The sequence below is a fragment of the Oncorhynchus tshawytscha genome, linkage group LG12, assembly GCF_018296145.1.
Source record: "Oncorhynchus tshawytscha isolate Ot180627B linkage group LG12, Otsh_v2.0, whole genome shotgun sequence".
NCBI lineage: Eukaryota > Metazoa > Chordata > Actinopteri > Salmoniformes > Salmonidae > Oncorhynchus > Oncorhynchus tshawytscha.
In genome coordinates this window covers 31229554-31300725 of record NC_056440.1, presented here as the reverse complement: position 1 = coordinate 31300725, position 71172 = coordinate 31229554, and the positions used below count along the sequence as shown (strand labels likewise).

General features: G+C 42.3%; 1 protein-coding gene across 7 annotated transcripts; it reads left to right on the top strand.

The window, feature by feature from the left end:
• The first annotated feature begins 20007 nt into the window (after positions 1-20007).
• fgfr1a (fibroblast growth factor receptor 1a) lies at positions 20008-62356 on the top strand. 7 transcript variants are annotated; one of them, XM_024438830.2, is made up of 18 exons: positions 20008-20670; positions 33824-34004; positions 49280-49528; positions 49656-49745; positions 50377-50549; positions 52384-52507; positions 53635-53825; positions 54492-54642; positions 57597-57787; positions 58228-58373; positions 58504-58625; positions 59240-59350; positions 60318-60544; positions 60626-60748; positions 60867-60937; positions 61065-61202; positions 61379-61484; positions 61728-62356. In XM_024438830.2, the coding sequence occupies exons 2-18, from the start codon at positions 33917-33919 to the stop codon at positions 61902-61904; spliced, it is 2478 nt and encodes an 825-aa protein (XP_024294598.1). In that variant the 5' UTR covers positions 20008-20670; positions 33824-33916; the 3' UTR covers positions 61905-62356. The 7 variants fall into 7 exon arrangements, with proteins under 7 accessions (XP_024294598.1, XP_024294600.1, XP_024294595.1 ...); XM_024438832.2 differs by having other exon boundaries at positions 20009-20670; positions 60318-60508; XM_024438827.2 differs by having other exon boundaries at positions 20009-20670; positions 57597-57793.
• Positions 62357-71172: the final 8816 nt, after the last annotated feature.

Here is a 71172-nt window from a genome sequence, read left to right as displayed (position 1 = left end):
ATTCAAATTCATCTTTATTTATTTTTATTTGACAAAATACCGTTTTTCCACCAAGAGAAATGTTCTTTAGCCTATTGTGTATTTAAATGTTTGTATTATATGTTTACCCTTATATGTAAGGGTTTTGTCATGCTATTTTGTATTTCATGTTTGATTATGTAAATTCTGCATTCAGTTTGTGTAAACTGTGAGCAAGAATTAATAAAGCCAGTCGCGCTTTCCTTCATTCGGCTATGGAAAATATCAGTGTGACCTAAAAAAAAGGATGATAGAGGTTTTTGTAACTGCTCAACAAATCATTGTAGCCTATTGGCAGGCAAGAATTGGGCTTCAAGTAAGCCTACAGATATTTTACAATTAAATAATTCAACAATTAAAATAATTCAACATGAAGTAGCAAGTTAAGCGATGTTGCCGTATATGTAATATGTTGACCTTTAGGTTATTGGTTAGGCTGCTGTGAAATGTGTGAACTTTTAGATGAAGGTCTAATAGATACTAATATTGAAGCGGCTCAGATCCGCCCCCCTTTTGCCTTCAGAACAGCCTCAATTTGTCAGTGTCGAAAGCGTTCCACAGGACTGCTGGCCCATGTTGACTCCAATGCTTCCCATAGTTGTGTCCTGTTGGCTGGATGTCGTTTGGGTGGTGGAGCATTCTTGATACACACGGGAAACTGTTGAGCGTGAAAACCCCAGCAGCTTCTTGACACAAACCTGTGTGCCTGGCACCTACTACCACACCCCGTTCATTGGCACTGAAATCTTTTGTCTCACGGATTCATGGCACACATACACAATCCATGTCTCAAGGCTTAAAACTCCTTATTTAACCTGTGACATCAATACATAACGTATAAGGGATCATAGCTTTCACCTGGATTCACCTGGTCAGTCTGTCATGGAAAGAGCAGGTGTCCTTAAAATTTGGTACATTCAGTGTACATGAAAGTGATGTCAACCCTAATAATCTAGATATTAAATAATGTGGTTAATATGGTTTTCATACAAATAAATGTGTCCTTCGCTTGTTTATGACATTGTAAACGTTTTAGTCTATATTCAACAAAGAAGTTTTCAATGGTCACAGCTAGACAAATAAACATCTTCATTCTATATTTAACAGAGATTTTCTGCTAGTAAAGTGATGCAGGAGGGCAAATGGTGATCTAATGATGCACTTATCTGTCCTACGAGTGGTCTGAGGCAGGCATTAGATTACAAGCGATTGCAATGTTAATAAGGACTGTTTTGGGAAACTGCTTGGAAATTTAAAGATGCTCCTACGAAGATTCTAATGATGAACAGAGCCTTAAGATGCTTTTGGGAAACCGAGCCCAGGACGGTACCATAGGCTTAGACACTGCTCTGAGCCAACGCAAGCCTTTAGGAACCGCACCACCAGAGGATGAGACCCCGGGGTAGAGCCATCAATCCCTACGTGACACAGCGATATGGCTGGTGCATAAACTTTCAATGTAAAAAAAGAAAAGCAAGAATTGTTTACCTAGGCAAGTAAGTTAAGAACTAATTCTTATTTTCAATGACAGCCTAGGAACAGTGGGTTAACTGCCTGTTCAGGGGCAGAACTACAGATTTGTACCATGTCAGCTTGGGGGTTTGAACTTGCAACCTTCTGGTTATTAGTCCAATGCTCTAACCACTAGGCTACCCTGCCCTCCAAAGATCTCTGAAAAGGAGAAGCTGCTTTAATCTGACACCAACCCTCAAACGCATCACTTATACGTATTCAACCCCCTCATAGAGGTCGCTCGCGCTGACTGTATAGTCATAGTCATATTCGAGGGTAAACCCCTAACTCTCAATGTCAGCCTTTCAAGGACCAAACCCACAGATTCCGCAACAGAAAATGCACACGGTGAAGGGCAAGGTTCAGGAGAGATAGAGACCATGTCTCCCCCTGCCTGATGTACACCACCAACATCCTGTTGTCAGACCTTACCATCACATGCTGGCCCTCCAATATCGGAAGAAAACGCCTCAGCGCCAGCAAAACAGCCAGTAGCTTCAGGTAATTGATATGCAGCAACCTTAGCACTGTCGTTCCCAGTATCCCACACACAGCACTCCCCATCCCAGTGAAGATGCATCTGTCGTGATTACCTGGCCTATGGGAACCCCTTAGGGCATGGTCGGAGGTTCAAATACGGTTGGTTAGCCGTTTAGAGCTTACTCTTACCACTAGCCATCTAACTCAAGCAGGGAAGCACAAGCAGAGCAGAGGTGGTTGGCCTGTAGCCAACACATTTTTTTTCACCTTTATTTAACCACATAAGCTAGTTGAGAAGAAGTTCTCATTTACAACTGCGACCTAGCCAAAATAAAGCAAAGCAGTGCGACACAAACAATAACACAGAGTCCCACATGGAATAAACAAGCGTACAGTCAATAACACAATTGCTACCCAAGCAAGTAAGCATTAGCTACACAAACAGAGCAGAAAGTAGTTAGCTTGCCGTAGTATGTTATACCGAGTGACCGACTGAAAGGGAACTGACAATTTTTCTCTGCCCCATAGAAAAAAAATAAGAACCCCTCCCAAAAAGAAAATATATATATCAAAATTGTTGTGGTGGCCCTTGCTCAAACCTTGTGAGGGCCTCAATGAGACAATTCTGTTTACACCGCCCTGCTTCAAGGGGGGCAACTGTCAAGACATAGCAAGTACACAACTTTACTGCGCTACGCCACTGAATAAAACAAGTCTCAAATATTAGATGTCTATACATTTCAGCTGTTACAAAAACATTGCTTTGCTATTAACATTTATACTGTAGGAGTGTTGGCTCAATGAGACAATTCTGTTTACACCGCCCTGCTTCAAGGGGGGCAACTGTCGAGACATAGCAAGTACACAAGTTTACATTTGAGTAAAATGTGCAGCCCATGGTATTTTTATGAAAAGTAGTAAGTGTGAAGAGGCTCTTTCATTGGGCCCTGCTGGTGGGCCGTTTCCATTGCGCTCTTCAAACCACATCCAGTGCCGTAACTGGAGGGGTGCCAGGCCACATCTGGAGCTCATTGCAGCTGACGCCACGCTGCACTAGTGGAGAGAAAGGGGGTGAATGTCATGCTGGCTAACCAGGCCAAGTGAGCCGTTAACCCTTAGTGACAAGAATGTCCTTCCACATTGTGTTGTGAATGTGACATGCATATAGTACATGTGATAATACCTTGTGCTGCTGTGATGCACAGAGTTGGGATGTCCTTTGGCTGTTAGCCTCTGCCTAGTCCCTAACAACCCGATGTTCCGGTTTTCAGGTAAAACGGAAAGAGCCTGTGACACGACCTCCACTTTGGGCGTTAACAAGGCGACACTATCTTAACTCCTCCACATTTACTGTATTGGTTGAACAGTACAGAAGAGAATCTTCCCCGACAGTTATTTATCTTCTCATCAAGACCATGAGGGGGATCTAGTTTCAGGCGTTTCGTTTACGCCTGCTACGTCAAGTTATTTGGCCATTGGAGGATATGGGAAGATATTTGGGGAAAAAATGGCTATTGCAATGTTTTGAGGGTACCATGGAAAATAAAGAATAATATGCAACGTAAGTGAGCTGATTCATTTCAGATGGCACACAGATAATCATAGCTAATCATGGCAGCCTATCTGATTGTATCTTTGCCAGATTTTGTGAAAGACAAACAATCACTCTAAAACGTTTATGCCGTCTCTAGTTTGCCAATGAGCGAGCTAATGAAAACCTTATGTGGCATTGGGGGAAATGGAGGAATGTTAAAAGGCTTTTTCATTCCTTTTTGATATGTTTTCATGTGTCGGCTTGAATCGGAGAATTACTTACACTTTTATGTGAGAAGCACATCATAGAGCGAGCAATTGTAATTGGGACACATCTGCTCTTGCATTGTGTTAATCAACAATCAACATTGCTGAACAACAATGCAACTTTGCTACCCACGTTATATGTACTTAAAAAACACAGATCAAAATCTAGTTTGAGCTACATTTGAACTTCCATTGCGTTATATATGCATTTCTCAAGGTTTCAAAGACTTTTACAGATACCGTCGACTCATCTCATTCACAATGTTACTATACAGTCGAAGAATGGATTGATTTTCACAAATCCCACATTTGGATAATTTGTGTATACATCTGCATACCTGAAAGTGTAAACAATATGGATGATTTACTGAAAAAGAATGTTTCTCTCTCTCTCTTTCTCTCTCTCTCTCTCTCTCTCTCTCTGAAACTATATTCTCCCTGTGTGAAAACTAGAGGAGGACTCCACAAGACGTGTAAATGTATACTGCTCTATTTCGTGGGATTTTTGGGAAAGCAATGAAACTTCCATTGGCCCGAGAACCCACTTCCTCAATAATGAAACCAAGTTAAGCCAGGACTGGATGTTATTCCCCTCAGAAATAAAAGGTGGTCTGAAAACACTGGTGTTGTAGAACTTTTGTGCAGGAGCTACATTTTAAACAGGGCCTACTGTGGCCAGAGGAGCGGAACGAGGGGATTGTGTGCATATGTGTAGAGCATGTTTTCTCCCTCTTGCCTTCTGTAAACATTGGAAAACAGGGAAGGACATAAACGGAGCTGAAGGCTGTACACCTCTGGTAAAGTTGAGTCAATCAAAACTGGGTCTGAATTAATGTTATTGCACTATAAGAAATAATGTTTTAATAGATGAACTGAACTGCGTTTACCATGTTAAATACATTTAGTCTCGGAAACGTTACAATTTGATGAGTTTTTCTGGATTTTAGACTATTTTAGACTCTAAACTGTGCCAGGAAAAAAAGCCCCAAGGCCTATGATTTCTTAATCCGGCCCTGCTGAGAGTTCCTTTTGTGTGTTTGACCTACACAGGCCTGGTCACTGTCATGCTGGAAAAGCTCTCCTTCCACCTGTTCTCTACACAGGAGCCATTCCCTGGTCTCCCAGCTGCAGGACCAGAGAGCAGGGCCTGGCTGGTTGAGCCTGAAGTAATCAGCTAAATGGCTGGCAGATGGGAACACATCTAAAAGGGAGTGGACTTCCAGACACTGGCATAGAAGACTGCCCAATATTATCAAATGTAACCTGGAATGAGGGAGGGGGGTCATAATCAAATCTCAGGGGGGCTACTCCTCAGAGATCCAACTTAATCTAATTCAACTCCACTCCTGCTTTATAGCAGCCTGATGATTGAAGTGATGTTGGAAATCTTACTCTCCCACTGTCCAGGTTAGGTGGTAACGGAAGGCTGCACAGACTCGGATCCAGGGGCTGCTGCCCCTCTCAATCAGCACTGTCACTATCTAGGGTGTTAAAACAGAAGTGTCAAACACGCTTTGACATGAGGCCCAAAACAAAGCTAAAGTTGTTAATATTTTCAGACCCTGCCATAAATACTTGAATTTGCAACCCTTTACCATGGGACACTAGCATCCTCAAAGTTTTACAGCAGGGAGTGACTTTAGTAGAGGAGCATTTTTAACCAGCCCTTTAGAATGTATTGGCAATAAGGAAGAGACCCAAATTGCCGACAGTCATCTAAAGGTGGATTTCAGTGGTTCTGCCTTAAAAAGAAATGTATTAATTAGGATCCCCTTTAGCTACTGCTAAAGCAGCAGCTACTCTTCCTGGGGTTCACGCAAACATAAAACATGACATAATACATCACATTAATAGACAAGGACAGAACTACATGCATTTAAAATAAGAATACACGCTTTTGTACATTTATTTCTTCATAATCATGTGATTAATAGACACTACTAAATGGCTTGCCCCTCAGTCATACCCAGTGGCGACACGTCATTCAGGGCAGGTACAGAGCCCCACCTGTTTAGTTAAAGAAAGAAATCTATCAATATTTTTGTTGTTGCCTGTTTTGCATGTTATTTTGGCATTTATACTTATCACATATCAGTTTGCAAACAATGTAAAAAAACATTGAGTTAATAAAGCCGTATACAAACATGGCCTCTTTTTTTGCTTTCTTGAGTAAGGCAGCACCAAAATACAGGTGTTTCAGCCTAGCTCAGTGCTTTCTGTGGTGGTGGGGCAGCTAGCAGAAAATACGGAGCGTAGGTGTTGGTAATGTTTTCTAGTTGCGCTGTGATTGGCTCAGTGTTCTGTCACTCATGGGGACACTACGTCACCACAAAATCTACGGTGTGAGCTTGAAAATTCAAGCCCTTGAGTACTGCCATAGAGTTACATTAGAAGTGCCCATCCAAGAAGGCTCAAGGTCATTGGCCACAGATACAATGACATTAAATTACATTATATCTACCATAGCTTTTATTGGACTGATCATGTCAACATCATACTTTCAGAATCTTAGCTAGCAAGCTAGCAGTCATCATCATGAATCAAGTTGACAATCTACTGGAAAATCATTTTCAATCCTTCCGTCATCTGAAGAGAAATTATAGATAAAACGTATCATCAGCCATTGGACATAAACAAAAATGGCTATTTAAACAATGAGTGGTTTGGAAGGAATCAGTGGCTAACTGCAAGCGTTGCAAAGCAATCACTAGCCTGCTATTCAGTGGAGTGGGAGTGGGATCCAAGTTTGGGTTTAAGAGTTTATTTTCCATGTTTAAACGATAAACATTCACATGCCTTGGGCCAGACAAGGTTGAATACATTGACCATGCTGTCAATCCAGCATGACTTCTGCCGCATTGAAAACAACTGGAAACTCGGAATTGGGAAATCTCAGACTGAAAAAAACGAGCTCCGACTGGGAAAATTCCAAGTCAGGAACTCTAGCCTTTTTCTAGAGCTCTGACATGAAGATCACAGACGTCATGATTCAACATTGTTTTTTCCCAGTTCCCAGTTGTCTTGAAAGCACCATAAATCCAGAGAATGGCAGACTTTGATGACAAAATGTAATGACAAATTTTCCCACGAAGGACCGCCTCGCCACCTTGCTGTTTAAGTGAGCACAACACAACAAGGTGAGTTCAAAAATGTCTTGTATGCTGCTGCATAAATGATGTATTATGCCAGGGGGATATGTATACGGTAGCTAAGGAAGTAATACTAAGTGTATGTTGTGTAGTAAGCTGTTAGTAGTCCATGTGCCTGACCCTAATAAAAACCTCACTGTTCACCTCACTTTTCTTACTTGGTACTTGGTACTCTTACTTGCCTTTTATCCGCTCATAGTCCCCCTATGCCATAGTTTGTACATCTCAATTGTCAGTAGAAACCATATCAGCTATGTTTTTTTAAAGGCAGTAAATGAGGCTGAATTAACTGTTTCGCTGCCAGACAAGGCTCTGCTGACAGCCAGGTTTAGCAGTGGTAAGGATTCACTCCATGGTGCTGAAAAGAAAGCTCTGCTGTTGCGACAGCTTTATATAGGCCCTAACAGTTTGTGGTCACTGTTTGTCACCGTTATAGTGTTATTGATGTATTGTTTAGTTATGTGTTGTGTAGTGACTTTGCTGGCATTCACCCCATACGTTTTTTTTGTTGAGTTTGCCCTACCAAGATTTACATGCTAAAATTACCACTGGTCATACCAATGGAGGATGACATGTCAGTGTGATGTGTGGAATACGAGAATGTGTGTCTAATTAAGACATCGTGTTTCGGTGCAGCTAGTTCCTACATGCCTGGAATGAGACTGAATGACATGCAATCATAGACTGCAGTGGACTTCCGGCATACTTCCTTCTGAGGTAACCGGAGAATGGAGTTGTACAATTTTTCCCATATTTCTCTTCCCTTCGCTGGGTACAAGCTATCTATCCAGTGTAATCAACATACATTTTATGACGTCAACATTACTTTTTATTTAGTTGTTTAAATGTTTGTAAGTTCAGTTTTAGGTACCGTAAAGACAGTGGGACAGAGTTCGCAGCTGCATTTGATAACGTGAAATCATCTGAAAGGCCTAATTTGCAGTAAAGTGACATTACAAGCAATTATTTACTGTACCATGCGTTCCATTAATTAGATTGTCAAGAACATTGCCTTATCATAGTATTTTCTTTTGATTCATAACCAAAGATGACAACATCAGAAATGTGTAAAACAGATCATACTCTCCAGCCATAAAAGTTTACAGCACACCAAATGCTGTGGATATCCAGCTCTGGAAGACCACTGCAATATTATCAGTTTCTCTTTACTCTTTATAGGTATGTATTTGGGTAAAATTAAGAATGTTGTTTTATTCTATTAACTACTGAAAACATTTCTCCCAAATTCCAAACAAAAATATTGTCATTTAGAGCATTTATTTATAGTTCAGAAATCAGTATTTGGTGGAATAACCCTGATTTTCTATCACAGCTTTCATGCATCTTGGCATGCCCTTTCACATCGATGTTGGGTGACTTTATGCTTCTCCTGGCGCAAAAGAAATTCAAGCAGCTCGGCTTTGTTTGATGGCTTATACATTATGGCCTTTCTCTTGCATTTCAAAGATGATGGTACAAAAAAATACAAAAGAACAGTTGATTTTGTCTTTGTATTATCTTCTACCAGATCTATTGTATTATATTATCCTACATTCCTTTCACATTTCCACAAACTTTAAAGTGTTTCCTTTCAAATGGTACCAAGAATATGCATATCCTTGCTTCAGGGCCTGAGCTACAGGCAGTTAGATTTGGGTATGTCATTTTAGGCAAAAATAGAAAAACAAGGGCAGATCCTTAAGAGGTTTTAAAACATTAGTATTGTGTTGTTTAAAAATGAATATAAACTTATTTTCTTTGCATTATTCGAGGTTTGTTATTTTGATCATATAACGTTTCAGGTAAGACTCAAGTGCAGACTGTGTTGAAGTAACAATGTTTATTACAGCAACAGGGGGAGGCAAACAACAGGTCAAGGCAGGCAGGGGTTGATAATCCAGAGTGGTGGGGCAGGCAGGCTCAGGTCAGGCAGAGGTCGGTAATCCTGAGTAGGGGCAATGGTACAGGGCGGCAGGCAGGCTCAGGGTCAGGCAGAGTCGTCAGGTAGGCGAGCTCAGAGACAGGTAAGGGTCAGAATCAGGAGGGCGAGAAAAAGAGAGACTGGGGAAAAGCAGGAGCTGAGAAAACCGCTGGTTGACTTGACAAACAAGACAAACTGGCAACAGACAAACAGAGAACACAGGTTTAAATACACAGGGGATAATGGGAAAGATGGGTTAAACCTGGAGTGGGGTGGGGACAATCACAAGGACAGGTGAAACAGACCAGGGCGTGACAGATCTGTTGTCATTTTCTGCAAATAAATACTCTAAATGACAATATATTTATTTGGAATTTGGGAGAAATGTTGTCAGTAGTTTATAGAATAAAACAAAACATTTAATTTTACCCAAACACACACAGTGGGGCAAAAAAGTATTTAGTCAGCCAGCAATTGTGCAAGTTCTCCCACTTAAAAATAATTTTTCTTTTTGTAATTTTTTATCATAGGTACACTTCAACTATGACAGACAAAATGAGAAAAAAAATCCAGAAAATCACATTGTAGGATTTTTAATGAATTTATTTGCAAATTATGGTGGAAAGTACGTTTTTTTTTCAACATAATTTGCTAATAAATTCATTAAAAATCCTACAATGTGATTTTCTGGATTTTTTTTCTAATTTTGTCTATCATAGTTGAAGTGTACCTATGATGAAAATTACAGGCCTCTCTCATCTTTTTAAGTGGGAGAACTTGCACAATTGGTGGCTGACTAAATACTTTTTTTGACCCACTGTATAAATAGTAAAACCAGAGAAACTGATTTTTCATTTGCAGTGGTCTCTTAATTTTTTCCAGAGCTATATATATATATCATCTATGCTGTACATTGCTTGTGAAGGGTCATTTTGAAGAATGGTTGGTGTGTTTGATTTTCAGATGGAGGGAATAAGTATGCTCTTATTATTTTATGATTATGGAGATGTAATCTCCTGAAAAGCATACCCAGAAAAACAACCCCTAGCCTTCACCACATCACTCAGAGGACAATTAGTGAATCTTCTGTATACATTAACATGAATCATCTGTTCTTCCTGGTTCCCATCATGCAAGAGTAATTGGCAATGAATCACCTTAACAAGAATCTCATGTAAACATCGATGGACCAACAATACTGATGAAACTGTAAAAACGCTGGGCCCACTTCAATCACAACTGGGTACTGGAATACTGGGGTAAGGATAAATCAGCATCCTTCTTGTACCGGAGTTGCATGTACTATCTATTGGGTTCATGCACAATATTTAAAAACAAAAACAATATTGTTCTTTCTTATCGTGGAAATCCTAGGTAAAAGTTTTCAATTCATAGAGCCCTTGGGATCTACAAAATGCAGGCCCTACCAGAGCTCTATATCTCCTTTAGAAAGTATAGTATGTCAGGTGGGTTTTGTCCATACATTTATCATATGAAACAATAAAACTTCAGTGGATGATCACATATGTGGACAAGATGCTGTATGTAAGTACTTGTTGTGTACTATCCCTCTCCTCTTCACCCTAGGCACTATATGAAGAGGTCCTCTCCCATCTGGCTTCCCTGAAGCTCTGTTTTCTCAGTCTTACAGATAGTTGATCATGCTGTTGGAAGAACCTACAGAAAACCTTGTGCGCAAACTGATTGGCAGGCTCATTGATTCACCAAGAAAGGGTAAATCAGGAGGGATGGGGTGGAGAGAGTTTTGGGGAAAAGACAAAAAAAATGTATTGCATCAAGTGATATTGATCAGTTCCAGTTAAAACAATGAAGCAGATTTGGCAGTCTTTGCTGCTCCATCCACTGAGTTATGTCACACAGCACTGAAACACAAAGCAACAGCACAATCCGCACAAAGACAGAAACAATGGACAATCTCTCTGCATGAATAACAAGAGAATGCAGCACCCGGCTACACATGTAATTGAACAAGATGATTGTGCTGGTGAACTGAGACACACACAGGCATACAGGCCCTCTGTCAGCAGGTGCCCAGCACACACTAGCCCATTCATATGCGCATTCCTGTCTCTCCGCTCGGAGCCCAGCAGGTTCCTCCAGGCCACTCAGGACAGGCCTGACACAAAAGGGTCTTCAATTTGCCTCAGACAACAGCCAGCATAAAGGCCCGGAAAGCCACAACAGCGTGATGTCAAAGACCAGGGTGGGGGTGGGGGTTGAAGTTGGGGGCTGCGTGAGGGATGGGGGCATTGCTGATGGATGGATGAGGGCTGGGTTTGGTTTTGATGTAGAGGAGGAATTGACAGAGGCTTTTTTGTTGTCTATGAAAAAGGTTATTTGTACTTGGCCAGTGACAATGGAATGTGAACAGGGAAAGGGAGGACGATTTAACAGCACTTTTGGATGTGGAGAAGCTGGTATGCAAATCAGCATGCAAACCAATCCCAGACAGATATTGTTGATATTGTTGGTACAAGAATGCCCTCTCTGTTCTCATGCTGATGTGTGGTTTTACCTACCTTTGGTTTTCTTTTGCAGAGGGCATTCTTGGGTTTAATAGTATCCTGAACATTTACTTACTTTGAAAGAGAGGGAATAGAAATGAGTCTATCCTAAACCAATATCTATGGACCATTGTGGGACAATAAACGTTCAACTGACTTTGAAACATACTCAGCAAAGGCAACTCAGTGCAACTCATAAATGAGGTTGAGACCTATGTTTTTCTAGACATTTCTTGGTAAAACTATATTAATCATCTTCCTCAGATGGGGGTTGGAGTAAAGTATCTGGTTAAAGGAACCGAGTGAATAAATCACTAATCCATCAGCATATGTTCTGAATTTGGTCCCGTCTTTCATGTGTCTTTGGCATAATTCTGTAACTTCAAATTCATACCCCACACATTCATTTTCATAGTTGATGACCTAATGCTTTTATGGGCTCCTGAGTGGCGCAGCGGTCTAAGACCCTGTGTCTCAGTGCAAGAGGCATCACTACAGACCCTGGTTCTGTCCTGGGCTGTATCACAACTGGCAGTGATCGGAGTCCCATAGAGTGGCGCACAATTGGCCCAGCGTTGTCTGTGTTAGGGTAGGGTTTGTCCGGGGTAGGCAGTCATTGTAAAATAAGAATTTGTTCTTAACTTACATACCTAGTTAAATAAAGGTTAAATCAAATAAATGCTGCAGCTCTGAAGGTGGTTTTACCTACATTTGTTTTTCTTTTGCAAAGGGCATTCTTCTCAGTATCCTGAACATTGACTTACTTTAAAAGAGAGGGAATAGAACTGACTTTGAAACATACGCAGCGAAGGCAACTCAGTGGATCTCATAAATGAGGTTGAGACCTATGTTTTTCTTGGGCTACCATTATATGTGCATATCAGAGAGAATAGTTAATGATTAGTTGAGAGTGCATGCTTTTTATAAACCCCAGATAACACAGGGCCTTAAGTTTTATTGCTCCTTTGTGACAGTCAGGGAGTTTTGTTCTTTGTTCCTCCTCCCTCTGCCTCAGTTGGCCAACACACACTGGGAGGCCTGGAGTCGGTTCATCTATCTAGCACATAACCCCCCACACATCCCATCCCATCCCTGCCACACACCTTGAGAATCCCATCCCAAACCTCTGTTACCACCACAACCCCTTATTACTGTACCTTTTCACTGAGCAGAGGGAGACAAACAAGTTCATTCAAAACACCTGCTTTTAAAATACGTAATTTAGCACTACCTTTGTTATAACAGTATTTGCTTACATTTATTCACAACACACCACCCACAGAGGTTTGTTTACACAGACTGCTAGTCCTATTATACTTGCGCATGAAATCACACTATGAATACTTACTAGTACATTCAGTAAAAAGACAGTGATATGCACAGTTGGGTAGGTTACTTTCTAAATGTAATCCATTACAGTTACTAGGTACCTGTCCAAGATTCTAATCAGTGACATAACTTTTGGATTACCCTAACTCAGTAACGTAATCTGATTACCTTAAGTTACTTTTGGATGACTTTAACCTTTAGTGGCATTAGAAGAAGACAAGAAGGATCCATCAGATGTATTTGGTGTGTCATCATATGGGGCGGCAGGTAGCCTAGTTGTTAGCGTTGGGCTAGTAACTGAAAAGTTGCTGGATCAAATCCCCGAGCTGACAAGGTAGAAATCTGTCACTCTGCCCCTGAGCAAGGCAGTTAACCCACTGTTCCCTGGGCGCCGTGGATGTTGATTAAGGCAGCCCCCTCACCTCTCTGATTCAGAGGGGTTGGGTTAAATGTGAAAGACACATTTCAGTTGAAGGCATTCAGTTGTACAACTGACTAGGTACCCCCCCTTTCCCATAGTGGTCTCTGACTTATGGTCAGACTCACTCAGGTGGAACAAACTTAAACTTGTGCCTTTTTTCAATGCTGAATTGAGAAAACAGAAAGGTCTCATAATGCATTTTTTTCACACAAACATCCTTTCTGAATTTAAAAGTAATCCAACAAGTAATAAATAATCATTTTTTAAAGTATCTACATGTACATGTAATCAGTTACTCCCCAACCCTGGTGATATGTAAGGTCTAGTTGTCCTCTAGTAATTAAAATTGCTACTGACTCTCTCAAAGAAACTAAGATTAAACAAATTAATCTCAAAATGTATAGCCTCTTTTGCCTTTACTATCCTATCATTATAGTGTTTGACAGAAGGCACTTATGAAAAATATAAATATAAAAGTAGACATTTCTTGGAAAAACTATATTAATCTGCTTCCTCAGATGGGGGTTGGAGTAAAGTATCCGGTTAAAGGAACCGAGTGAATAAATCACTACATCCATCTGCATATGTTCTGAATTTGGTCCCGTCTTTCATGTGTCTTTGGCATAATTCTGTAACTTCAAATTCATACCCCACACATTCATTTTCATAGTTGATGACCTAATGCTTTTATGGACTCCTGAGTGGTGCAGCGGTCTAAGGCCCTTCGTCTCGGTGCAAGAGGCATCACTACAGACCCTGGTTCGGTCCCGGGCTGTATCACAACTGGCAGTGATCGGAGTCCCATAGAGTGGCGCACAATTGGCCCAGCGTGAAACCATCCCATTTACATCTAAGCTTTGTGTGATGAGCCTAGCTTTGGCAAGATTGAGTGCTGTGTAATAACGTGATGTGGTTTTTCAGCACGTCTGGGCTTTAGCTCATGTGCTCCCCACTAATATGTAATTTGCCCAAGTCCCATAGTATGGGTTTTTGGTTCTGCTAAGCTGAGTGTTAGGCCTAGATGTCTAGGTCTGTCTCAGATCATCCTTTGATAAGATATCTATTTCGAGTAGATTGTGTGAGGCACGATTATGCTTTCTATTTCATAATGAAGAGGCACTTTTGATACAATGCCCTAAAAATGAACGTGTTTTCTAACTGCATACAACCATCAACTCATGTTTCTGATCGCCAGTTCCAAGGCCACCTTACCCTTCCCAGCCCTAGAGCCTCCTTTTATTTTTTAGATGATGAACAGATAGGAAGATATTGGGGTTGTGAGGAAATGAATCTACCTAGTAGAAACTCTGCACTAGTTGCCTGGAGCTGTAGCCAATGCAGCAGCAGGAAGATTATGCTTGTTCAGTTTTTCATTCGAGGATAATCGTACACCTATAATACCAGAGGAACACAATGCCATTGTTTGAGGCTTGTGAGATAGCTGGGGGGTAATTTCCACCAGTAAATCTATACAGCAGCTTTTATCCTGAGTGTCAAGACGGAGTTAGTGATAAGCCACGTGGTTGCTCCTCACATTGCATATCCATACAAATAAGCATAACCATACTCTGTCACCAACATAAACTCTGTTTTTTTTGTGTATTTATCAATACAATAAAGACAACAAATTAAATAATACTAATTGATTTACTTTTTAATACTATAGGATATTGATTTCGGCCTATCCCTTCCATCTCTGCCCCCTTCCATCTCCTGTACGGCAGACCAAACTGGGACGCATGTGTCAATGCATATGAGATTAGGAGAACTTCATTTATTAGACATGCAAATCAAATGAGACATGGCAGGGGTGACATAGCATCAAAGACAATATAAAAGAGAATATAAAAGAATATAGAGAATATAAAAGATGTGATTGATCGGAGTCAGAGAGCAGTTGCTTTTATGTTTTGTAGTGAGTAAGTTACCAGATGTACTCATACTGCTGCTATTTGAAATAGTGCCAATATCCTCATATGGTTCTCTATCGAGTTACTGTGAAGTGGTTTTAGATGTGACATACAGTATTAGCTTGCTATTGCCATCAAACATGGGTTTGACATTTCTGATCTCTTGGAATGTCTCAGCCAGAGAAAAAAAAAGAAAAGCACATTTAATATTCACCACAAAACCTTATGTCTGACGGGATTTTATTTACCGGTATGTGTCATTATCTTTTGCATAGATACATCTTTAGGGTGCTTATGTACATCCTTCAAACCAGTTTATTTTATTTGTCCCCCTCCTCTCTCTCTCCCTTCCTGCCCCTCCCTTCCCACTCTCTCCCTCTCTCTCTCCTTCTCTCTCTCTCTCTCTGAGTATGCTCCTCATTAGTCTCTGTTGGTCTGGTTCACACCTCATTGCCACCTCCATTCATTGCTATATTTGGTGATAAGCTCTCTTTATTAGGTCAATGGGGGCCTTTCAGATCCGCCTGTGTGCTCTCAAAAAGAATAAGACTGGGGGTAATGGACAATTAGGTAGATTTATTCTTTCTTTCTGGCATTTTCTGTAACAAGCTTCAGTAACTGCTTCCTGTTCTAAGCAACTAACTTGTAGCCCAGCCTGAGATGAGGTATTTGTCTTTCAGTAGCAGAATCTGTAGCATAATCTGAGAGTGCTCTCTATCAAGCTCAAAGTGGAAGGGATGTACAATCCTTTAAAAATATGTTGGGTGTGGTAGTTCTTTCACCAAAAATATACTGAAATGATATGTCTAATTGCCAACACATTGACCCTCATAAAGGGAAGAAATAAAGTTCAGCTAGGGTTACATCTGGATTTTGTAGGTCATATGAAATTTTTCTTTGTCACATGCTTTGTAAACAACATGTGTGGACTAACAGTGAAATGCTTACTTACGGGCCCTTTTCAACAATGCAGAGAGAAAGAAAATAGAGAAATAATAGAAAAGTAAAACACGTAATAATAAAAGTAATAACAGATACACAATGAGTATGTCAGGTTCTCCCTTGGAGAGGTGGGTGTGGAGTCAGGCGCAGGAGAGAGCAAATTGCAAGAAAGGGCGTTTATTTACAAGTCCAAAGAACAGGAACAGGACCACAACAGTAGCCACAAAACGACAGGAACGCAGTCCAGAAAAAACACCTGTTCAACAGAACAAACCAAAACGCAACCCAAACAAATGACAGCTACATGAACAATCCCACACAAACCCAAGAGGGTAGGGTGAGATTAAATACCCCACTAATAACCTAAACTAGAACCAGGTGAGCAACAAGACAGACAAAACCAATCGAAAAAGAAAAGGGATCGGTGGCAGCTAGTAGACCGACGATGACGACCGCCGCCCAAACAGGGAGAGGAGCCACCTTCGGTGGAAGTCATGACAGAGTAACAATAATGTGGCTATATACAAGGGGTACCAGTACCAAGTCAATGTGCTGGGGTACGAGGTCATTGAGGTACATACAGTATGTACATATAACTAGGAATAAAGTGACAGATAGTAAACAGTAGCAGCAGCGTATGTGATGAGTCAAAATAGTTAGTGCAAAAAGTCAATGCAGATTGTTTGGGGTAGAAGCTGGCTTGGGGGTAGAAGCTGTTCAGGGTCCTGTTGGTTCCAGGTTTGGTGCATTCGTACAGCTTTCCATGCGGTAGCAGAGAGAACAGTCTATGATTTGGGTGGCTGGAGTCTTAACATTTTGGGGACTTCCTCTGACACCGGTATAGAAGGCTGGTATAGAAGTCCTGGATGGCAGGAAACTCAGCCCCAGGGATGTACTGGGCTGTACACACTGCCCTCTGTAGGGCCTTGCGGATTGGATGCCAAGCAGTTGTCATACCAAGCCGTGATGCAGCCAGTCAAGTTGCTCTCAATGGTGCAGCTATATAACATTTTGATGATCTGAGGGCCCATGCCAAATCTTTTCATCCTCATGAGTATGAGGAGGCGTGGTCGTGCCCTCTTCAAAACTGTGTTGGTGTATTTGGACCATGATAGATACTTAATGATGTGGACACAACGGAACTTGAAGCTCTCGACCCGCTCCACTTCAGCCCTGTCGATGTGAATGGAGGCGTGCTCAGCCCTCCGTTTCCTGTAGTCTACGATCAGCTCCTTTGTCTTGCTGACGTTGAAGGAGAGGTAATATCACATTTACATAAGTATTCAGACCCTTTACTCAGTACTTTGTTGAAGCAACTTTGGCAGTGCTTACAGCCTAGAGTCTTCTTGGGTATGACGCTAAAAGCCTGGCACACCTGTATTTGGGGAGTTTCTCCCATTCTTCTCTGCAGACCCTCTCAACCTCTGTCAGGTTGGATGGGGAATGTTGCTGCACAGCTATTTTCAGGTCTCTCCAGAGATGTTTGATTAGGTTCAAGTCCGGGCTCTGGCTGGGCCACTGAAGGACATTCAGAAACTTGTCCCAAAGCCACTCCTGTGTTGTCTTGGCTGTGGGCTTAGGGCTGTTGTCCTGTTGTAAAGTAAACCTTCACCTCATTCGGAGGTCCTGAGCGCTCTGGAGCAGATTTTCATGAAGGAGCTCTCTGTACTTTTCTCTGTTCATCTTTTCCTCGATCCTGACTAGTCTCCCAGACCCTGCCGTGGAAAAACATCCCCACATCATGATGGGGATGTTTTTCCACCACCATGCTTCACCGTAGGGATGGTGCCAGGTTTCCTGCAGACGTGACACTTGGCCTTCAGGCCAAGGAGTTCAATATTGGGTTCATAAGACCAGATAATCTTATTTCTCATGATCTGAGAGTCATTTTGGTGCCTTTTGGCAAACTCCAAGCAGGCTGTCATGTGTCTTTTACTGAGGAGTGGCTTCCGTTTGGCCACTCTACCATAAAGGCCTGATTTGTGATGTGCTGCAGAGAAGGTTCTCCCATCTCCACAGAGGAACTCTGGAGCTCTGTCAGAGTGAACATGGTCATCTCCCTCTATTGCTCAGTTTGGCCGGGCAGCTAGCTCTAGGAAATGTTTTGGTGGGTCCAAACTTCTTCCATTGAAGAATAATGGAGTCCAGTGTGTTCTTGGGGACCTTCAATGCTGCAGAAATGTTTTGTTACCCTTCCCCAGATGTTTAGCCTTGACACAATCCTGTCTTGGTGCCCTATGGACAATTCCTTTGACCTCATGACTTGGTTTTTGCTCTGACACGCACTGTCACTGGACCTTATATAGATAGGTGTATGCCTTTCCAAATCATGTCCAATCAAATGAATTTACCACAGGTGGATTCCAATCAAGTTGAAGAAACATTTCAAGGATGATCAATGGAAACAGGATGCATCTGAGCTCAATTTCTAGTCTCATAGCAAAGGATCCGAATATGTATGTAAATAAGGTATTTCTGATTTTAATGTTTTATCAATTTGAAAAAAATATCGATTTTTTTTTTTCTCCCCCTTTGACATAGTGTGGTATTGTGTGTAGATTGATGAGGATGTTTCATTTATTTAATCAGTTTTAGAATAAGGCTGTAACGTACTGTAGTTCACCGTGGCCTGCTGCTGCTGACTATTAGTCAGTGAGCTGGCTGTTGCTGCGTGAGTGAGTAAGTGATTGGTGGGGTGGAGCAGCTGGAGGGCTGTATGTGTGTTGAGAGCACTGGTTAAGAGAGCGCTGGAGCCGGCCGCTGAGTCATTTGCGCAATTCGTGATAAGTTTTTACCAGTTGTACGTAGGCTATTTAGATTGTCATTATGGAGACATCTATTTCCAACCCTCTTCCCACAAAACATATGAACGTGCGCATCACGAAATACAGCGACAAAGAATTGGAAAACAACATTAGGTGCATTAGAGCGCTTTACATAAATTCGCTCAGAGCTGGTTTAAAGTTAACTGCATTCTAATGTCTGCTCATGGAAAACCGTATCAAGTTATGGGGTTTTATGAATGCTCAGTTTTTGGGTCTCTAGCCCCGCCGCGGCGAGTGGACATTTGAAATGGACGTTATGGAACTCCCTTCTGTGCTTCTGTTATGGGGGGTGCGAAGTCCACAATGAAACTGACATTAAACGTGGAGAATGACACATTTGCATCTGTTGGCCATTAAGTAGTCTATACATTTTATTTATGCCATTGAATGCTACTGTAGCCTAACGTTACCATTTGATACGAAAAATATGTTGAAATTATGATATCGCTGGAGTCATTGCAAATCAATTTGTGCCACTTGTGTAGCCTACCTGGAGCTGGCAAACGGATTTAATAAATAGCCTATAATTTAAGTTGATTGTTGTTGTAGCCTTGTGTTATTATGCAAATATTCATGACCATGTTTAGTTCATTAATTGGAAGTTATGAATTGTGATCATGGTCACAGCTCCATCGCAAATGTATCATTCTCCATATTTATTGTCAGTATTATTGTGGACCCTGAAATTAGATGTAGACCTATCGGGGGCTATAAACTACCTGCATCTAGCTCAGTAACTCATGGCAAAATTGAATTACAATCATAAACTCAGATTTTATTCAGTAGCCTGTGCTTATTGAAATGACAAGTCAATTTCACAAATAGGTCTTTTGGTGCGGCAGGTAGCCTAGTGGTTAGAGTGTTGGGTCAATAACCGGAAGGTTCTTGGATCGAATCCCCGAGCTGACATGTTACAAAATCTTTCATTCTCTCCCTGAACAAGGCAGGTAGGCAGTCATTGTAAATAAGAATTTTTTTCTTAACTGACTTGCCTAGTTAAATACATGTTTTAAAACATGTAATTAACATCTGGCACATAGTAGTATCAATGGCGCTGTCCATGCTAAAATAGGTTTTTGGGCACTATAGTCCTCTATGGGTACGCTACAGCGGTGTTGTGGATGGGATGGCAGGGGGAGCCAGGTTTCTTCAATCCGAGTGATGCGAAAAGGCATTTGCTATGCGATGCTAGGGGGGAAGGCTTCCACGAGTCCGGAATCTCGTTGTCTATGCAGTCATTTGACCCGGGGTGGTGAGGAGAAGCCTGAGTCGAGAGAAGTTCGATAGGCATGAGCGCACAATTATTTTTATTTTTTATACATTTACCCTCTGGTCTATCGGACAGTAAAATCATAGTAAAGGAATATTTGAGCCGGTTTGCTTTTTCTTCGTGAGTAAATGGATTTATGATAAAAGACGAACGGATCTTCTATCGATTCTAAAATCTATTAGAACTGGAGTAGGCGAAATTTGTGACAAAAGTACAACTAGACTCAATCATATTTTATTGTAGCCGATGTAGGCCTATGCTAAATGTTTTCCTCTTTCTACGTAGCTACTGACATTTTGAGTTCTATGATCTGGGATTGGGGCACGCTTTTCTCAGGAGCGATTTTTTTTCTCTTGATGCCTTGCGGATTTTATTTTATTTTAGGCAAGTAGGGTAAACGTGGGTAAAGGCAAATCTCTTCTAAAAGTTTCCTCTTAATACTGGAGCGTCTTTACGGGCTAAAGTTAACGACGTTGGATATTCAAGCTTTTGTAAAGTTTTAACATCAAATCACGCACTCTGAGTACGACATTTTTCTACGCTGGCTGTTTCGTCGACCCTCAAGAAGGTAGGTTTTTTTCAAGGTGGGAATTGGAATCATTACTTATTAAGGCTACATGTTCGGCACAGAGCGTGCGGTTAGAATAACTTTTAATGAGGTATCTAGTATGATTTAGATCTGTATCAGGTATCCACATTTTGACAGATACACACAGGTCTCAGCAAGGACATTTTGTTTGTGTTTTTTATAGTCTGTAGTAGCACTAGACCCCCCTCCTATATGGAGTCCTTAGAGGGCATGTGTTTCTAGTTTGGAAACAAACCCTGACACCAATGACGCGACTAGAGCTTTTCTTTCCCCCTTTTTCACAGATTTTAGAATTTTGTTTTCCCTCTTGGGAAGTCGGTTGACAATTTATTAACATTTGGTGGTATTTTTGTATTTTAATTTGTTTTTCATGTGCTTCATTGGTTGGGAAGAGTGGGGGGCAATTCATTTGCCATCTGTGGGCGCTCAGTCACCACTGCTAACACTTAGAGAGATAACATTAAAGTTGTCAGTATTTGTTGGAATTTATTGTGACTTTCCTGCTTGATCTCTTCAATTAGCCCACACATAAACTTACATTAGGATTCAAATGACCCTAGGTCAGTGTGACAGGCAAAATGTAAATACATTTGGCATAGGGTTGTGCATCGGTTTGCATTTTAAATCAAGAAATGTTAGGGCATGGTGGCTATGCAATGTATTTTACTCTGTTTTCTTTATAATGTTTGATTTGATCATTGTTTGTCATTCCCAAGCTTTACCAAAGATATTCTATAGCCTTTTCCTCCCTCACCTATGTTACTGACAAATTACAAATACAAGTCGGTGCTTGTTTTGACATAAAACACTTTTGCGCAATAATTTGCTTGAGTGCATCTTCAAAATAGCCAATCATCTGAAATGAATATCTGAAGAACAGTTTTAGTTTCCTTAGCATGGTTCATTTACACCAGCGAGATTGGAAGTCGGTGTCATACTTTAAAGGTAGATGGGTCACCTTTTGCTTTAGAAGAAATCAGAGGAAGGGGACCACCACGCCCCTGCTCTCTCTATATATAGCACATCACTTCTTTTCTCTGCAACATTTCCAGTGGAGCCATGAAGTCATCACCCATCCTAACATCCCCAATCTTTTCAAGAGGGAAGAATCCTGATTTACACCAGCCAAGTCACTACACCATCATAGTCCATCTCCCTCAGGTTCAGCATCTTTGGATAGTTTTTAGGGGAAAGATGCTTCAGTACTCCAGAGGTGTTCTGTTAAACAAAAACAAGAAAACAATGAACGGGTTTTTGAGAATGAGCTCAGTCAAAAATGACATGCAGTGGCAAGAATGCACATGTTGAATGTACACAAAAAAAGTGTTTAGTGCGAAACAAACATTTACATTTAGCATACGCTCTTAACCAGAGCCACTTGCAAACATACTCTCAAATGCTTATTGATTGAATTAGGCTTTCTTGCTGTACAAGAACACTGCTTAGAGGTTTCAATTACAGGTTTTGATTTCGGCCCCTCGGTTGTCAGTCACAGGTAGGAGTACATACTTACTGGGAGAATAGCATATACAATGCAAACAGGTGACCGTGCTGTTTGCCGATTAATCCTTACTTGTGACTCTTCTTGAAAACAACTGACTGAGATCTACCATCTCTTGCTATGTGAATTAAGGTAAAGGATAATGTCCATGACACTCCATCTGGGTATCATCCTTTTGGCCTATGTGTTGCAAGGAAAATTTCTCCCTTCACTTTCTGTAGTACACACCTCAGTGAAAATCACTATGTGAAATCATCTGTCCGTCCCTAAAGCCCGCTTTGCCAATTTTAGTGTTGCTGATGTTGCCTTTCTTTGGAAGCAGGGTACGTATGGATAGTGTCAATGCACGCTAAAATGTTACTCCAAGTTGGTTTGAAATGAGAGGGAGAGAATGGATGGTTGAGCTAAGAGGCATTCACCAGGAAAACAGTTGTTCTGTTGAGCTGTAGGAAAGGGAGTTAAGAGTTTTCCTGCCCTCTAATTTACTGGGCTGCTGGGTTGGCACATCATTATTGTTGCTTGCTGTTGATGTGGAAAGTTGTGGCGTTAAATAACTTAGCAATATGTTCTCGAATATAGATTATGTATAACACTTACACTGAGTTTACAAAACAGTAAGAAGACTGACTAGGTGAATACAGGTGAAAGTTATGATCCCTTATTGATGTCACTTGTTAAATCCACTTCAATCAGTGTAATGAAGTGGAGGGGACAGGTTAAATAAGGATTTTTAAGCCCGGAGACAATTGAGGCATGGATTATATATGTGTGCCTCTCAGAGGATGAATGGGCAAGACAAAATATTTAAGTGCCTTTTGAATGGGGTATGGTAGTGTTTCTAATGTTTGGTTTACTCTGTGTATGTCAAAAAATAGACTGAAGTTACACATCTTTTGAAATGGAGATCAGCTACAATACAATAGTGTGCATAATAACTAAAAATAGTTGTGCACTTGGGAAAATTCGAAGGACCTAACAAATGTGACTGCTGCCGTCATGTGAAAGCATCATAACTGGGTGTATTTGACACATTTAAGTCCTCAAAATTGAACTGACAACAACATGGTTGTAGGCATGAAAACCAACAACAACGAGTCAGCCTATAGGGAGAAGGTAAGTGAACTGGCATTGTGGTGCCAGGACAACAACCTCTCCCTCAACATCAGCAAAACAAAGGAGTTGATTGTTGACTACAGGAAGAAGAGGAGGGAATACGCCCTGGTCCATATCAATGGGACTGCAGTTGAGAAAGTCCACATCACTGAGGATTTGACATGGACCAACAACACCACCAATCTTGTCGGGAGGGCAAGTGCCTTTACAACAGTGCCTTTACTTCCTAAAGTGGCTGAAGAAATTTGGCATGCCAGCCAGGTCCACTCCAAATACTACTACTGCACCATCGAGAGTGTCCTGACCAGTTGCATCACAGCCCGGTACGGGATTTGCTCTGTCCATGACCGTAAGGCCCTCCAGCGGGTGGTGAAGAAGGTTCAGTATATCACTGTGGTTGTGTTCCCACCCATCCAAGACATCTACACAAAATGGTGCCTGAGGAAGCCCAATAGCATCATCAAGTACCCAGCCACAAGCTGTTCACTCCCTTATCGGGTTGATCTGAGCACCTGCACTGACTCCCTGCACCTTAGCACACACACGCACCTAGACATACAGTGCCTTCAGAAAGTATTCACACCCCTTGACTTTTTCCACATTTTGTTGTTACAGCCTGCATTTTAAACGGGTTAAATATAGATATTGTGTCACTGGCCTACACACAATTGCCCATAATGTCAAAATGGAATTCTGATTTTACAAATTAATACAAAATGAGAAGCTGACATTTCTTGAGTCAATAAATATTCAACCCCTTTTGTTATGGCAAGCCTAAATAAGTTCAAGAGTAAAAATGAGCTTAAGTCCCAATAAGTTGCATGGACTCACTCTGTATGCAATAGTGTTTAACATGACTTTTTTAAATCACTACCACCTCTTTGTACCCCAAGCATACATTTATCTGTAAGCTCCTCAGTCGAGAGAGTGAATTTCAAACAGAAATTCAACCCCAAAGACCAGGGAGGTTTTCCTTGTAAAGCAGAGCATCTATTGGTAGATAGGTAAAACAAACAAAGACAATGCAGACATTGAATATCCCTTTGAGCAAGGTGAATTATTAATTACAGTTTGGATGGTGTATCAATACACCCAGTCACTACAAAGATACAGGCGCCCTTCCTAACTCAGTTGCCTGAGAGGAAGGAACCACTCAGGGATTTCACCATGAGGCCAATGGTGACTAAAATGGTTACAGAGTTTTATGGATGTAATAAGAGAACTGAGGATGGATCTACAACATTGTAGTTACTCCACAATACTAACCTAATTGACAGAGTGAAAAAAGGAAGCCTGTAAGGAATACAACTATTCCAAAACATGCATCCTGTTTGCATTAAGGCACTAAAGTAAAACTGCAATATAAACTGGCAAATAAATTATCTTTGTCCTGAATACAAAGCATTATGTTTGGAAATCCAAATTCAGCAACACCACTGAGTACCACATTCATATTTTCAAGCATGGTGGTGGCTAAATCATGTTATGGGTATGCTTTAGCCAGCAACATAACACCCTACATCCCACTAATGGCTTCTCTCTGAAGCTAAGCAGGGTTGGTCCCTGGATGGGACCAGATGCTGCTGGAAGTGGTGTTGGCGGGTCCTTAGGAGGCACTCTTTCCTCTGGTCTAAAAAGTAAATAATTATCCCAATTCCCTGGGGCAGTGATTGGGGGCACTGCTCTATATAAGTTGCCTTCTTTCGGATGGGACGTTAAACTGGTGTCCTGACTATCTGTGGTAGCTAAAGATCGCATGGCACTTATTGTAAGAGTAGGGTTGTTAACCCTTGTGTCCTGGCTAAATTCCCAATCTGGCCCTCATACCATCATGGCAATCTAATCATCCCGAACTTCCATTTGGCTTATTCACCCCCTCCTCTCCCCTGTAACTATTCCCCAGGTCGTTGCTGTAAATGAGAATGTGTTCTCATTCAACTTACCTGGTAAAATAAGGGTATAAAAGTAATCGGCAAGGACTAGGGAGAGATTTGGCATAAAACAGAATAGAGCTAAGCACAGGCAAAATCCTAGAGGAAAATTTGGTTCTGTCTGCTTTCCAAAAGACACTGGTAGACAAATTCACCTTTCAGCATGACAATAACCTAAAACACATGGGCAAATCTACACTGGAGTTACATACCAAATAGTACATTGAATGTTCCTGAGTGGCCTAGTTAGTTTGGACTTAAATCGATTTGAAAATCTATGGAAAGACTTAAAAATGGCTGTCTAGCAGTGATCGACAACCAACTTGACAGAGCTTAAAGAATTTTCTAAAGAATAATGTGCAACTATTGTACAATCCAGGTGTGGAAAGCTCTTAGAAATGTACCCAGAAAGACTCACAGCTGTAAGCGCTGCCAAGGTGATTCAGGGGTTTGACTCAGGGGTTTGAATACTTTTGTAAATGGGATATTTCTGTATTAAATTGTCAATAAATGCGTAAAGGTTTCTAGCATATTTTCACTTTGTCATTATGGGGTGTTGTGTGTAGATGGGTGAGAAAATATATTTAATACATTTTGAATTCAGGCTGTAACAAGATAATGTGGAATAAGTCAAAGAGTATGCATACTTTCTGAAGGCACTCATACATGCTGCACACACACATTACAATGCATTATTGCAACCACTTGAAAGGAATTCCTCCCTCTGCAACTTTGTTGTCCACCTACAGTCCCATTTCCTGGTCGATCAAGGAAGTGGTTAATTGTATTTATTTAACCTTTATTTAACTAGGCAAGTCAGTTAAGAACAAATTATTATTTTCAATGACGGCCTAGGAACAGTGGGTTAACTGCCTGTGCAGAACGACAGATTTGTACCTTGTCAGCTCGGGAGTTTGAACTTGCAACCTTCTGGTTACTAGTCCAACGCTCTAACCACTAGGCTACCCTGCCGCCCCGTTAATAGAAATTGGCACATTATTTCACAGCTTTGGTAAAGCGTTTGATTCCGTCCTGAGATTTTTCCTATAAAAGACCCCCAAATTTAAGGAATTGCTTAAGGTCAGATTTGCACCCCCCCTCCAAAAAGCATAGCATTTCATGTCTATCATTCTAGGTGGCAATTTCCCCTGTCACAACTACGTTCACTGTTATGGCATGATCTGAGGGAGCTCTCTTATCCATTCCATTCGGCTGACAGGAGAAAGGTTTGAGGTTGAATAACCTGTAACATTAAATATGTTGTATATCTCCTTAAGTGTTCCTCTAACTGAATGACACAGCAGTCTTTTTACGGGCTCCTGACCAATTGTGTTATTTTGTGGAGTTTTTTTCCGCTGATCTTACCTTTTTATGTACATAAGTTCCCGCCATCGTTTCCTATGACTGTAAAGAGCTTCTAGACATCAACAGTGATCACTATCCTCGATTTGGATGAAGATCTCTATTTCAATGAGTCGGAAGTGAAGAACAAACTGCTCATCCAGGACCAGGCCCAAATCCCTGACACTCAAAAAAAAAAGGCGTTAGAGTCTGGCGTGCAGGATACCGGACGAGTCTTATGTTGGCAAGTGGATAGACCACCTCTAGCCTCCGTTCCATTGACGAACGTGCAGTCATTGGAGAATAAACTAGACGAGTGCCATTTGAGACTATCCTATCAACGTGATCTGAAGAACTGTAATATCCAGTGCTTTTCAGAGTCATGGCTGAACATGGAAAACATATACACAGCTGTTTTTCTATACATCGGCAGGACAGAACGGCAGATTCAGGTAAGGTTGGGGGGGGTGTCTCTTTGTTAACAGCTGGTGCTCGATCTTTAATATTAATGAAGTTTCGAGTTTCTGCTCCAATCAGGAGAATACCTCTTGATAAGCTGTAGACAATACTATTTACTTAGTGGTCTATTTACCACCATAAACTGATGCTGGCACTAAGACCGCCCTCAACAAGCTGTATAGTGCCATAAGCAAACAAGAAAATGCTCACCCAGAGGTGGCGCTCCTAGTTGCCGGTAATTTTAATGTAGGAAAACTGAAATCCATTTGAACTAATTTCTACCAGCATATCACCTGTGCAACTAGAGGTGAAAAACTGTAGATCACTACCCCACGCATAGAGATGCATACGAATCTCTCCCTCGCCCTCCATTTGGTAAATCTGACCATAACTCTATCCCCCTGATTCTTGCTTAAAAACTCAAACCGGAAGTTTGTCTCTGTGCCCAAGAATGCCAAGGTAACATGTCTAAATGACCATCACCCCTTAGAGCGAACATCTGTAGCCATGAAATGCTTTCAAAGGCTGATCATGGCTCACATCAACACCATCATCCCAGACACCCTGGATCCATTTAAATTTGCATATCGCCCCAACAGATCTAGAGATGACGCAATCTCTATTGTACTCCACACTGCCCTTTCCCACATGGACAAAAGGAACACCTACTTGAGAATGCTGTTCATTGACTACAGCTCAGTCTTCAACACCGTAGTGCCCTCCAAGCTCATCAGTAAGCTAAGGACCCTGGGATTAAACACCTCCCTCTGCAACTGAATCCAATACTTCTTTACGGCCCATCCCAAGGTGGTAAGGGTAGGCAACAACACATCCGCCATGCTAACCCTCAACACGGGGGCCTCTCAGATGGGCATTTTAGTCCCCTCTTCTACTCCTTGTTCACCCACGACTACGTGGTCTTGCATGACTCCAATACCATCATTAAGCTTGCCGACAACACAACGGTGGTCGGCCTGATCACCGATGACGATGAGACGGCCTACAGGAAGGAGGTCAGGAACCTGGCAGGAGTGGTGCCAGGACGCCAACTTCTCCCTCAATGTCAGCAAGACAAAAGAGCTGATTGTGGACTACAGAAAATGGAGGGCCGAGCACGCCCCCGTTCGCATCGACTGTGCTGTAGTGGAGTGGGTCGAAAGCTTCAAGTTCCTCTGTGTCTACATCACTAAGGACCTATCATGGTCCAAACACACCAACACAGTCATGAAGAGGGCACGACTATGCCTCTTCCCCCTCAGGAGGCTGAAAATATTTGTCATGGGCCCTCAGATCCTCAAAGTTCTACTGCTGCACCATTGCGAGCATTTTGACTGGTTGCATCACCCTTTTGGTATGGCAACTGGTTGACATCTAACTGCAAGGCGCTCCCTGCCATCCAGGACCTCTATACCAGGCGGTGTCAGAGGAAGGCCTTAAAACTGTTCAGACTCCAGCTACCCAATTCATGGGCTGTTCTCTCTGCTACCGCATGGAAAGTGGTACTGGAGGGTTTAGTCTGGGGTCCAAAAGGCTCCTGAACAGCTTCTACCCAAAAGCCATAAGACTGCTGAACAGTTAATCAAATGGTTACCCGGACTATTTGTGTTGAACTCCTTTTTTTTGTTGCATTGACTCTTTAAAAAAAAACTTGCTCTATGCACACTCTCCAGACTCTACCCACACTCTCACATATACTAAACCAACATACACACGCTCACACATACGCTCAAACATAAAACACACACATGCATATTGACACCACACACACACACTACCAATACCAGTCAGAAGTTTGGACACAGCTACTCATTCCAGGGTTTTTGTTTATTATTTTTTTTACTATATGTGAAATAAGCCATATGGAATCATGTAGTAACCAAAAAAGTGTTAAACAAATCAAAATATATTTGAGGTTCTTCAAAGTAGCCACCCTCTGCCTTAACGACAGCTTTGCACGCTCTTGGCATTCTCTCAACCAGCTTCATGAGGTAGTCACCTGGAATGCATTTAAATTAACAGGAGTGCCTTGTTAAAAGTTCATTTGTGGAATTTCTTTCCTTCTTAATGTGTTTGAGCCATTCAGTTGTGTTGTGACAAGGTAGGGGTGGTATACAGAAGATAGCCCTATTTGGTAAAAGACCAAATGTATATTATGGCAAGAATAGCTCAAATAAGCAAAGAGAAATTTGACAGTCCATCATTACTTTTAAGACAATTTCAAGAACTTTGAGTGCACCCCCAAAAACCATCAATGGCTATGATGAAACTGGCTTTCATGAGGACCGCCACAGGAAAGGAAGACCCAGAGTTAATAAGTCCATTAGAGTTAACTGCACCCAAATAAATGCTTCAACTGTTCAGAGGAGACTGCGTGAATCAGGCCTTCATGGCCAAATTGCTGCAAAGAAACCACTACTAAAGGACACCAATAAGAAAAAGAGACTTGCTTGGGCCAAGAAACATGAGCAATGGACATTAGACCGGTGGAAATCTGTCCTTTGGTTCTGATGAGTCCAAATTTTAGATTTTGGTTCCAACCGCCATGTGTTTGTGAGACGCAGATTAGATGAACGGCTGATCTCTGCATGTGTAGTTCCCACCCTGAAGCATGGAGGTATGATGGTGTTGGGATGCTTTGCTGGGGACACTGTCTGATTTATTTAGAATTCTAGGAAAATGTAAGCTGCATGGTTACCACAGCATTCTGCAGCGATACGCCATCCCAGCTGGTTATAGCTTAGTGGGACTCTCATTAGTTTTTCAACAATGACCTAATACACCTCCATGCTGTGTAAGTGATATTTGACCAAGAAGGAGAGTGATGGAGTGCTGCATCAGGTGACCTGGCCTCCACAATCACCCGATCTCAACCCAGATGAGTTGGACCGCAGAGCGAAGCCAACAAGTGCGATTATTCTACAATTTTAGAAAATAGTAAAAATAAAGAAAAACCCTTGAATCAGTAGGTGTGTCCAAACTTTTGTCTGGTACTGTCCATGTCGACACACATACACACTTTTCACATATGCTGCTCCTACTCTGTCTATCCTGATTGTGTAGTCACTTTTACCCCTACCTACATGTGCATATTACCTCAACTGCCTCATACCCCTGCACATTGACTCAGTACCGGTACTCCTTGTATATAGCATTGTTATTTTATTGTTACTATTTCCTTTTTTAAAATCCATTGTTGGACAATGGCTTGTAAGTAAGCATTTCACTGTGAAGTTGATACCTGTTGTATTCGGTGCATGTGACAAATACATTTGATTTGATCTTCTATTTTTATTATGTGGGAAAGACCAAACGGGAACTGAAGGTGAGTTTTGAGCATAAGAGCTCCATTTGCAACCTCGCATTTCAATAGCCATAATCTTGAACTAAGTACCTTGCGTTATATGGGCATTGAAATGGTGAAGATGCCATGTAGGGGAGGAGATTGGGATAAATTACTTCTCCAAAGAGAGACATATTGGTTAGACCACTTGGGCAATCTTGCCCCAGCAGGTCTCAATGAGTTATGTTCCTTTTCTTGTTTTTTGTGGAAGGCTATACATTTGTAGGACAAATATACCCTCCTATAGGCTTTAACATCACAATGTAGTGTGTGTGTGTTTCCCCCACAACTATGCCCACCTGTTATGCCCACCTGTGTGTGGCCTGTATTGTTGTCATAACATTGCCTCCTATGCATGCTGAAGACGGACTCATACCCCAAATTTTGCGCGGCAATACAAATAGGTTTAGTTAAGTTTATTCACCGGAGTGCTCTCCTATTGTTTTTTTGGTTCTTCATGTACATACGACTAATAAAACTTAAACTTGAACCCACATGGAGAGAAGCTTGGTGAATCTGCACAGTAGACTGGCGCTGGGAGTGGAGAAATTAGTGGGGTTTGACTACAGAATCAAACGGAGAGCTAAGGAATTTCATGCATGGATTGGTGGATACAGTGAACAGTAATTACGGGGCCATGCTTGAGCTTATACCCTTGTCTCTGCATGTTTGGGTGGGAAGGAAAATAAATGCACCATAACTTTTCATTGTCAATGTGAAGGCAGAGCATTCTGATTTCTTAATAATGTCACGTTTTATCTTCAGACTTCTGTGTCTCTCTATAAAAGTGTTGTTTTTGCAGAACTCACCAGTCGTGTGTAAACTTCATTGCTCATTGATCCATCCATCATCTCTGTCTCAACTAGTGTGGCTCAGTGTGGATTCAGTGTGATTGTAAATTCAGTGGAAGCTATGTGACACGATGAGCAGTGACCCCCCCCCCCCACAGCTATTGTTTGGGAGAAAATGTTTTTTGAACTTGGATAAATGTCTGCTTACTTTCAGTGTAATTGTATTGAAGCAGCCTTAGGGTCCCATTTCAAGGACCCATAAAAACAATATTAGTGTCAACTGTCAGAGGCTACATCTTTTGTAACATCCATGAGATGAGGAGGATATTTTTAAACGAGTCAAGCTTTGTTGCAGACTCACAATGCATAATATGTCAATGACTGTTATTCTCCTTAGTTATAGGAAATGCTGAGAATAAATACATTTCATGTCTTGTTCCTATTTTGTGTGCTTTTCTCAAAGTTTCCAGAAAAGACGAGCAGACCACAACCAAGGCCTGAACACTTTGTCCATGTCAATTATCCCTTTTATGTGAACTTAAAAATAACGGTCAAAGGTGATGGGTTTTTCTGATTGACGTAATATTCAGAAAACATTCACTCACCATTAGTGTGTGTCTTGTGCGGTATGTTTTTAGCATAGGCCTACAGTAAAAACACAGGTTGCACTTGACAAACTTGGAAGTGGGCCGTTGCATCATATTTCACTCCCCGAAGACCCCATTTGTTCCTTCATCACGAAACGTTGTCTAAATGGTTGTGTAGTGGTCGCGCTCAGGGAACGTGGTTGGCTGTGTGGACTTCTGTCTGGCAGCTGAAGTGGATACTTGGAGCCTGACCAGGCACTGACTCACTGCTTACGGGCCTGTGATGACCAAGCTCCTTTATCCCCCGGGACCCTCTGATCCAACTCAGCTGCCGGAACACTGGGCCATTCTTGGAAAGTGAAATTGAATTTCTTTAGATGACAGTACAAGGAACATGTTTAAGTGGAGAACAGTTATGAAGACCATGAGAATTGACTGAACATTATTCCTCTGTCGAGTCATGGGGATGACCTGACCTACACTGGATGTTTCCATTGGATTCTTTTCTGTTTTGCTTGGATCTGTAGAATCTGGATCACACCAACCTGCTTTTACATAAGTGAACTATGTGGACTGTTACCACATGCCCTGACACATCCTATATCTCGTCACATTTATTGCTGATTCATTCTAGAGATTATTCATATTTCCATGTCTTTTTAATGCTTGATACTTTGGACAAACTGTAAGTTAATTGTATAGCCTACTTCATGATTGTTTTAATGCAACAATTTGGCTAGTTCTCAGAAGCCTGCACCCTACAACAAGCATTTGTTTCACACCACTTGACAGGCATGAGAACAAATGGGGGTTGGGGCCAAAACCAACTGTTAGGTGATAGATCTGTAAGTGTGGAAACTACATCTTGGCTGCCTCTCTACAGGGGTATCACATAACAACCCTAAGTTTGGGGTCCTTTAACAAATTCCTAAAGGAGGATTATGGGAATTAGGGGCAAGTGTTAATCTCCCTGGCCAGATGCTGCAGGGTGATGGGGCGAGCAGATGTGCATGTGAGGGTCACCCACAGCAGCGTGTCTATTTACAACACGTCCTCAGCTTCATTATGCCATCGACAGCCATGGGGGAGCAAAACTCTCAATGCTCTTGGGATTACCCATCCCCCCCTGTCTGTGACATGAGCTCTGCCTGCCCAGTTATCTATCGCCTTTCATGAATCCCTATAGGAATTCACCTTTTGTTTCCTCTCTTCATTCTTAATTGTATCGTCCTTGTTGTATCTTGGCAAGAAGATGACTAACACTCATTGTAGCCTTTTTTAGAACACGCTTATTTAAAGTTACTGGTTGTGAAGAAAGTTTTTTTAGATACTGTTGCATAGAAATACTTTTTGTGTGTTAAAATAACCTTCAACCTCTGTGTAATTAGAGACTAGCTGTATGAGTTTGACAGTGAAACATTTGAAAGTCGCCTCCCAGGGTTTGTATGTAGTAATACTATTACGTACAGACCATGAAAATGAAAATGTATCATGCCTCTTTTTTTTGGTTTCTTTTGTTCTTACTTTAGAACAACGTAATACAATTTCACTTGTTTGTTTTGTAATACCTGAACAATCTGATGCATGCTTTGTTTGTATTTTCTTATCACACTGGGATTATCTGCATTTGCAAGAAATGCAAACCACCAAGCTCATTTGAAATTCAAAATCATGCTGTCCAAAAATCGATTAAAAAAATCAAACTTGATTTGTCATACAACGCCGAATACAACAGGTGTATTATAACTTACCATGAAATTCTTACTTACAAGACCTTATTAACCAACAATGCTGTTTAAAAAATCTGCTGTACTTGTTCTTGCTCAATTGTGCAGTGTTAGTCTTTACATGAATAATGAGTGAGTTTGGCATGAAATGCAATCGATCCCTTGTGAGAAATCCGTCTGAGTGTTTCAGCACAGCTCAGCATCTACTCTTCCTCCGCACGCTAACTCTCAAAGCTCTCGTTTTATGCAAGGCACTCAACAAAGGCTCATAACTTTGCATTTATGTTTGACATGCCTCAGTTGTGAGCACAGTTTCACCTTGTGGTGTTTTTGTTCCTCCAGGTTGGCACAGTGAATGGCTCAGTGCTGATTCCCCAGCGGTCCCGATGGCATTCCATTCACAGAGCAATCAACAGCTGTAGCGGCCCTCACAGGATGTTGGCGGTGCGGAGTACGCTGGTGGTTCTGGCCTTGCTTGCCCACATTTTACCATCCCAGGCCCGGCCTGCCATCCCTGATGAAGGTAAGGCTCCTGCCGGGCCTCTTAAAATATGCACATATATGGCGCCAGTCCATCACCTAAATGTATGTCTTCTTGTGTGTCACATTTCTCTTCATCATGTTTTCTAGTCAAAATGAACCACAATATATTTTACTGGCTCTTATCCCAGACCCTTTTCAAATGGGTCATATGCTGGCCTTTTGTATTATTAATTTACATCCGTAGATGGATTTAGAGATGAGATGTAGTTATTTATTTTACAAGCACTCCATTTGACCAGTAATTCTTTAATTCCCCTGATCTCTGTAGCTGTGCAATAATCTGGAGACTTTTCCAGTGTTTGAAGTTTTTCTCTTTGTAGTCTGTGTAGCCCCCTCCCATTTCCCTGTATTTGATGTAATGTAGTGAGCCTAACTGGATCTAACTTGACAGGGCTGCATTTGTAACCCTGGAGACATTTCGCTGTATGCTCTCAGTATCTACTCTTTTATATTCTTGTAAAGTTCAGATAGCTAACTTCTAAGTTGCTTTTTCATAGGCTACCTATTTGTTGCACAAGCTCAGCTGAAAAAAAATGGAATAGAGTCACTGAAATAGAATCCTGAAAAATGTTTATTTGGGCTGAATTCCAGTACTGTAATGGCTGCCTGGACTTGTGGGTGGATAGTTTTGGGTGTTTACACTCTGGAATCGGAAGTAGAGTGCTGCAAATGGAATATAATAAAGCCCAGCATTATAATTAGAGTAATTATGAAAGAGGGTCTTTTTTTGGGCAGTAAGCCTTAAAATAAAACTGGGCAGAGCTGTGTTTATCCCAACACTGAGACAGGGAGGGAGTAAATAGCTCCCATCTGTAGCCTCAGGCCCAGGCAGCTACACTACATAGCTAGCAATTCCTGCTCCTATCCTCTCCTCCTTTGTAATGAAAATAGTTTTTTTGTTACAGAGGGATGAGTTAACTGCCAGAGAAACTATAAATGAGCTGTACAACTTTTTAAAAACCTTTATTTAAGGTTGGAACCCTTGGAGCCCTTTTTAAACCAAAGAGATATGGTTTTTAAGAAAACAGTTTATTTTTTACAGCTAGAATGAGAGAGACTGGATATGTGACCGCCCAGCTCTTAGGCAGCAAAATTTGAAATGGTGTTTTTTTTACATTGGATAAAAGTAGAGACTAAGAGCTAGAAAATTGTATATCATACACTACAGTTGAGGAACAATGTGAAAGTAATTCTGCTTTGAAAGTTGATCAACTTTTGAGAAAATGGCCCTTAAATGTTTTGGTTCACGTACTGTAGAGCTCTTCTTTGTCTACACCCATTCAGCATACCCTCTTAAGTCTTAGCCCCACCCATCTCTTTTAAGGATTCACATGCATCAGCAGCCTGGTGGCCCAAAATAGTATAACTGGTGTATTTTAACACCAATAAACCCATCCTTTATAAAATGAATTTAGTATATGGCAATATAGCAAACCAGGCAACTAAAAGCAACTTTCTAAACAATATATATATATATATATGCATACACACACACACACACACACGCACAGTGGGGCAAAAAAGTATTTAGTCAGCCACCAATTGTGCATGTTCTCCCACTTAAAAAGATGAGGCCTGTAATTTTCATCATAGGTACACTTCAACTATGACAGACAAAATGAGAAAAAAAATCCAGAAAATCACATTGTAGGATTTTTCATGAATTTATTTGCAAATTATTATTATTATTATTATATATATTTTTTTTTTCTAGCTTGTTAGCTAACGTTAAGTTAGCTAGCTAGCCAGTTCAAATAATTGCCACATCATATAGTTGACAACGTCATAACTTTTAGCTAATTTGTATTAATTATTACAGAAAAATAAACTCACACCAAGATAATTATTTAAAAGTTTATAGCAAGCTAATTACAGAAAATAGCCTACGGTTGTGAGTCTCGAAACAAAAGCAGGGCATTCTACTGGATCATTTTAGAACTTGGACACTTACGTTGGCCTAACGTTATATCCTAATTTGATTCTGGTGAAGGTCATGTTGTTCTTCACATTACCGTCTCTGGTAAACACACACTATATGAAATAAAATCAAAGTTTCACATGCACATGAAATGGTACCTTGCATAGTGGAGTCTTTTGTTTAGACATGTAGCTAGCTAGCTAGCTAGCCAGCTAGCTAAACAATTAACTGTAATCCCAACTCATAATGTTAATACCCTGCATGAATCTGCAGGAAGCTAATCAACTATTAGCTAGCTAGCTAGTTAGCTAACATTAGGCTCTATAACTAGCAATGCAAATGGCTCTGAGATATGAATAATGTTACTACACAGATCATACACTTAATGTTAGCTAACGAGCCAGCCAGTTAAGTGGAGGAACAATGCGCTTTAACTTAAATGTTTAAAATCTGAAAATGTAGCTAGATAGACGCTCTTACATGGATGCATGCTTCTCTTTCTCTGTCACGGATGCCATGGTTGCCCTTATTTTTGTATTTAATTAACTAGGCAAGTCAGTTAAGAACAAATTCTTATTCACAATGATGGCCTACCTCGGCCAAACCCTCCCCTAACCCAGACAACGCTGGGCCAATTATGCACCGCCCTATGGGTCTCCCGATCACGGCCAGTTATGATACAGCCTGGGATCGAACCAGGGTCTATTATAATGCCTCTAGCACTTAGATGCAGTGCCTTAGACTGCTGCGCCACTCGGGAGCCATTACAATATAATCCAGAGATTGGTGTTTCATACTGTGTGTTCTCTTTTCGACTCCACCCGCATATCAGATGCCAGAATTTTCCTCACCTCCTTAGCTATCCTACTCTGCTTCCACCGGATATTCTACTGATTTCAAAACTGTCCTCCAGAAAGTGTAGAGGAACACTTTTGCAGTTATTTGTGATATTTTTCAACAAAAGCTATGTTAGAAAGGATTACCTACACATACTGAGCAGCCCTTCAGTTACAGACTGAAGCGTTCTACATGGTAGACCAATCGCAGCTCCTCTCTCGGCATGTCCAGGCCATCCATTATCTCAGCCAATCATTGCTAGCTGGAAGGTTCCAGTCTTTTCCTGTGGCTAAACCAACTAGGCTCGTCATTTAACAATTGTATTCATATTTACAGATGGTATACAAGTTGGTTGTTAAGTTCACAAGTTCCAGAAGGCATTTCTGCCAAAAAACACATTTTGATAAAAAAAAGTTACGTTTATGTTCAAATGCCTTTCTTGTGAAGTAGTGACGCGTGACATACACCTAGTTTCCTGAAACAAGTCACATATTGCCGGTGGGGAGCATGATGCATTGTCCTTCTCCAAACAGTTTTCATACCCAAATGGTCCGGTACTATCTAGGGCCCCCTCTGCATTTCCTCCAGTCCCTTCCCTGTGCTCTCCCGCTGGGGGACTGATCGCTTCAGCTGTCCACAAACCATCACGGTAGAAGCATTTGGTCACGTTCTTTTTGCATGTGGGTGGGAAACAAAATAGCTTATGTGGAAATTGTCATGTTTTTAGGCCTCAGGACAGGAGGACAGCACAGTCAAAAGATTCCACTGGGAAACACTATATAATTCTAGGGAGGGCCTTTTAATCCCAATCCTTCTCACAGACAAACAAGCCACAAACAAATACTCAAGCCTCCACATGTTTATAACACTCAAGATGGTGAGTGCGCTAAGATAACTTACTTGAAAATACAAAGAGATACTATTTTGCCTGTGCTTAGCTCTATTCCATTTACCTCCCCAATAAAAACCAAGCATACCCATAACATTATACAGCCACCACCATGCTTGAATATATGAAGAGTGGTACTCAGTGTTGGATTTGCACCAAATGTGTATGGACACCCCTTCAAATGAGTGAATTTGGCTATTTCAGTCAAACACGTTGCTGACGTATATAAAATTGAGCACAAGGCCATGCAATCCCCGTAGACAAACATTAAGCAGTAGAATGTCTGGTACTGACGAGCTCATTGACTTTCAATATGGCACCATCATAGGATGCCACCTTTCCAACAAGTCAGTTTGTCAAACCTCTGCTCTGCAAGAGCTGCCCCGGTCAGCTGTAAGTTATGTTATTGTGAAGTGGAAATGGCTGAGCCGTTGTTGCTTCTAGACATGAAGTGGTAGGCTACACAAGCTCACAGAACAGCACCGCTAAGTGTAAAAATTGTCTGTCCTTGGTTGCAACACTCACTACCGAGTTCCAAACTTCCTCTGGAAGCAATGTCAGCACAAGAACTGTTCGTCAGGAACTTTATGAAATGGGTTTCCATGGACAAGCAGCTGCACACAAGCCTAAGATCAACATGCCCAATGCTAAGAGTTGGCTGGAGTTGTGTAAAGCTCGCCGCCGTTGGACTCTGAAGCAGTAGAGACGCTTTCTCTGGAGTGATGAATCACGTTTCACCATCTGGCAGTCCGACTGACAAATCTGGAATTGGCAGATGCCAGGAGAATGCTACCTGCCCAAATGCATAGTGCCAACTGTAAAGTTTGGTCTGGGGCTGTTTTTCATGGTTTTAGGCTATGCCCCCTAGTTTCAGTGAAGGGATAATGTAATGCTACAGCAAGTCCCCGCATCATTGTTCCAACATCTATTGGAAGCCTTCACAGAAGAGTGGAGGCTGTTATAGCAGCAAAGGGCGGAATAAGATGTTTGATGAGCAAGTGTCCACATACTTTTGACAATGTAGTGTATGACGCTTTGTATTCATGACAAGTAAAACTGCAAAAAAATGGAAATTAACTTTAAGTGACTTATTGCAAACAGGATGCATGTTTTTGGAATATTTTTATCCTGTGCAGGCTTCCTTATTTTCACTCTGTCATTTAGATTAGTATTGTAGAGTAACTACAATGTTGTTGATTCATCCTCAGTTTTCTCTTATCGCAGCCATTAAACTCTGTAACTGTTTTAAAGTCACCATTGGCCTCATGGTGAAATCCCTGAGCGGTTTCCTTCCTCTCTGGCAACTGAGTTAGGAAGGACGCCTATATATCTTTTAGCGACTGAACCATTTTGTTGTTGTTACACATCTACCAATAGGTGCCCATCTTTGCGAGACATTGGAAAACCTCCCAGGTCTTTGTGGTTGAATCTGTTTGTTTTGAAATTCACTGCTCGACCGAGGGACCAATTATCTGTATGTGTGGGGTACAGAGATGAGGTAGTCATTGAAAATCAGGTTAAACACTATTATTGCACATAGTGAGTCCATGTAACTTATTATGCGACTCGATAAGCACATTTTTACTTCTAAACTTATTTATGCTTGCCATTAGACAGGGTTGAATAATTATTGACTCAAGACATTCCAGTTTTAAATTTTTTATTAATTTGTAAAAAAGTCTAAACATAATTCCACTTAAACATTATGGGGTATTGTGTGTAGGCCAGTGACACAACCTCAATTAGCTCCTTTTTAAATTCAGGCTGTAACACAACAAAATGTGGAAAAAATGGTGTGAATACTTTCTGAAGGCACTGTATACACTGTATACAGAGAGAGAGGTTAAATGCACTGTATACAGAGAGAGCGGTTAAAGGCACTGTATACAGAGAGAGCGGTTAAAGGCACTGTATACAGAGAGAGAGGGTAAAGGCACTGTATACAGAGAGAGCGGTTAAAGGCACTGTATACAGAGAGAGAGGGTAAAGGCACTGTATACAGAGAGAGAGGTTAAAGGCACTGTATACAGAGAGAGAGGTTAAAGGCACTGTATACAGAGAGAGAGGTTAAAGGCACTGTATACAGAGAGAGCGGTTAAAGGCACTGTATACAGAGAGAGAGGGTAAAGGCACTGTATACAGAGAGAGAGGTTAAAGGCACTGTATACAGAGAGAGAGGTTAAAGGCACTGTATACAGAGAGAGAGGGTAAAGGCACTGTATGCAGAGAGAGCGGTTAAAGGCACTGTATACAGAGAGAGCGGTTAAAGGCACTGTATACAGAGAGAGAGGGTAAAGGCACTGTATACAGAGAGAGAGGTTAAAGGCACTGTATACAGAGAGAGCGGTTAAAGGCACTGTATACAGAGCACTGTATACAGAGAGAGAGGGTAAAGGCACTGTATACAGAGAGAGAGGTTAAAGGCACTGTATACAGAGAGAGAGGTTAAAGGCACTGTATACAGAGAGAGCAAAGGCACTGTATACAGAGAGAGCGGTTAAAGGCACTGTATACAGAGAGAGAGGGTAAAGGCACTGTATACAGAGAGAGCGGTTAAAGGCACTGTATACAGAGAGAGAGGGTAAAGGCACTGTATACAGAGAGAGCGGTTAAAGGCACTGTATACAGAGAGAGCGGTTAAAGGCACTGTATACAGAGAGAGAGGGTAAAGGCACTGTATACAGAGAGCAAAGGCACTGTATACAGAGAGAGAGGTTAAAGGCACTGTATGCAGAGAGAGAGGTTAAAGGCACTGTATACAGAGAGAGAGGGTAAAGGCACTGTATGCAGAGAGAGAGGTTAAAGGCACTGGAGAGAGAGGGTAAAGGCAATGTATACAGAGAGAGAGGGTGGCAATGTATACAGAGAGAGAGGGTAAAGGCACTGTATACAGAGAGAGAGGGTAAAGGCACTGTATACAGAGAGAGAGGGTAAAGGCACTGTATACAGAGAGAGAGGGTAAAGGCACTGTATACAGAGAGAGAGGGTAAAGGCACTGTATACAGAGAGAGCGGTTAAAGGCACTGTATACAGAGAGAGAGGGTAAAGGCACTGTATACAGAGAGAGCGGTTAAAGGCACTGTATACAGAGAGAGCGGTTAAAGGCACTGTATACAGAGAGAGAGGGTAAAGGCACTGTATACAGAGAGAGAGGGTAAAGGCACTGTATACAGAGAGAGAGGTTAAAGGCACTGTATACAGAGAGAGAGGTTAAAGGCACTGTATACAGAGAGAGAGGGTAAAGGCACTGTATACAGAGAGAGAGGTTAAAGGCACTGTATACAGAGAGAGAGGGTAAAGGCACTGTATACAGAGAGAGAGGGTAAAGGCACTGTATACAGAGAGAGAGGTTAAAGGCACTGTATACAGAGAGAGAGGTTAAAGGCACTGTATACAGAGAGAGAGGTTAAAGGCACTGTATACAGAGAGAGAGGGTAAAGGCACTGTATGCAGAGAGAGAGGTTAAAGGCACTGTATACAGAGAGAGAGGGTAAAGGCACTGTATACAGAGAGAGAGGGTAAAGGCAATGTATACAGAGAGAGAGGGTAAAGGCACTGTATACAGAGAGAGAGGGTAAAGGCACTGTATACAGAGAGAGAGGGTAAAGGCACTGTATACAGAGAGAGAGGGTAAAGGCACTGTATACAGAGAGAGAGGTTAAAGGCACTATACCTGCTGAACATCAGGGATGTTATGGTGCTAATGAAGTAGACATGAGGGGTCCAGATGGAAATGTTGGCCATTGAAAAACTTTAAGCAAAGGTTATCCCATTAATGTAAACGTTTGCGTTTGCTAATAGACCCTGTGTTCTCACTTCCTGCTATTCCTGTCTGCTATTCCACTCCGGCAGGAAATCCCAACAGTCATTCACATGGCATATTGCTTCCTATCTGGAAGCCAGCACAGGTTCTATAGACTGCCGCCTATATGTTCCGTTTTTGGATTCAGTCCTGCGCTCATAGACTCATTCACTTTTTTTTTGTTCAAACCCTATCTTGCATGCTTACTTCTCGGTCAAAATACCTTTCATGATTTTGTGTAATTAAGTTGATTTTCAGGAATGTCAATCAATTTTTCCAAATAGTTGGAAGAAAGCATGCAAGCAGGAATATTCCAGCTGGGGTGCTTTCTGAAAATATGGTCTCTAATCCAATCATTGAAGCAGGAGGATTAACTGAGCCACAATTTCCTAATGGGCTAGCTGTCTGTTCACCTTTTATATTCTGAGTTACACACAGATACCACTTACTGAATGTTTTCACAACAATCTGAAATCGGTAATTGTGGACACCGATTTTGCAGATTTTAAATATATATATTTTTTTACACCTTTATTTAATCTTTATTTAACTAGGCAAGTCAGTTAAGAACAAATTCTTATTTTCAATGACGGCCTAGAAACAGTGGGTTAACTGCCTGTTCTGGGGCAGAACGACAGATTTTGTACCTTGTCAGCTCGGGGGTTTGAACTTGCAACCTTCCGGTTGCTAGTCCAATGCTCTAACCACTAGGCTAACCTGCCACCCCATATATAATCGATGCAGTGCGCATTCGCGAAAAAGGACTGTCGTTGCTCCAACGTGTACCTACCCATAAACACCAATGCCTTTCTTAAAATCAATACACAGAAGTATGTATTTTTAAACCTGCATATTTAGCTAAAAGAAATCCAGGTTAGCAGGCACCAGATGAAAGGTTAGCATTTCAGGTTAGCATTTCACCAGGTGAAATTGTGTCACTTCTCTTTCGTTCATTGCACGCAGAGTCAGGGTATATGCAACAGTTTGGGCCGCCTGGCTCATTGCGAACTAATTTGCCAGAATTTTACGTGATTATGACATAACATTGACGGTTGTGCAATGTAACAGGAATATTTAGACTGGATGCCACCCGTTAGATAAAATACGGAACGGTCCGTATTTCACTGAAAGAATAAACGTCTTGTTTTTGAGATGATAGTTTCCTGATTTGACCATATTAATGACCGAAGGCTCGTATTTCTGTGTGTTATTATATTATAATTAAGTCTATGATTTGATAGAGCAGTCTGACTGAGCGATGGTAGGCACCAGCAGGCTCATAAGCATTCATTCAAACAGCACTTTCGTGCGTTTTGCCAGCAGCGCTGCTGTTTATGACTTCAAGCCTATCAACTCCCGAGATTAGGCTGGTGTAACGATGTGATGTGAAATGGCTAGCTAGTTAGCGGGGTGCGCGCTAATAGTGGTTCAAACGTCACTCGCTCTGAGACTTGGAGTAGTTGTTCCCCTTACTCTGCATGACAACGATGTCATTGTGTTCCTGGTTTGAGCCCAGGTAGGAGCGAGGAGAGGTACGAAAGTTATACTGTTACACTGGCAATACTAAAATGCCTATAAAAACATCCAAAGGTGTATGAAATATGGTATAGAGAGAAATAGTCCTATAATTCCTATAATAACTACAACCTAAAACTTCTTACCTGGGAATATTGAAGACTCATGTTAAAAGGAACCACCAGCTTTCATATGTTCTCATGTTCTGAGCAAGGAACTTAAACGTTAGCTTTCTTACATGGCACATAATGCACTTTTACTTTCTTCTCCAACACTTTGTTTTTGCATTATTTAAATCAAATTGAACATGTTTCATTATTTATTTGAGGCTAAATTGATTTTATTGATGTACTATATTAAGTTAAAATAAGTGTTCATTCAGTGTTGTTGTAATTGTCATTATTACAAATACATGGTAAAAAAATCGTCCGATTAATCGGTATCGGGTTGTTTTTTTTGTCCTCCAATAATCGGTATCGATGTTGAAAAATCATAATCGGTCGACCTCTAATGTCTGCTCCTCAATAGTGATGACAATGTTGTACTTGGTTGTTGTTCCCAGCTGTAATCATAAAACGGGATTGACTTTGCTTCACAACAGTGACATGTACATTTTGTACATCTTTCATGGGATATTTATGGGGCGTCTGCAGCTAGATTAATAATTAATGTTGACATAGCCTTATCAGGTTTAGGACGAGGAGGGAAAAAACAAGCAAGATCATGGCCCCACACAGAGCATGGTGGAGCCCTTAATGTTTTAGCCCAAGTCTCAATTGGATAGTTCTGGGCTTCCCCCCCTTCCCTTTGGTTTTGTTTTTGAGGAGAAAGTTGATCCTACCCCCTGGCCCCTTTTCCTGCTGGGATTAAGGGCCTGTCAGACATATGTGATCCAGGAAATACCTTTACTAGGCCCAACTGAGGGTCACCATGGCAACTGGCACTAGAACTTGCCACTGCAGGCCCTAACTCGCTCTCTCTCTCTCTCCCTCATTCTCTTGTGCACACGCTCTTTCTCTCTCCCCCTTTATTGTTGAGGGGCCTTTGTTGAGATGGAGGGAGGGATTACTGTGATCAGGTTTGCTAACGTTGTCCTGAGGGTATGGTATATGGGTGTGCTCCCTGTGTTGGAGGAAGAGCCCAGTATATGTTACATGTAGCAGTGTGCTGTATGTTCAGTCTTCACTTCATTATGAACGCACCAAGAATCTGTCTTCTTTGGACCCAGGAAGAGAGTAGATTCAACAACACTAACTTTTCTTTACATCAATCTGTAGGTTATCTGTTCATAACCAAGCGATCTTTAGATTATGTCTAGAAGCATTTGGGATTCCACGTTCTTGGAATCATAATTGTTGGAATGTATGGATTTTAATCCATCAAGGATATACAGGGGGGCAAAAAAATTATTTAGTCAGCCACCAATTTGTGCAAGTTCTCCCACTTAAAAATATGAGAGAGGCCTGTAATTTTCATCATAGGTACACTTCAACTATGACAGACAAAATGAGAAAAAGATATCCAGAAAATCACATTGTAGGATTTTTAATGAATTTATTTGCAAATTATGGTGGAAAATAAGTATTTGGTCACCTACAAACAAGCAAGATTTCTGGCTCTCACAGACCTGTAGCTTCCTCTTTAAGAGGCTCATCTGTCCTCCACTCTTTACCTGTATTAATGGCACCTGTTTGAACTTGTTATCAGTAGAAAAGACACCTGTCCACAACCTCAAACAGTCACACTCCAAACTCCACTATGGCCAAGACCAAAGAGCTGTCAAAGGACACCAGAAACAAAATTGTAGACCTGCACTAGGCTGGGAAGACTGAATCTGCAATAGGTAAGCAGCTTGGTTTGAAGAAATCAACTGTGGGAGCAATTATTAGGAAATGGAAGACCTACAAGACCATTCATAATCTCCCTCGATCTGGGGCTCCACGCAAGATCTCACCCCGTGGGGTCAAAATGATCACAAGAACGGTGAACAAAAATCCCAGAACCACACGGGGGGACCTAGTGAATGACCTGCAGAGAGCTGGGACCAAAGTAACAAAGCCTACCATCAGTAACACACTACGCCGCCAGGGACTCAAATCCTGCAGTGCCAGACGTGTCCCCCTGCTTAAGCCAGTACATGCCCAGGCCCGTCTGAAGTTTGCTAGAGAGCATTTGGATGATCCAGAAGAAGGTTGGGAGAATGTCATATGGTCAGATGAAACCAAAATATAACTTTTTGGTAAAAACTCAACTTGTCGTGTTTGGAGGACAAAGAATGCTGAGTTGCATCCAGAGAACACCAAACCTACTGTGAAGCATGGAGGTGGAAACATCATGCTTTGGGGCTGTTTTTCTGCAAAGGGACCAGGACGACTGATCCGTGTAAAGGAAAGAATGAATGGGGCCATGTATCGTGAGATTTTGAGTGAAAACCTCCTTCCATCAGCAAGGGCATTGAAGATGAAACGTGGCTGAGTCTTTCAGAATGACAATAATCCCAAACACACTGCCCAGGCAATGAAGGAGTGGCTTCGTAAGAAGCATTAAGGTCATGGAGTGGCCTAGCCAGTCTCCAGATCTCAACCCCATAGAAAATTTTTGGAGGGAGTTGAAAGTCCGTGTTGCCCAGCAACAGCCCCAAAACATCACTGCTCTAGAGGAGATCTGCATGGAGGAATGGGCCAAAATACCAGCAACAGTGTGTGAAAACCTTGTGAAGACTTACAGAACAGTTTGACCTCTGTCATTGCCAACAAAGGGTATATGACAAAGAATTGAGAAACTTTTGTTATTGACCAAATACTTATTTTCCACCATAATTTGCAAATAAATTCATTAAAAATCCTACAATGTGATATCTGGATTTTTTTTCTCATTTTGTCTGTCATAGTTGAAGTGTACCTATGATGAAAATTACAGGCCTCTCATCTTTTTAAGTGGGAGAACTTGCACAATTGGTGGCTGACTAAATACTTTTTTGCCCCACCGTAGGTACGTGAGATGCGCAGATAGTTGTGACAGAGGAGCAATGAGAATGGCAAAGGATGCAGATCATGTATTTGGGCCACAGTGTTTGTGACAGACAATACCATCTGGAAATGGCAAAGATGGCTTTTTCACTGTATCGCCCAGTCCGCAGCCTACAGCTAGGATTCAGACCACTTTGTCCTCTAATGCTTTTCCAGTGTCTACTCTACAAATCTCCCCGTAAAGAGCAAGACTCCCAGGCAAGTTTAGCTTGTGACGCTGTGTGCTTTTGTAACCAGACAGCCAACACCGTTGTGATGGACAGTGTGTCAACATAATTGGGTTACCCCCTCCCCCTGGTCGACGATGTAGTCGTAGAGAACAGGGGCTCAGGTGTCTATCTCTGTGTCGCCGTCCTCCTCCCCATTCCTCAAATCTAATTCCACCTTCCTCTCGCGAGGAGCTCCTTGCCAGCCTCACAATTTGGCCCTTGACTAATTCGGGGTGAGATTTAATTTAAGGGAGAGGATAGGCAGGGATTGGGTGAAGAAGGTACGAGGCTGTAGCTCGATTTTCAGCTCTGCAAACGCAAACAAGAGCCTAGATTCAATAAGCTGCCCGTGAATGTGGACGGTGGTTCTTTCAGGGACATCGAGGAAAGAGCTGCTCCCTTGTCTTTGTCATTCCTTTCTCATGTAGCTGGGCACAACATTTAGACTACTGGTTGCATTACAGTATATGAGCTTTTTGGACATTTACCGAATGTCAGACATGTTGCAGATTTTAGGTTGAGTTTTTTGCACTTTTGATTTATGCACCTTTTTCTTCAATACATTTCCTCAAGACTGGTTGTTGTGGATACTATATGCTGTCTCCTGCTGTATACTATTACATAAATGTTGATATGCATCTCCCAGTATCATATGAACAATTGAGTCTGTCTGTGGATTTACTATTTGCCCAGTGATTAAGCTATTGTGTTAGTTGGACCTTGCCTGCATTTTTTTATGTATACTATTGTACTGGAAGATACTCAGCCCTCAATCTAATTTTATTTGTCACATGCTTTGTAGTTGTAGGACAACAATCGGTGTAGAATAACAGTAGAATGCTTACTTACTGGTCCTTTTCCAACAATGTAGGGATAAAGATAAGATAAACAATAGAAACAGTGACACAAGGAATAAATACATACTGAATAACAAGTAAGATTAACATGGCTATATACAGGGAGTAGAACATAACATGGCTATATACAGGGAGTAGAACATAACATGGCTATATACAGGGAGTAGAACATAACATGGCTATATACAGGGAGTAGAACATAACATGGCTATGTACAGGGAGTAGAACATAACAACATGGCTATATACAGGGAGTAGAACATAACATGGCTATGTACAGGGAGTAGAACATAACAACATGGCTATGTACAGGGAGTAGAACATAACATGGCTATGTACAGGGAGTAGAACATAACATGGCTATGTACAGGGAGTAGAACATAACATGGCTATGTACAGGGAGTAGAACATAACATGGCTATGTACAGGGAGTAGAACATAACATGGCTATGTACAGGGAGTAGAACATAACATGGCTATATACAGGGAGTAGAACATAACAACATGGCTATGTACAGGGAGTAGAACATAACATGGCTATGTACAGGGAGTAGAACATAACATGGCTATGTACAGGGAGTAGAACATAACATGGCTATATACAGGGAGTAGAACATAACAACATGGCTATGTACAGGGAGTAGAACATAACAACATGGCTATGTACAGGGAGTAGAACATAACATGGCTATGTACAGGGAGTAGAACATAACAACATGGCTATGTACAGGGAGTAGAACATAACAACATGGCTATGTACAGGGAGTAGAACATAACATGGCTATGTACAGGAGTAGAACATAACATGGCTATGTACAGGGAGTAGAACATAACAACATGGCTATGTACAGGAGTAGAACATAACATGGCTATGTACAGGGAGTAGAACATAACAACATGGCTATGTACAGGAGTAGAACATAACAACATGGCTATGTACAGGGAGTAGAACATAACAACATGGCTATGTACAGGGAGTAGAACATAACAACATGGCTATGTACAGGGAGTAGAACATAACAACATGGCTATGTACAGGGAGTAGAACATAACAACATGGCTATGTACAGGGAGTAGAACATAACAACATGGCTATGTACAGGGAGTAGAACATAACAACATGGCTATGTACAGGGAGTAGAACATAACAACATGGCTATGTACAGGGAGTAGAACATAACAACATGGCTATGTACAGGGAGTAGAACATAACAACATGGCTATGTACAGGGAGTAGAACATAACAACATGGCTATGTACAGGGAGTAGAACATAACAACATGGCTATGTACACAAGGAGTACCAGTACTGAGTCGATGTGCAGAGGTACAAGGTTGTTGAGGTAGCTATGTACTGTACATGTAGGTAGGGGTAAAGTGACTAAGCAACAGGATAGATAATTGTGTGTGTGTGTGTGTGTGTGTGTGTGTGTGTGTGTGTGTGTGTGTGTGGCGTCAGTGTGTGTCTGCGTAGTCGGTGCAAAAAAAGATCAATACAGGTAGTCCGGGTAGCCGTTTATTAGCTATTTAGCAGTCTTATGGCTTGGGGGTAGAAACTGTTCAGGGTCCTGTTGGGTCCAGATTTTGTGCATTGGTACTGTTTGCCGTTTGGTAACGGGGAGAACAGTCTGTGGCTTGGGTGACTAGGGTCTTTTGAAAAATGTTTGGGCCTTCCTCTGACACTGCCTGGTATAGAGATCCTGTATGGCAGGGAGCTCTGCCCCAGTGATGTACTGGGCTGTACGAACTACCCTCTGTAGCGCCTTGCGGTCGGATGTCAAGCTTGCCATACTAAGCGGTGATGCAGCCAGTCAAGATTCTCTCAATGCTGCAGCTGTAGAACATTTTGATGATCTGAGGGCCCATTCCAAATCTTTTCAACCTCCTGAGGGAGAAGAGGCGTTGACGTGCCCTCTTCACGACTGTGTTGGTGTGTGTGGACCATGATAGATCCTTAGTGATGTGGACACCGAGGAACTGGAAGCTCTCAACCCGCTCCGCTACAGCCCCGTTAATGTGAATGGGGGCGTGCTCTGCCCTCTGTTTCCTGTAGTCCAAAATCCGCTCCTTTGTCTTGTCTTAACAAGATTGAGGAAGAGGTTGTTGTCCAGGCACCACACTGCCAGGTCTCTGACCTCCTCCCTATAGTCTTATCGTTGTCAGTGATCAGGCCCTCACTCCTTTCCCTGTTTGTACCCTAGTCATCCCTGTGCCACCTGTGGAAATCCAAGCAGAGCGCTACACCCTTTACCCTGGGGACCGACTGGAGCTGAGCTGTAAAACCGAGTCAGTCAATTGGACCAAGGACCATGCAGTGGTGGTGGACGGGGAGCACACACGCTTACGAGACGGCCAGCTGGAGATCGAGGGGGTGGAGCCGGCTGACTCTGGCCTGTACACCTGCGTCACCTTTGGCAACCACAGCTCTTACTTCTCTGTCAATGTCACAGGTAAGGTCAAAGCTACCACTGAGGGCTCAAATCACTGGTCCTGTAGAGAGAAACAATTCAAGGTACGTGGTAATGCAGCTAAGCCCAAGTCAAATGACATATATTGTCCTATCTGCCTATTCACCAGTTGATATCCTGGCATCCTCTGAAGATGAAGACGAGGAGGATGAGTCTTCCTCAGAGGAGGCAAAGATGTCTAGCAGTCAAAAGCTTTTACGTAAGTGTCTGATCCTCCTAGTCCTACCACCTGTCACTGGAATGGTAGACCAGGTCTGGGCTTGGACCCTATTCTGCTCCTGTTGAGGTTAATGCCCTGAACTTAACATGACAGCCCTGTTTCCTGTTACATTTCATATGTGATTCACCTATTAGGCATTTGCTGTTCATATAAGAGTGATTTGTTCACAGTTGTGATTCAGAGGGCCAGTAGCACCCCACACTGCTGTTTACACTTGAGTAAGGAATGTCACACTGGTGACTAAACTCAGTACATTCCAGACGTCCCCTGATTACTGTTTGTCTACTCTGCGTTATAAAGCCAGTCAGGCGTGGTCAGCTGGCTACTGCCGTCTGGTGAACGCCATGTGCCCACAGGGAAGTAAGCAGCTAGCGTGGCGGGCACCCCTGACAACGACCTTGGGCCCCAAGAGACTAGGCAATCCTATACTGGAGTTTTGTATGTTTTTAAGCAAAACTGGAAATTGTCACTTGACTTGTACTGTTTTTGTGGATCGTTGTATAGAACTCTCCTAAGCCAGATGGAATCTACCTGCACACACAATTGTTGTCAATTCTTCTGTCAGAATAGGTGTTTTAAGTGTTCTCTCGTTCTCCTCATTGTTCCTCAGCAATGGCCCCTCAGTGGGCTCAGCCCGAGAAGATGGAGAAAAAGCTGCATGCTGTCCCAGCCAGTAAGACGGTCAAGTTCCGCTGCCAGGCCAGTGGAAACCCCACCCCAACACTCAAGTGGTTCAAGAACAGCAAGGAATTCAAGAGGGATCAGCGCATCGGGGGCTTCAAGGTAAACCCCCTCCCTGTATTCACCTCTTGGTACTGGATGGCTAGAGACCATACTGTATTATCCTAATTGAATATCCCCAAACTCCCTGAACATGAGTGCAGGTGTGATGGTGATCTTGTCACTGTTAAATCACCAACCCCCACCCCCAGCATTAGAGGCATGTCGCACCTGACTAGGGAACAATGCAAAGTGAAATCCAATGCCACAACGGGATGATTGTGCCACAAAAAAGCATGCCTCGAGGATGGCAATTTTAGCCCTGGAGGCAGAATACGCCTGGCTGTCCTCATTTAACATATCTGGATATCTGCTGTTTACAGCATTTGTTTTCAGTCCAGATTTCTCTGCGTATAGCAAAACCAACTTCTCAAAGGAAATTTGTTTATAATGAGGAGACGGAATAAATCCTGCAGCTCTCCCCCATCTCAGTGCTGGGGAGCAGGACAGGACAGCTCACTGTCACAGAGGAAGTGAGACGGGGTAAACATTTCACAATAATGGGCGTGGTGGTGATGAGTCTGTTCCCTTTTCTTTTCCTTGGGGCAGATAGCATGTGTATACTGTGCGCTTGGCTTTTAAAGTTGACCATATCCGTGCCGTGGTGCGGACGAAGGTGAGTGTGTTGGCTTGTGTCAGCCTCATGTAGGATGTGCTGGGATGTTGTAGGAGTCTAGGGTCCTGTGCATCTGCTCTTCCCATCAAGGTGTTGTCCAGCCATGTCCTCGGCAGCCCCCCTCCTCCTGGGACACATTAAAGAGTTTCCTTTCAGCTGCCTTCACTCCGCCACGCAGCACACTTTACCATCTGGCTGATGTTTTTTCAGTCAAGGTGCAAAGGTCTAGATGGGCAGCTGGGGACGTCTATGAACGAGGCTCGCCGCCCAAACCCCCACCCCCACCCCCCGCTTTGGTTTTATGACCACAGCTCCATTGTTTATATAGTCTTAATGTATGGAGAGGGCAGGCAGGGGGAATAACACAGACCACATGTATTAACCCAAGCACAACACATCTGGCCAAAAGCAGCTGTGGAACCCCAGCTCATTTAAGCTAAATGAGGGAAACCTTAACGCAGGCTCTGTGTACGCATGTTTGATGTCGCCATTGCCTGAGAGGTTTCTTAGTTTAATCACACACTGCCGGTCTTGGTCAGATATATGGAAGAAAAGTAATAACTTGGAATATAGAGAACAGGATTTAGCCTTAGATGTGCATAGGATGTAACCTGGTCATAGTCAACTACAGTTTTTCCCGGAGCAGGTTGTGACAAGTCATGTAACCACTAAGAAAACCTTTTCCCCGCTCCAATACGTTTCCAAGAGTGCATTAATGTACTGTGCCTCAAGCAATGGAGCACAATATAGTTTTATATGACATGGGAAATAGTCTCCTGATAGCAAGTTCCTCCTCCTTCCCATGGGTGTTAAAATAAATACAAGTCATTTTGGTTTGATCTGCATTTCATTACACACCATTGAACTCGTACATTTTTCCCCATTTTGTACAAATAACTAACTAGCAGCATGACAAATGAAATGTGCTCTTGAGAGGTTATGTACACCCCAATGTCAAAGAAAATAATAATTCCAGAAATGAACTTATGAATGAGTAGTGTTGTATCAGGCTGGCTTGACCATCTTTTTTTAATAATCTAGACACAAGTGTCTCAGTAAAGTGTTTTATAGTAGGTGTTACAGGAAGTTTTGTGAAAGTCTGGGTCTTTGGGGATCTAGTTAAGTCTCAGTGCTTCGGTTGGACCAGCTGTCACCTGGAAGTGCATTCAATACGTCCTCCTCTGACTAAATATTTTACCTTTTCTCTTCTCCAATTTGTAGGTTCGAGAACACATGTGGACCATCATCATGGAGTCTGTGGTGCCATCTGACAAGGGGAACTACACCTGTGTAGTTGAAAACAAACATGGAAGCATCAACCACACTTACCAGCTGGATGTTGTTGGTAAGTCTCTTTCCTCTCCGGGTCATTTCTATCGGGGAAATTCCTTGCTAATCCATTCACCTGGTTTAATCATCAATTGGATATTTATGTAGCTTAAGTGTGTTGTTGGTTCAATATCGCTAATGGTTTACAACACTCGGCCCTAGTAATCAAAGTAATGGTGTGCCCTTTTTCCAAGGAGAGGGTCATATGGTCTGAACTGTTGTCAAATTAGCATTTTTTGTTGTTGTATTAACCTTGTTTACGTTGTGGCCCTGCCAATGAAGCTGTCTGAAAAGGTGCAATTATTATTTCATCCTGGACCTGCCCTGTGACTTACTCATGCTCCATTGGTTCCATAAATCAAAGCTCCACCTCCACAGACAGTGGTGTCTCCTGGGATATTTGCGGCCAGGGCCTGTGTTGGCGTGACTTCACTCCCCAACCTCGGTCAACTGTGAGATCATTTTGCAGACAGAGTAATTCTACAAAATGTGTGCAAAGCGCCACACTCATCTCTGTATCAGGAAAGCAAATGAAGCCTGAACATTTTGTTTCCCTGCCAGATGCTGGGCTCATTAGTATGGTTTGGCAAGTTATCAGTCATCAAAATGGCACCCGGAGAACATTTCTCTCTCAGGGCAATGGCTCGAAACTTGTCTGCAAGCTTGTGTTTCCAGTAATTTGGGAAAAATGGCAGCAATTATACAGGCGGCAGAGTAGTTGGGGGAACTGCTATTTCCCTGGCTGTGAAATTACCGTCTGTAAGTAGTGAAAGGACATGAGATCTGGGTAACCCTGTAACCTGGCCTGAGATCAACCTCTACCAAGGCCAGACTGACAGAGCTGTCCTCCTCCTGTTGTCTTTTACTTTTCCAGATCAGCCATGCCTCAATGCTTATTCATTACTGGAATGAACTCAAAACATAGCCTAATCATTTGCTGTTGTTTTCCAATGATAATCCATGGTGGCTTTTACCAAGGTATTTCTGTTGCGCTGACCGCTAGGATTCTCCACGACTATGTCTTTGACGTGTCTTCGTATGTGATTTAAGGTGTTTCTTTGTATGTTATCGCTGTGTGTCTTTTTTGGTATTAATGTTCGTATTTTAATGTGATTGTCATGCGTCTGTGTGTATCCGTTGCAGAGCGTTCCCCACACAGACCCATCCTGCAGGCCGGACTGCCAGCCAATCTCACTGCGGTGGTGGGCAGTGATGTGGCGTTTGAGTGTAAGGTGTTCAGTGACCCCCAGCCTCACATCCAGTGGCTGAAGCACATCGAGGTCAATGGGAGTCGCGTTGGCCCTGATGGCTTACCCTACGTCCGCGTCCTCAAGGTAGGGGCTCTTAGCGCACTGACTGGGTCCACCACCAGTCGACACTGGACACAACATAGCTGTGTTTGTTCTGTTCAGTCAGGAACTAAATGTGAAAACCTCCATTAAGTAAGAGATGACACCCTAAGTTATGCTTGGGGAAATGCAGACATACAACTGTGTAGTAATACAGCCAAACCGTATTAGAATTCAATGAAATTGTGTAGTACAGTCTTAAGCGCATGTTTTTGTTGAGTAGTTTGTATCATTTTTATTTCCTGTTGCATCATGTCTATTATAACCCTTCAAGACTGTCTGGCAAAGGATGGCAAATAGTATCCCTCTTTGAGGATGTGGCAGGTAGGTAGCCTAGCAGTTAAGAGCGTTGGGCCTGTAACCAAAAGGTCTCTGGTTCTAATCCCCAAGCCGATTTAGTGAAAAATCTGTCGGTGTGCCCTTAAGCAAGGCACCTTAATTGCTTCTGTAAGTCACTCTGGATAAGTGTCTACTAAATGACTAAAATGTAAATTTTATCCCTCTATATAAGTAGTTTTCTGTGGCTTGTAAAAGTCTATGCTTGAGAGGGGAAAGTCGATGCTAACAAATGATTGTGATCTCATTCAACAGAGACATTTGTTACAACCTCATCTTGATTTGTTGTTACACATGACATGTTTTTGTTTCCAGCACTCTGGGGTTAATAGCTCGGACACTCAGGTGTTGACCCTCTACAATGTCACTGAGGAGGAGAGCGGGGAGTATATATGTAAAGTGTCCAATTATATAGGAGAGGCCAATCAGTCGGCCTGGCTGACCATCGTCAGGCATGAGGCCCAAGGTAACCGTCCCACGCAGCAGCAGCACATAGAGAGATCCTCAGCCAGGGGCTGCTAGGGCCACCTGGAGACCTAGGGACTTGTTTAGGGATGACCTCAGCTGTTTCTCTCCTCCCTCGCTCCCTCCCTCCTTCTATCCCGCCTCAGTGCTCCTGACTGTAAATTACACTATGGAAAATTCCCAGCAGAGCGGTTGAATGTGTTTAGTCTTGCTTTATGTTGGACTGCTTTCTCTTTCCTGCCCCATGCCTCTCCCGTGCCCTCCTAATAAGGGCCTCTCCTGCCATCCACTGCTGTTACTTTCACTCCCTCGCCCTTCAAAGTCTTCTGCTCAGATCTCTGACTGCCTCTCTCTTATTACTGCCTTGTCCCCCCCCTACTTTTCAGCTGTCTTACTCAGCCTTTCCCTGAGCTCCTGCTGTTTGTCTCGTGGATTTGTTGTATGGTGAAGTGTGTGTGTGTGGCCTTGAGTAAACACTTTTTTTTTTAAATGTTATACCTTTATTTAACTAGGCAAGTCAGTTTAAGAACAAATTCTTATTTTCAATGACGGCCTAAGAACAGTGGGTTAACAGCCTGTTCAGGGGCAGAACAACAGATTTGTACCTTGTCACCTTCCGGTTACTAGTACAACGCTCTAACCACTAGGCTACCCTGCCGCTACCCTGAGTGTGTGTGCTCTGCTGAGTGTGCTCTGCTGAGGGGTTTTCCATGTAGCCCATCTCTTGCATGCAGAGATGAGTCTTTAGGGTATGGGATGTCCGTCCCTGCTCCTTCTCAAATGGTGATGGTCCAGTGAAGGGTTCAGTGCTGCGGTGCGGTCTCTACCTAACGAGCTCCTCCACTAACTGACTGGAGGGCAGATATGGGTTTTTACTCTTGGGGGGGATGGTGTTGGACTGAGGGGAGTATGAACACCCCACCCACCCTCTGTCCTGTCCCCTCCTCTACCAGAAGTCTTTCCCTTTCAGAATCTTTTACTCATGCCTCCATTCTTCCTCTGGGCCTCTTGTTGGGTCTGCTTCCATTGTTCTTTTCTAGACTGCTGGCCTTAACACCACGGACAAGGAAATGGAAATCCTCCAACTGAGGAATGTGTCTTTTGATGATGCTGGGGAGTATACCTGCTTGGCGGGCAATTCTATCGGGTTCTCTCATCACTCTGCATGGTTGATCGTTTTTAAAGGTATCAATGGTTCTCTCCTCTGATCTCCTTCCCCTCCCTCCTCTACACTTTGGCTTGACCATCCACTGCCCACATTTATCTGAATATGGTCTCTGTAGACCCTACTTCAGTGAGCAATGTGGATGTGTGTGGAAGCCAGGCCAAGTTGTGATACTAACCTTCTCCCTTCCCCTGTCAGCATGGTTCCATGCTCATCCAACCTTTCTGGATGGGATGGGATGGTCCATGTTGAGAAATGATTCCCAGAAATCACAGAATGCCAAACAACCCATCTGACCCATAAAATCTACCTCAACTGACAACTCCTGAATCAGAAAGTTTAGGTGTTTCATACCCTCAACAAAAAAAAAATACATAAATGACCATTTCCTCTGCCAATTTCATAATCATTTGTCAGCTTTCCACATTGTTTCAAATGGTTAACGGGTACCTTTACAATGCACTTCTACTTGACTGCCTTAAGATGAAGTTTCCATTCAGAAGGGGTTGTTTGGCAGTACTGTTGGTGTTTCACTCCAACTTGTCTCTCCCATTCTGGTTTCAATTTGGTGTTTACATTTGATTCTGTGTGAGGCTGAGGTTTTCTGACAAGCACTACAAATGACATATATCCCTGATGTCATTTCCTGCTGTGAGGACAAAGCCTGCTCTTAAGGCTAGCTTTGATAATTGGCTCACTGTAGTGGACGGCTCATTCTTCTGGGTTGGAATAGGCATTTGTCCAATTATCAAGCTGCTTGTCATTCAGCCTCAAGACACAAGGACAGCTCACTTGTGTTCCTGGTGTTTGTGTCATTCTGGTGTTTTTCTGAAAGCGAGGTAAAAAGAAACATCCAATATGTTAATTTTAAACCATATTGTAAAAATTTTTGAGATAATTAAAATGTTTAATCTATCTTTTGTGTCTTCAGTACATAGGTAGTTTTGATCCTCAGAGTGAGAGAGACTGTCAAATTTTGTCATGTCTAAATTACAAGGGAATCATAATGACAATTGTTTGTACCAACAATCACCACACAAGCCGCCATTTTAAAACCAAACTGGGCTTTTATGCACAACCACCATTTTATGTGCTCTAAGGAAGTCAGAATGGGACATTTACTTTAAATAAATAATTAGCTTAAGTTAAACTACTGAACACATTCTATTTATAACATATATATATATATATATATTACATTTATGAATGAGTGTATGTTTGAAAGATTTGTATTAGTGTGGAGTGGCATGGTTTTTGTCTGTGATGTTAACACGCGTTGTCCTGAATAACCGAGCCTTTGCACACACAAATAAATACATTAAAATAAAATGGTTTTCAGGAAGCTAAGATTGAACTTAATGTACATCCGTGTTAATGCTCATCCGTTTGCACAAGGCTCTGTATTATTTGGGTTTGTCCCAGCTCAAGAGGACTTGGCCATTCTCTGCCACTAGAGACTATGGCTGCTGGTCAAACTGGCAAAGAATGTGGAGTGAAACCCTATGCCTGAAAGAAGTGGTTATGGTGCCACAATAGGAGTTTGTGCTCCGCTCTCTGTGCCAGTGGTGTTAAGGGCTCTGTTTTTCTGTACATGTCAGCTGAGTGGTCTTAGTGAATGTATCAGGGTGGTGTTTGTGTGTGTGTGTGTGTGTGTGTGTGTGTTCAGTGTTTTTGTTACATGCCTGTTGTGAAAGTGCGATTGATATTTGAGAATGCATGGACCTCTGTTGTTGTGTGTTATGACCCTGTGTGGCTGACCTATTGTCCCCCATCGCGTTGCCCTCATCCAGCAGTCCCCCGCTCCCCACCACCCAACCAAACCTACCTGGAAGTGCTGATCTACTGCGTGGGCTTCTTCCTCATTGCTGTCATGGTGGCTGTTGCCATCATCATCAAGATGCGCACCTCGTCCAAGAAAAGTGACTTCAACAGTCAGCTGGCTGTCCACAAGCTGGCTAAAAGCATCCCCCTGCGCAGACAGGTAACAGAAAGTAGATAGGGGGTTTGACATCTTTATACCTTTTCTGCTTTCTCATCCCATTTAGTGTAATCTTTATGGTATCTTAATAGTTTTTTTTTAATGTATTCCTATCACTTGTTCTTATCAAATGGAAGTGTTCATTATCTTGTGAAAATAAAAAACCTTAATTCCTCGAGTTTCTGGTTCCTCAAAGAGCCCATGAGGTGAGTCAGGTTGGTATGAGTAGAGGGCAGGTGTTCGTCTCATCCTGCTATCTGCTTCCAATGGGATTCAAGTAGTTTTAGTTGTTACATTTTGTGTCATCAGACTTATTTAAGTAACATTTTGAAGGGTTAACATAATTTTCTGTCCACACACTGGATATCCTTCTGTCTGTCTGTCTCTGTTGTTCCTTCCCTGGCTCCACTATGAGAGAGTAACGGCAGGCTTCTGTATTACAGGTGTCAGTGGACTCTAGCTCCTCCCTCCACTCCGGGGTGATGTTGGTGCGCCCCTCCCGCCTCTCGTCCAGCGGCTCTCCTATGCTGTCTGGGGTGTCTGAGTACGAGCTGCCCCAGGACCCACGCTGGGAGCTGCCCAGAGACCGGTACACAGATGACTGGAACACACCTATTAAATACAGACATAACATCACACTCCTTTGAATGGGAGCATTGCCTGTCTGTTTCAATCATCTCATATTTGTTGTTTTTTTCCTATCCCTGTGACCCACTTAGACTGGTGCTTGGGAAGCCCCTGGGAGAAGGCTGCTTTGGCCAGGTGGTGATGGGAGAGGCTTTAGGGATGGACAAAGAGAAGCCAAACAGGGTCACCAAAGTGGCCGTCAAGATGCTCAAATGTAAGTCAAGTTTTTTTTCTCTCATAAACCATATCAAACCTGTGATTTAGGCACATGGCTGGGTTGCCGATACTGCATGTTGGGAAGTTATTTCAAATGCAAGGAGTACAGAATTGAGCAGAAAACCACAACTGCTATTACAGGATGGGAGGAGAGTTCTACTTAGTGCTGTGATGCACAGACATAAGAGGCATCTGCCACTGGCTCCTGGCCACTGTGCAAATGGGAGACCAGAGTAAACATTTATGAGAACCCCTGGGTTTGGATATATGACAGGGTTCATAAAACTGTGAAGAGTGGGGATGTAGGAAAATATCCATTTATTGCTTGGTACTTTTTAAGTGCCTCCCCCCAGAGAGTGCTGCCTTCATCCCCCCCCCTACCTGCATGTCCCTCTGAAAGACTTTGCCCTACAGTTGGTGCCTTTTGAAGCATTTTTAAATAGGGTATGTAAATTTACTTTGAAATCATTTTGCAAAGCAGTGTGCTTTGCGCTGTACACAACTGGGATGTTTTACAAGATAACTCTTTTTGATTTGCCAATCATAGAGTTCAGGGTTGGGTGATTTGTTGTAATGAGTCTAATTTCTGTCTCATTTTTTCCCTCCCCTCAGCTGATGCTACAGAGAAAGACCTGTCAGATCTGATCTCCGAGATGGAGATGATGAAGATCATTGGGAAGCACAAGAACATAATTAATTTGCTGGGAGCCTGTACCCAGGATGGTAAGTCTCACACTTTTACACTCCCTTCAAATCCTTCATTCAGAAAGGCTGAAAACATGTTTCGGTTTGGAGAGAGGAGTGAGTGTTTTGGGAATGTGTTTTTAGACCAGTGCGTTGTTCAGTTGTTTAACAAGACCACAAAAAGCACAGCATGATCATATCAGCATGCAGAAATGTGTGTAATGGTATGAGTAAGGGGATTCTGACACCAACTTCCGAGCTCTCAGTTTGAGATGACCACAGCTGCTGCCAGGGTTGCCATATCTTTCAAATCTTGACTGACAAGCCCTGGCACCATGAGCTGTGTTCTGCTGGGGAGGAACATTAGCCTTCTCTGACCCTGCTGTGAACATTGGAAAGCTCTCTGTTCTAAATATCATGTAGCAGAACACAGGAGGCTGCTCTTTGTCCTGTCTGGTCCCTTGAGAAGTTCCAGTATGTTATTGTAGGAATCTGTTAGCATTTCACACCTTATTACCCAGACCTGTTTGACATACAAACTTTCATCTTTGGCAAAATGTTTAAGTCTTTGCATTTACTTACTATAGATGGTGATGGAGAATTTTTTTTTTTCTTCACACGGCATACAAGTGTTAACAGACATTTGGTTTCTTTTTCTTGTTCTTTAGTTACAGCTTGTAAATTCTTAATGCCTTGATTTGTAATGGTGTTTTTCCCTGACCACAAAATAGCTGTCCAGAATACACCATTACTCTTCGCACTCATTGGCATGTAAGGAGAAAGATACAGCTGTTGGTTATAATTCAGAGCTTAACTCTCTCACCATGACCCCTCCATCGCTCAGTGACATCCCTCCTCACCGCTGGAAATGCTGTTCTCTGACAGCAAAGATGGTGTGCTCCTGTCAGTCTGTCTTGTTGCGTTAGGTGTCACCATAAAAGGTATTTCAAATGTCACTACCTCCAGTGGCGTTGAGGAGTGAGTGCACCCGTGTCTCCCTCCCCAGGCCCTCTCTATGTTATTGTGGAGTATGCCTCCAAGGGAAACCTCCGGGAGTACCTGAGAGCTCGGCGGCCACCAGGCATGGAGTACTGCTACAACCCTGACCAGGTGCCCATAGAGAACATGTCTATCAAAGACCTGGTGTCCTGTGCCTACCAGGTGGCCCGCGGCATGGAGTACCTGTCCTCTAAGAAGGTAACATCAGGATCCGACTCTACCTACATCAGCACAGTTGAGTATAGAGTACCCAGTAAAGATGCAGTGAATGTACCAGGACGCCTGGACCTTGTTCTTATGTGTGTCTGTGTACAGTGTATCCATCGAGACCTTGCTGCCCGCAACGTGCTGGTGACAGAGGACAATGTGATGAAGATCGCAGATTTTGGCCTGGCCAGAGATATCCACCATATTGATTACTATAAGAAGACCACCAATGTCAGTATGCTACTAATTCCCTACCTCAGCCATGCCAATCAATGTGAAAATTGCTTCCCCTGACCTTATTCCATCTCCTGTGTCAATTTGCCAATTTACACTAGCATTTAACTCATAGGGTCGTTTACCAGTCAAGTGGATGGCCCCAGAAGCTCTATTTGACAGGATATACACGCACCAAAGTGATGTGTGAGTATGGCCGAAATACACATTTACCATATTTGGAATGGGCAGAAGTTGGCCAGATACCCGTGGCTTGTATGATATGACCTGTGTGTTGACTGATGGGGCTTGTCCTGTCCGTCTGTATCTGCAGATGGTCTTTCGGGGTGCTGCTGTGGGAGATCTTCACCCTGGGGGGCTCACCGTACCCGGGGGTCCCTGTAGAAGAGCTGTTCAAGCTGCTGAAGGAGGGCCACCGCATGGACAAGCCCTCTACCTGCACTCATGAACTGTAAGCCTCCTTCCTCAGCGTTCTATCATTAGAATGGATGCTATGGGTTTATCCCAGAGCACAGGGATGCAGCTGCTGCAAAGACATTGATCTCTGATAATAAAAAAGACAGGCAAGCCAGCAGCAGAATTAGGGCTCTCTTACTCTCCCTCTCCATTTCTCCTCCTCCCTCCCAGATACATGATGATGAGGGACTGCTGGCATGCCGTTCCCTCTCACCGGCCCACGTTCAAACAGCTGGTGGAAGACCTGGACCGCACCCTGGCCATGACGTCCAACCAGGTGAGTCTCCACATTGAGCACGCCTCAGCAGTTCACACAGAGTCAACAAAGGTGATAAACTCACATCCTTGTATTACTGTCAGGACCAAATGCTAAATGTTAAAATGTTGTGTTTACTTGATATTTAAGCCACTTGTCTGTATGTGGGTGTGAAATGGATGATATCCAAAGACAGATATATGACTGTGTTCTGGCCAGTGTGTCCAATCCTCTCTCATAAATCCCATCTGTGTGTGTTTGCAGGAGTACTTGGAGCTGTCTGTGCCTCTGGACCAGTATTCCCCCAGCTACCCTGACACTCGCAGCTCCACCTGTTCCTCTGGCGAGGACTCTGTCTTCTCCCACGATGCTGGGGCTGAGGAGCCCTGCCTGCCAAAGTTCCCTCCCCATTCCAACGGGGTGGCCCTCAAGAAGCGCTGATACCTCACTCCCCTCAAACACCCTGACATTCCTCTTACTGTCGTTCCTTCTCTGCACCACTGGCCTGGTATGAACTCTCCCAACCCTCCCAGAGACTAGGCAAAACACTGGTGGAGAGTGGGACAAAGCTTAATTCTGAAACTTTTAAACGTACCGGTTGGGCATCAAGGACTCAAGGCTGCAGCAGTTTCTTGGCTCGTGATTGAGGTGGATATGTTTTCGGGGCACTTTGTATTGCTGGGATTGTCTTTCTTTTTGTGTCAAACGGTGCAGGAGAAGGAAAGACTAATTTATCCACTTTGGGCATTCCATGGAACAAGATAAACAGACCGTGCTAAACTGAAAGAATTATGAATTGGATGGATCTGAGTTAGGATTATGTCTGTTGTATTTTTCCAATGTTCATCAATAATAAATGAAATAATTTTGCTTTTTAGACCAAATCCAGAGAATATATTAACAAGGGACATTCATACAGTGCCTTCAGAAAGTGTTCACACTTCTTGACCTTTTCAAAATGTTGTTGTTACAAAGTGGGATTAAAATGGATGGAATTATCATTTTTTGTCAACGATCTATACAAAATAGTCATATCTAGGTGGAAGAAAAATATTATGGAAAAATATGAAAAATAAAACACTAATATACCTTGATTAGATAAGTATTTATATTCCTGAGTCAATACATGTTATAATCAAACTTGGCAGTGATTCCAACTGTTAGTCTTTCCTGGATTGTAAAATATCTGCCCATTATTCTTAAAAATGTTCTTCGTGATCATTCCTAGACAGTCATTTTCAAGTCTTGACATAGATTCTTAAGCCAATTTAAGTCAAAACTGTAACTAGGCCACTCAGAAACATTCAATGTCATCTTGGACAGTGTACTCCAGTGTATTTTTGGCCTTGTGTTTTATATTATTGTCCTGCTGAAAGGTGAATTTGTCTCCCAGTGTCTGTTGGAAAGAAGACTGAACCAGATTTCCCTCTAGGATTTTGCCTGTGCTTATTTTTATCCCCCCCCAAAAAGCTCTAGTCCTTGCCGATGACAAGCATACCCATAACACGATGCAGCCACCACCGTGCTTGACAATATGAAGAGTGGTACTCCATGATGTGTTGGATTTGCCATAAACATAACACTTTGTATTCAGGACATAAAGTTGAATTCTTTGACATTTTTTTTGCAGTTTTACTTGCATGCATGTTATGGAATATTTTTTAACCTTTATTTTAACTAGGCAAGTCAGTTAAGAACAAATTCTTATTTACAATGACGGCCTAGGAACATGACGGCCTTGTTCAGGGGCAGAACAACATATTTTTACCTTATTAGCTCGGGGATTTGATCTAACAACCTTTCGGTTACTGGCCCAACGCTCTAACCACTAGTCTACCTGCCGCCCCAGGTACAGGCTTCCTTCTTTTCACTCTGTCATTTAGGTTAGTATTGTGGAGTAACTACAATGTTATTGATCCTCAGTTTTCTCCTATCACAGCCAGTAAACTCTGTAACTGTTTTAAAGTCTCTTTTGGCCTCATGGTGAAATCCCTCTCTGGCAACTGAGTAAGGAAAGACGTCTGTGTCTTTGTAGTGATACACCATCCAAAGTGTAATTAATAACCTCACCATGCTCAAAGGGATATTCAATGTCTGCTTTTATATTTTTACCCATCTACCAATAGGTGCCCTTTGCGAGGCATTGGAAAACCTTCCTGGTCTTTGTGGTTGAATCTGTGTTTGAAATTCACTGCTCGACTGAGGGGTACAGAGATGTATGTGTGGGGTACAGAGATGAGGTAGACATAAAAAAAATCATGTTAAAACACTTATTGCAACTTATTATATGACTTATAAAGCAAATGTTTACTCCTAGACTGTAGGCTTGCCATAACAAAGGGGTTGAATACTTATTGATTCAAAACATGTCAGCTTTTCATTTTTTTGTCATTTAAAAAAACTGTATTAAACTTGACATTATGGGGTATTGTGTTTAGGCCAGTGACACAATCTCAATTTAATGTATTTTAAATTCAGACTGTAACACAAATGTGGAAAAGGTCCAGGGGTGTGAATACTTTCTGAAGGCACTCTACCTTGTATATGTTGGTGCAGTGGTCAGTTATTTCATTCATATTACAATCTCCTTGTAAATACAGTTAAATTTATAAATATGAATATATATTTACACAGCACTCTTTATTTTTATTACCATGTTTTTTTATTTTCTTTTTGTACAAGGAAGCTTATGTTTGATCCATTTGAGTATAGTCCATAAGGGGAGTTGCTACATGAAAATAACTATAAATTGTATTAAATATTACTTGGCCAGTTTTTGCTATTTCTAAATTTGTCAGCTTTGCTTTTTTACCATTAATCAATTGGCTGCTTAACCACTAGAGGAAACATATGTATTTTCTATCAATCTTTTCAGGTCCAAATGGTTTTTCATGACAACCTGCAATACAGCGTTATTCTTAGCTCAATGTCTTCAGTTGGTCAGAGACACCAGCAATGTTCCTTTTACTAAACTCCATGCTGTAGTTGTGCGTGCATACATATGTTTAATGTCTGAAGTGTATGCTTGTATACTTGTACGTTGTGGGAGTGTGCGTGTGAGGGTTTAGTCTTTTATGTACCTCTTCTCATTCATGATCTGTCGTTTATTTTAAGTATGATCACAACTGTAAAGATTTCTAGTTGTTAACCATGCTTATTAAAAAAAAAGAAGAATTCTATGCTTTAGATAACACCATGCACTTTCATTGTGCATGCCTGCCATGTAATGACCGTATCCTCTTCATGCTTTAACAGGAGGTCCGTTTGTTTTCAGGGATCTTCTGATAAAGGTTTGCAGAGCACTTATGTCGTCGTAAAAGAATTACATTAAATAAAATGCTATCGAAAAAAACAAATCAATAAAGCTTTCAGAGTTTGAAAGGACTTAATAAACAGGTGCATAAATATCTTGATTTTTGTTGTTTATGATGTAAATCATACTTACGAAGATGGACTGATGGCCACTTCAATCTCCTACCCATTTAGTGTAGGTTACTGGGGGCGATTAAATATGATAATGTGCTGCTGACACCAGAAGAAATGTCCGCTAGTACAGAGAGCCGTGGGCAGCCGTAAACATTTAATTTATTACAGTGTAAATGGCTTGGTTTGGCTGGCTCTCCAGTGCCATCCATCAACCCCCACAGTCCCTGAAACCCATGTCTGCCTCTGGCTTCCTGCTATGGGCTGATGCATCACCTGGATTGCTGTCTCCATGCAACAGGCTTAAACTAACGCCACACAGTGGGACAGCTCCCGATCCCTGTTCAGAGCTAGCTTTGACTGCTAGGTTCAATGGAAGTAGTCTTTATTGCCTACGGAATATCATTGCTGAAGGTAAATATGGAAGGATGCAAGAACGAGTTAGATTTTTGATTCATGTGTGAGCTGTTTTATCCTTCAAACCTGTGTATTTGAACTGAAATATGTAACGTCAACTAATGACTAATTGCTGCAGGAGGGATGAAGTGAACGTTTCAAATGGCACTGTTTTGAGAAAAGGCCTTTCCAGGGACACAGTGCCTCATCTGTGCTTTACCAGGTAATGAGAAACCGCCTCTGTTCCCTTCCTGGAATCTGAGAGGCCAATGATGTCACCGGAATGTTGTTTTTTGGAGGAATTGTATTAATCCCTGGAAACGCGTACTAATAAAAGGTACATCTGTGTGCTGTGGCTGAGGTGACAGTCAAGGGCTCCATATAGGAATAGAATGGACTCCAGGAACATGGGTTTATGGACAGCTAATGCATTGCTAAGACGGCAGGTGCAATTAAATGGATGGTATTATCCCTTTGACAGATGGTCTAGGAAGAGTTGGGTGGGGCAAAGATAAGTGGGTGGGGCAAAGTTAAGTGGGTGGGGCAACGCTAGGTGATGTCTTCAAACATCACTTTTTGTTCATCGTTGTCATTAGGAGTTGCTGAACATACTCAGTCTTTGAGACTGAGAAAAACAAGCATAGTGTGAAGAAATAACAGTCAATAAAAAGTCCTCATTTGAAGTCTGGGAATGATATTTTAAAACAGAATGCTTCAGCCTCAAGAAAATGCCTGATTTAAATGCATAATGTTTCCACAGAGTGCTGGATTAGTTATTGGTGTTTTAACACTGACCCTGTCCATGGCTGTAGGGACTCAGATGAATTGCTTTATTTTCTTGTTTACTTAAGTTGTCCTGATTTATTCAACCTTGGGCTCCAAGTCTCTGTTTTTCAAGCAACACAAATCCTCCATTATTGTCCACACTTTGTGCCCTGTCAGGACTGACAGATGACCTGCCCTTCACCTTGCAGACTCCCCACAGAGGTGACGCATTGTCAATCAGATATCATTATTCACCTTCAATAGCAAGTGAAGCTTGTGAGGATGGCGGGGGGTACTTGCTTATTAAAGCCTCCACCAGAGAGAGGAGTGGTGACATCAGCCTGTTGTTGTGCGCCTTTGGCTGTCACATCGCAATTGAGCCGATTATTTATGGGAACAAGGGAGGAGAAAGTGGAGGGGGCTGTCAATGCACATGAGGGGTAGAAGGGGACAAAAGGGAGCGGTACAATGCAGGTGCTCATGAATATCAATTCAGCCAGCTTCCATCTGCTATGTGTTGTGGAGGAGACCGAGGCCCGTCTCCTGTCCTAGAGGCAGAGTGTCTCCACATGCTGAGTCCAGAGTGTGAGGGGGCAGTGCCCAAAGTGAAGGGTGGGCACATTCCCAGAGTGAGGGGCCACTGTGCTGTTAGAGCCGATGAACATACTGGTCTCTTTAATAGCCACTGAGGGTTCAGTCTGTATCTGTGAAGCGCTACAGATTGCGTGATAGAAATGTAAAGGCCATTTCCGTTTCAGACGACATATACAGCATTTACCGTGAATGTGGTCTCTGCTATCTCGGGAACATTGCCTTTAAATGTCACACTATAACTCGGAACTTCTGTGATACGGATGGAATAGAGCCCTAAAACCATGTCACCTATAATGAGCTGTAATCAAGACTTACAACCCAAAATAAATATTTTGAAGCACAAATGCAGACAAGGAAGGAAAAATGTGGTCTGTGAATTACTCAGTAATAACGTCAGAAACAATATATTTTACTTTCTCAAGTGGGTTGTTTCGCCAGCCTCTTTATTGAGGGTTAGGAGTTGATGATCATCTGTGTTTTCATCCTACTGTGGCTATTGTGGTTTTGGGTTGTAGTTCAGTTCTTGCAACACAGTTTGCAGTGGAACAAAATACATCATCTTTTTATGATGATGTAAATGTTTTCAAAAGAAAAGGATAAAGAAAGCAGCAGTCTCAGCAGTATAGCATAGAATTTCTAACAGCACACTGAGGTAAATATGACAGCTGTTGGCAGGGAGTATACATGCACTTTGGCTGTTGATGCAAGGGTCTCTGTTGAGGGCTGGGCCCCTGTCTATGGGATGGCTGTGTCTGAGACAGGTCCCCAGTGCCCTCTGCTCACTGGGACAGAACTGACAGTCGGGGGTTATCGTAGGGCGAGGCCTGTCACTCACTGGACATCACAGTATTGTCTCTCAGTATCTGCCCTGCTCCTCCCTCCATGCCCATCATGGGAACGGTCTTGTACTCAAAGGAAAAGAATAAACTTGCCATTCACACGTCACAGAGAAAGGGAAAAGTACTGCATGCAGTGTCGTCCAGACATTCATATCCTCTCTGAACTACTAATCGCCACTCTGAAAACATAGCCTCTTTGAGACATTCAAATGTTTGTGGGGGAGACCAGGGGCAATTCCAACAGGGGGCAATTGTAACATTTTGAGTTTCTCCAAACAGAAACAAGTTACTTGTGATGAAACTCACTCAGTACATGCCCATTTAGGTTCTTTCCCTGCTTGACATTTTGAGCCAAATGTCTGATTTTTTTATACTGTCCTGGGCATTAATGTCCAAGAATTCAAACTGGCATAATTTATATCACTATATGCTGGCTAAATATTGACATGTGTCACTATTGTTGTCTCTTGCTAGGCACATGATGTTTTGTTGTGGCTGCTCAATCCAAGCAGCCAAATGATGGAAACAACCCACTGGGCACAGACGTCATTTCAACGTCTAGTTTTGATATACATTTTGTGGAGTTGTCAACTCATGGAAAATAAAATAAAAATTCACCATGTCATTGGATTTAGGTATGAAATTCTCTTACATTGATGACTTCTTGTGATCCAAATCACTTTTTCACATTAATTCAACGTCATCACGTTATATTTTTTGTTGAAATGTCGTGGTAACAAAGTTGATTTAATCAGCTTTTGCCCAGTGGGAAGTGATTTTACCTTTAAGATGGTATGAATTATACGTGAATTATACAAATACTAACCAACCAACTAATACCAGCCTTGGGGTCCTGTAGGGTGCCAAAGAAGAAGAACAGATATGATCTGGGCACCATCAGACTATTCAAGATGTTTTGAGCGGAACTGAATGGCCATGCACAAACAGGGGTTGTTACTGTAAATATTGCTTACATAAAATTACTTACATTCACCGGCCAGTTTATTAGGTACACCCCTTTGCCTCCAGAATATCCAGAATTCTTCAGGGCATGGATTTTACAAGGTGTCGGAAATGTTCCACAAAGATTTCGGTCCATGCTGAAGTGATGGCATCACGCAATACATTCATGCTGTGAACAGCCCATTCCATCTCACCCCAAAGATGCTCTATTGGGTTTGGTCAGCAACAATGTTCAGATACGCTATAGCGTTCAATCATGGCTCACTTGGTATCAGGGTACCTAATGTTTGCCAGGGAAACATTCCCCACACCAGTACACCACTGCCACAAGCCTGAACCGTTGACACCAGGCAGGATGGGTCCATGGACTCAAACTGCTTACGCCAAATCCTGACTCTGTCATCAGCATGACACAACAGGAACTGTGATTCGTCGGACCAGGCAATGTTTTTCCACTCCTCAATTGTCCAATTGTCCAGTGTCGGTGATCGCGTTCCCACTGGAGCCACTCGTCTTGTTTTTAGCTGATTAGAGTAGAATCCGGTATGGTCATCTGCTGCAATAGCCCATCTGTGACAAGGATTGATGAGTTGTCGTTCTGCACACCCCTGTTGTAGTGCGCTGTTATTTGTCTGTTTGTGGCCCACCTGTTAGCTTGCACGATTCTTGCCATTCTCCTTCAACGTCTCTCATCAACAAGCTGTTTTCGCCCACAGGACTGCCGCTGACTGGATGTTTTTTGTTTGTCGTACCATTCTCGGTAGACCCTAGACACTATCGTGCGAGAAAACACTAGGAGGGTGGCCGTTTCTGAGATACTGGATCCGGTGCGCCTGGCACAGACAATCATACCATGCTCAAAGTTGCTTAGGTCACTCATTTGGCCCATTCTAACATTCAATCAAACAGTAACTGAATGCCTCGATGCCTGTCTGCTTGCTTTATATAGCAAGCCACGGCCGCGTGACTCACTGTCTGTAGGAACAATTCATTTTCATTGATTAGGAAACAGATGTTTAATTTATTTGTATTATATTTAAACTGTATTCAAGCAGGGAATCATGCTGAGACCACAGCCTCTTTCACAGATGAGCCCTGATTGAACACATCAATAAACAACTATTACACTATACATATCTATATACACATCAATGACAAATTACATGAAAAGAAAACACATTAAAGAAACACAATTATATGAAACAAACACATTATTCCGTTAAAAGGCCCTCTAACATTCCCAGAATTGCCCTAGAGGCACCAACTCCACCAACCCTGCTCGCTTTGAGATGATTCCACATGAGGCGCCAAAAAAACAAAAAGCAGATTTACCTAACTGTAAGGGTTTTCCTGGGGTGAAGTAGAGGCGGACCAAAACGCAGCGTGATTATATTTATTCATGTTTAATAAACAAAGATAAACACGAACACTACAAAACAATAAACGTGGAAAACCAAAAACAGCCCTGTCTGGTGCAAAACACAGAGACAGGAACAATCACCCACAAACACACAGTGAAACCCAGGCTACCTAAATATGACTCTCAATCAGAGACAACTAATGACACCTGCCTCTGATTGAGAACCATACTAGGCCGAAACATAGAAATCCCAAATCATAGAAAATCAAACATAGACTGCCCACCCAACTCACGCCCTGACCATACTAAATAAATACAAAACAACGGAAATAAAGGTCAGAACATGACACTAACTCAGTGGAGATTGAAGGGATTTCCAGGGTTAGCCATCCCTGAGTCCGGGTCTGGTAACCTATACGTCTGAAGGTTAACAATGAGGTAAGGTATGGCGTAAGTTTATACAAGAGGGCTTTATTGACAAAAAGAATGCAATGCATCAATCACGAGACTTCAATGAGGGCCAGCCTACATTCTGATACAAAATGCAATGATGTGTACTGAACCTATCGCCCGTAATAAAGTGCAATGTGATTTTCTTATATAAAAAATAACTAGCCTAGTTGAAGTGACCTCTGAGCAGTAGAGTAAAAGACAAACATTGTTACAATTGCCCCTTGTCTCCACTACAGATTTATATTGTGTAAAAACATTTGGTGACTAATTCTTTCCATAAATGAGTGATTATGACTGTGAAAGAGGAGGACTGGAGTGGACACTGTGGCAAGAAGCTATTTGATTCAAGCATTGATGGAGTCTGTCTGGTAGTGTGGGTGTGGTTGGGGAAGAGCAGATGGAGAACAGTGGTTTTGTGTAGGTAGGTGTAAAGCTACCAGTGGATGGATGTGTCTTGTTGACAAGGTGTGTTGCCTTCCTCCTCACAAAAGTATTGCCTGCAGGCATGGCCCCTCCTCTTTCCCACCGGATCAACTTTCTTCTGCGTTGGAATGAGAGTCAGACACTTCCTCCAGGCTGAGACATATAACCTGGTCTTGCTAGGGCCTTTATCAAACAGGATCAACTGGTGTGCCAAGCCATTGCTCCCCTGTCCCCACGGGCAGGAGGATACCTGCACATGCATTCCTCCAACACATCCCACTCCCAAGAGGCATATCACATATCTTTTATGACTGCTCCGCTCAAATGGGGAGATGGTTGCTCTGCATAGTACTGCATGATAGCGAGCTATGATAAAGACATGCTTGGTTGTTGGAGATTTCTGAGCTCCCCTGGTAATTCTCAAAATATCAACATCGAAATGCTGCTCAACAGACATCCCACTGTCTTGGAAAAAGGTGGGAATTGATATCTG

Coding starts and splice junctions, on each gene's coding strand:
- fgfr1a (XM_024438827.2), top strand. CDS start 33,917: ATGTTGGCGGTGCGGAGTACGCTGGTGGTTCTGGCCTTGCTTGCCCAC. Junction 50,550..52,383: donor AGCGCATCGGGGGCTTCAAG/GTAAACCCCCTC, acceptor TCCAATTTGTAG/GTTCGAGAACACATGTGGAC. Junction 60,749..60,866: donor ACTATAAGAAGACCACCAAT/GTCAGTATGCTA, acceptor TTTAACTCATAG/GGTCGTTTACCAGTCAAGTG.